Genomic DNA, 59,740 nt, shown 5'->3' with positions numbered 1-59,740 from the left:
GAAGGTTGCGTACTCAACAGTAGTAGCTAAGGAGAAAAAAAGCCACAGCTTGTTAGGAAAAAAATACCTGAAGGCAAAAACCAGGGTATAGTTTATAGATATACTGTAGGCTCAGCAACACCTCAAGACAATAGCCTGGCAGACAAACTGAAAGACGCTTTTGGGAGATGTTTTCAGAGAAGACTCTCTATGTCAAACAGTGTAACCAATTTCCATAAAATAAGGCCAATGACTAACAGAGTGATTGGCAGACTTCAGTTTTAATTCCTCTGATATGGGACACACTTGCAAACAAGCACACACGCATCCTCGGGTCAAATGTAGTTGATAGGTGTGAAAGGCATCACTCTGCACAGAGACACTGCATCAGTCTGATATACTGATACACCACGTCTTTCACTATGTCAACCTAATATCACAGGCCAGGGAGATACATGAATGTTTTTATCTTGGCATTTAAATGAGAATAGTTTTACCTGATGCTAGGATAAGGTGATTTTCCTTTTTGAGTCTCAACCAATAACCTCCAATAAATCACCCTTTTTTTCCAGTAGGGAAAAACAGGACTTCCCAGTGAGAGCAGAGCAGATGGACGCAAAAAAAAAAAAACAAGCAGAAAACTCAGGGCTGTTCGTTTTATGTGGGAAGCCTTTGTGAAAGCCTTTTTATCTTCATGATGTTGCTTCCATTTACTTTTGATTAACATCTGATCAAATACAATGGCGGATTGTCTGCTGGAGTTTTCTGAATGATACGCCTGTGCATCAAGTTGCTGTCAACTGGTAGTGCCAGGGATGGAAGGAGGGGGACAAAAAGAGAGAGAGAGAGAGACAGAGAGAGAGAGAGGAGGGGAGGAGAAAATAGAGAGAGGGAGGGTGGCTGCAAATGGCAGTTTCTGTGACACCAGGAGAGGGAGGGAGAGATGGAGAGGAGAGAGCAAAGAAATAGTCAGAGGGAGAGAGAGTGTGAGAGTGAGAAAGAGAGAGAGAGTGCAAGACCTGCAGTCCAGCTAGATCAGATTGCAAAAGATTGATAAAGCTAGTTCAGTTATTAGCAGTGAGGGAGTATTGTCCAGTTTTATGTGAGGGAGTATTGTACTGTTTTATAACATTTGGAGGATGTACTTCAGGCTGGTAGAAATGAAGAATGAGCAAAAGACCAGCTGAAGAAATTGCCTCAGAACATGGAGATACAAACACCTGAAATTTCCCTGGGATAATTAAGTGTTCGCATCGTACCAGGTTTGCACGTCCAGTTCTAATCTGACTGACTTGGTGCGAGGTTCTGGTGGGATTTAGCCTGGTCAGAAGTGCATTTTTTATCTCTGCCTGTATCAGCACCTGAAAAAAAGGGGGAGCAAGAGATCCAGCAAGGATGAAGAAATTCAAAGGGGGTCTGTGTCCTTTGCTGAAGCTGATGGAGTGGTATTCTCCAGTGTTAGAGTAACACAAAGAAGGAGCAGCTGTGGTGGCTGATGCCGAGAATGCCTCAGTTTGGCTAACAAGGACACGGGGAAAAGACATAACACCTTTTTACTTCTGCAGCCTGGAGGAAGACACACAGAAATTAAGGTAAGAGAAGACAAGGAAACTTTGTCTAGAACTTACAGTCTTAATGTCACATCTGTATTTGTCAGATATCACTGGTCTAAAGAGGAAGAGAGCAGGAGCTGGATAGCAATATTTAGTGTTGAGCATTCTCCCTAAGAGCATTGACACAGCCATCCTTAAACATCGTTTTAAATTAGACTCAAGTTCTCCCTGATAGCAAAGTATTCAAAGATAAATTCAAATATTAAGACAGTATCTATTTGTCCTAGCATTCCCCAAAAAAACGCAGTCTCATAATAGCTAAATGTTCTCAACATTTCCTCTGATAAGAATGTAAACACGACATATAAACACCGGAGAGTCAATACTCAGAGCTATGTTCGAAACACATTTCGAGATGGTGCGAAGCCAAAATAGCAAAGGATTTGTAACTTATTTATTTATAGTTTTCCTACAGCTTTTCTGTAGAATGGGGTGAAATACATTGTTTCTAATAATTATGATTTAGCCATCCAAATGCTCTCGTGCAAGGCTGCTAATTTAGGTTTTAGCATGTTTTTTTCAATTGCAAAGAAGGCATTGTCTTTTTGTGTCAAAGTGTTAAAAAAAGACGTTAAGTAACATTATAAATCAAAAATAAATTCCTGTAAAAGGTTAATTAGGTCTACGGGGGTATTCCTCTCTACATTGTCTCCATCAATATCACAGCTTTTATCTCGAAGGCAGATAGGAGAAGCATGGCAACTCAATATAAATTGTTTTGTGTTCAAATAGCTTTACCAAGTTGTTTAACAAAATCACATCAACATAAATGGAATCTGTGTAAATCAATCGATTGAGTTCAAATAAAAACCTTAACACGCTGCTGTTCTCAAGTGTTTCTTGTTATAAAATATATATTTTGGGTCACCGCCTTCAGCTCTATGATGGGATTTTTTGACAGTAATCGATTATGCAAATGACAAAAACAATCATGCCAATAGTATTAACAGGAGAATAACAACTTGAGTCAATGTAAACAAACATTTCCACTCCACCCTCCCAATATAACCTCACTGAACACCTTGATACTAATCCACTGGCTACTATTTCCTGGAAGTATTATAACCAAGTGTAGCATCTAATTTAGCATGCTAATACTGGAGGACAGATATGAGCAGGTGTGAATGGATGATTTTTTTTGCTTTGTGTACAGCACTTTTCTATTAGTGTTAAAGAAATCACTGATGTTAGGGTACAAAAGAGGCATAGATGAGGAGAATAAAGAGTATGCAGCCCTGCCTGGTAGTACAATGACATCATGCTGCTTTTGATCTCAGTTTATTCTACTTTGATTCAATTTTATTATTTGAAATGGATATGAGGTATGCAGAGAGTCAAACAGAAAATGCAAAATACAAAACACCACCAAAGGTACAATATCAAAAATAAAAAGAGTACAGCTTCTACAGCATTTGTTTACATTAAATAGAAATGTATTAAAAGTAATATAAAGAAACTTTTGTTCTCTAAGCAGCAAATGTCACATAAAACTGTAAATGACAGAGTTCATATTAATGCGTGCGATTCAGCCTTTGTGAAGTGATGGAACTAATTTAAAAACTGCACAAATAAAGATCAAAAAAAGGCGCAGGAGGGACTGGTTGATCAATGGGAAGCAGGTGTTTGAACAGAGGAAAAGGTACAGGTGCAGCCTACACAACAACTACACATTTTGTTGTACCAGCTGTTATAACAATAAGAGAAATCCAATCAGTTCTTTTTGCACATTTCTCTCTACCCCTTTGCTTAATTATCACCTGAGATGGCGTCTCTCAACACATGGGAAGGCCTACTGATCAAGTCTAAGAGCCTGCAGGTTTACAGACTCTTAACTTGTAGTGTCTGTGTGTCTTTGTCTATAGCATTTACTTATCATTGCATTACACAAAAACAGCTGTGATCCAGTACGTGAAACATACTGTCAATCAGACAACATCTCTGCATGGTGAAGGGGTGTTTCTTTCTATAGGAAAATACCAGCAGGTCACTTGAGACGAGATGAGTTCCACATGGTGAGCTATAGGAAAATACAATGTCACCTGAGCCTCAGCTCTTCCTTCACAATAGTCTTGGGAGGTAGGCCCGGATAGTAGTGGTGGAGCTCAGTTTCCTGCACACTTGCCTTGAGATGAAGTACTCTCTCCAGGTCCGGCTCCATGTTCCTTCCAATCCCTTCCATTATTTGGCACATCCAATTATCCATTCTATTCATCTTAATCAGCTACAAGCTTATCACCTTCCCTAGTTACTCCTCTCAACTCCCCGAGAACGCACACAGCAGACAAGGTCACAAAAGGTTATTCATGAAATTATTGGCTGTAGTGCAAATCACTCCCCGTGTCCTGCCTATGAATCAAAGATGAATGTTCTTCAGTTACTGATGCACTCTCAAGTTAGAGTGTTTGAACTGCAAAACAAGGTAACAATACAGATACAACACTGATCCATCTAAGATGTCTTTTCACACCGATTTGAGTGTTATTGCTTCATTAACATGCAGTCTTAGAGGTAGGATCTGGGAACAGTGAGCAAACAGTTGACCATACTGCAGAATTCAATACAGAATTGAGACAAATCATCACTTTCATATTGATTGGAAAGTTTTTTAAATCACAAGGACAGACCGACACAAGACAACAATTTTATTGTCACATCAATAAGCTTAAAGTAGTTATCTTTAGTCATTCCTGCCCCTAGAAATTACCTTTTATTGTTAAGGAAAACAGACAGGCTTTACAGTTCTATTTAAATTGGTGACAAAAGAACTATTAAGCAATCTAATATTTTGCAGGATTAGGGTTGTTATTAAATGCTATAGACAAAGACTCACAATGTTGATTATCTACACAGCCAGCATTTTGATTACATGTAATACAATGTAACCGTCATTAAAATGGCTACATGAACTACAAAATGCTCTTAAATTTCAATTGAAAGAACTGAAGGTTAACTAGATTTCTTACAAGTCATTGTGACTAGTTGTTGCTTAATCTAAAAGCCAAACTTAAAGGTATGGTAAATTTCAGAGCTATCTACACACAAAACTAACACCACAACGTCTCGAAAGAACAATATGATTTCAAGAGCTTCCCATGTACCCACAGCAGAGGCTTCCTTGAATCATTGGCACTTACCTAATGAGTCCATGGATACAGAGGGTTTTACTTTCATTAGACCAATTCACTGGACACCTGACACTTCAAACCACTGTATGACATGGAGACTGCGCACCATATAGGGTCTGCTCTGGTCATGTGAGTGGTGTAGGGATCAAGATGTATAATGGGAAATGTGGATACCATGTTCAGGCTCAATTATGTAACACAGTCATTTAGTTAGCCTAAGACTTAGTCTAATATAGCCAAGCCAACTGGCCGCTACATGGATGAGCCACACAGCTCAAACAGGCTTCTTATAAAACTGCATTATCATCAAGTGTAGAATACAACAACAGAGGGAAACTTAGTTTGGTTAACACATTTACTGATAAACATATATGGAAGGAGTGATGAAAAACGCAAGACTTGCAGGGCTATAAACTGTTTAGCTGGTATAAATATGTCGCCAGCAACCAGCTTGTAAAGTGCCACGTGGCTGGTTTAAGAATGTAAGGCACGTGTCATTATGTTTCACAACAATGTGATGTTTTGAAGATGACCTGCCGAGGGATTGCAGATGTAAACTAGCTCTAAGCTAACCCTGGTACAATGCATCAAATGGCAATATTTATGTTTAATATTGAACATGGCACCTTTAGAAAAACAATACAATCAAATAAATTGAATGAATCTACAGCCAATTAACTGGTAGCAGTCAGCTAAGCAAGTCAGTTACAAACTCACAGCCTGTCAAAAATATTGCAATGTTGCAATCAAACTCATTGATCTGTTTTCATAAATTGTTTAAGTTTCATTGATAACCATTTGATGATTTCTGGTGACAGGATTAGCTTGTGTTGTACACTATACAATTATATTATAAAAGAGAAAGTACAATGTGGGATAAAATAAAATGTAATCAAGCAAACTTTGAAAAGGATTTGAGGACATATGGCTCCAGTTTGGGAGAACTTACGCCAGTGTGTGTGTGTGTGTGTGTGTGTGTGTGTGTGTGTGTGTGTGTGTGTGAGGACAAAATCGGTGCATCTGTGATTTTGCAGACAGCAGGGAACACAGGATCTAAGAGCGCCCATGAGGGAACTGTCAAATCCTCAGGGTCCAATTCAGACAGGCAGAATCAGACTGGATGTGTCCAGGCGATAAAAGCTTTTTGCACCCAAAGGGGCCTCAGTCCAGTTCCCATGGGTAAAGCACCCTGAACCTAAGGTTCATCATCCAGAGCAGTGCCCAGGTTATCTACTGCCTGACCCCCAAAAAATGAATGGACAGCTATTCTGACAAATTTATTTCTCTGTAAACCTACATGTAGACACATATGGTAAAAGTTTTTTTGCTATAATTTTACTGCATCCTCACAACAGAATGGGGTCAAATAAACAGAGTCTTTCTCTCTCTATCCATGTTCACCGCATCTGGAGTAAGTGGAACACATACAAATCCCCTGTGACTATTTTTTAATACACACACCTCATTCCCCCTCAAAAAGTAGTGAAGTGGAAGGACAATAGCAAACATAGAACAGATAGAAGTGCACAGCTTGTCTGTTGTAAGTGTGATGTCTGCATGGCACGTTGTGGATAAACTATGAATATAACCAAGACATGTTGAAAGCCTACATGTGTTAGCCTTCCCTATCACACAAAAGACTAAAATATGACAGCCCTCCTTACTAAATGAACACCTACCGAGACAAGAGTTGTGACTCAAATGATCACATAATAATACAAATTAATGTAGGTGGTGACTTGCTTCATCTCCACAGTCAAAGTCATGCTTCTCTTTTTATTTGAAAGAGAAGCACACAGGACGTGCCATGTGAAAGAAGTGGCTCTGCTGTGAAGCCAGCTCTTCAGTTAACCAGCTGACATCAAAAGACATGAGGACCCTTCAGTGAGGGCCAATTGGATTTAGAGTCGTGATGTTTAAAAAAGATGGCGAGGAGCAGGAGTGTGAGGTTAACTGCAAAAAAATGTGTTATTGTATGAATTACTATTACTGATACTAGCATGGGAAAGTATAATGCTCGCACTGGGAGACAGGGAAACTAACATTTTCATAAATATTAACAATGTTGGACAAACTCTCACATTTAAAATAATCTCTACTGTATCCTGTTAAAAACATTATCAGAGACAGACCTGCAGCTGACACATTTACAGTAGATTCTGGATTTGGAAAAACCTAAATACTGACTGAACCTCATTTTTCAGATTATCAGATTTAAGTGACAAATGACCAAATGGCTTTTTTTTTTTTCAAATGTAAGGACTGAAACTAAACTTCAACCATTTATCAAAACTTAATTCAAATCTAAAATTCAAATCTAGTTAATCCAATGCATACATCTTTATATAACTTGCATAAAAGCATTTTTCACTCAAACAAGAACAGGTAAATAAAACTTTAAGTGATGGTGGTGAATTGGTCATTTGTGTTCTAACACAGACAGCTCATCCAGTGCTTTGTCTATTAATAACATCGGCCTTCTTTTAGGGCCAATAGCAAAACTACTATGAGTGTTACTTATGCAACAGTTTTTTCCAAAGCTTTTATGGTTTTTTATCTGGCGATGTTTCATACACAGGTATGTTATTATTTAACCGTTATGTCACTGAAAGAGGCTCACGTTGTTCTCTCCATCTCTCTCTACAGGGATTGGATGAAATCAAAAGGCTCCCACCCAGCTCCCTGTCAATGACTCACTAAAATGGAGCTTAGTGAGTGATCAAGCTGTGAGGGGCCTCGATCACACACTGGCCTGCCCTTCTGCTCTGGCCCTGCAGCTGGAGGCGCCGCCGGGAGCATGAGTGTGGGAAGGATCAATAGCTACAGCATCGTGTCATCTGAGGAAGAGGGCCTGCGCCTCACTAACATGCATGGCATGAATGGCTTTGGCAATGGAAAGATTCACACCCGCCGCAAGTGCCGCAACCGCTTTGTCAAAAAGAACGGCCAGTGCAATGTGCAGTTTGCCAACATGGAAGAGAAGTCACAACGTTACATGGCTGACATCTTCACTACATGTGTCGACATTCGCTGGAGATGGATGCTGGTAGTCTTCACTCTTGTGTTTGTTGTCTCCTGGCTCGTCTTCGGTTTAGCCTTTTGGGTAATTGCCTTGCTGCACGGCGATCTTGATAACCCAGCAGGAGATGATAACTTCACTCCATGTGTTCTTCAGGTCAACGGATTTGTGGCTGCCTTTCTATTCTCCATTGAAACACAATCTACCATTGGTTATGGCTACCGCTGTGTGACCGAGGAGTGCCCAGTGGCTGTCTTCATGGTGGTTTTTCAGTCCATAGTGGGCTGCATCATTGACTGCTTCATGATTGGAGCCATTATGGCCAAGATGGCGAGGCCTAAGAAGCGAGCACAAACATTGTTGTTTAGTCACAATGCAGTCATTGCCATGCGAGATGGAAAGCTGTGCCTCATGTGGAGAGTAGGGAACCTACGCAAGAGCCACATTGTAGAGGCCCACGTCCGAGCGCAGCTCATCAAACCTCGGATCACTGACGAAGGGGAATATATTCCTCTAGACCAGATAGACATTAATGTGGGCTTTGATAAAGGCTTGGACAGGATTTTCTTAGTTTCCCCCATCACTATTCTCCATGAGATAGACGAGGATAGTCCCCTGTTTGGGATCGGCAAACAGGACTTGGAGACGGCAGACTTTGAGATTGTCGTCATCTTGGAGGGGATGGTTGAAGCGACTGCCATGACTACGCAGGCTCGCAGCTCCTACTTGGCCTCTGAGGTCCTTTGGGGACACCGATTTGAGCCAGTCTTGTTTGAGGAAAAGAACTTGTACAAGGTGGATTACTCTCACTTTCACAAAACCTATGAGGTTCCGTCCACCCCCCGCTGCAGTGCCAAGGACATGGTGGAAAACAAGTTCCTAGTCCCAAGCTCTAACTCCTTCTGCTATGAAAATGAGCTTGCCTTCTTAAACCGTGAGGACGAGGAGGGGGATGTAGGTGGTGGAGGAAGGGCACTGTCAAACCTAAGTCCAGATCGAAACAGCAGACATGAGTTTGAACGCCTTCAGGCCACAAGGTCGTTGGATCAAAGATCCTATCGTAGAGAGTCGGAAATATGACCTTTATGGATTGACCAAGGGTCAAATTCAATAACTTCATCCAAGGGTAATAATGCAGAACAATGCAAAGTGCCATAGGAAAAGCTGACTACTGTGAAAGGATGGAAAAGAAGGGACGTACACAGCTTAGAGAAATGTGATAAAGAATGTCTACAATCAAGGAAAAGGCGAAAGAAAGACCTTCCTTAACAGCAACTTGAATCTTTTTCACATGGTCATTTTAAGTTGAGTGTTGAATGAAAGCAAACCGGCAGACAAAACAACAATGACAAACTTTTAGTCAAATCTTAGATGTAAATATATTGCTTAGGTAAGTTATGTTTTGTGTGCAGTATCACTTTATCAAAACATCTCTGAAAGTAGAAATTGTTTTTTCAACTTGTTCTTGAGCACAAATAATAGTGTTACAAGGCTACTCTTAAGCTCTCCTCGCATTGCTGTAATTTGCTGGACAGGCGTTCAGTGACACAGTGAAAATTTGTGCACCACAGCATTCAGATGCAATGAGCCATGATAAAACATCTGACCATGAGCCTCTGAGAACAAAGTAATTTAACCCTTCTTTTATGTATGGGTTTAAACACCCAGCGATTAATATATAGAGAGCAGGCAAAATGTATTGCACTATAAGATCATTACGGATATTGTTGAAGATTAATGAATTAGACACATTCTATTTATTATCTCTTAATGCCTCTTTTTTTTAAACTTATTCTTCAAAAACATCCTAAAGGCCACCAACACAATTATTTGCCTTCACTTGTCTACACATATAATTTTGTGAACAAATATGATATAATAATGTTTTATTTCATAATAATTAGGGCTGTCATTATTGACTAGTTAATTTGAATAATTAAGGTCTGAAATGAATACACTTATTTTTTTCAATTGCAATTGACTAATGCTATTTTGTCCAAACATTTCAGTTTTTTACTGCCTCTTTAGCTGTTTTTCATTTAGTTTTTGATCCATAACAAGTTTTTTTTCCCATGGCTGCGTTAATGTCGTAACCTTTAATCTATCAGATGGTCCTTATTTTATTTCAAAATAAAAGCAGGGTTGAATTCAAACAGCATGTAAAGTACTCTCAGCTTAAGACATTAGAAATATTTAAAATAAAGCCTTACAATTATCTAATGATTGATGAAAAAAAATGGAATCGTTTGACAGCCCTAATAATAATATATCATATATAATAAATACAATAAGTGTTCAGGTATAAAGAAACTTAAGCACAAGTAGTGGATAGCCAGCTTATTTGAATATATGTAGAAAAAAAAAGAATTTTTGCAAGACAGTCATAGCAATAAGCTTCATTCCACTTTGTATTGAAATTAGAATTGTAACAGACGAGTATAAAATGATCACACAAATGTTTTTTGGTCCTCTTTAAAACTAATCTATGCATACTGTGAACAATAATTTCCCTTCTGGGGATTAATAAAGTATTATAACAGGGGACAGAAACTCTATACAGTTCAGTTTGAGATTTAAAAAAATATGTTGAATAGCTTATATCTATACCCCACACTTACAAAAACAGCCCTCCTTGCCCCCCACCTAACTATGGTTAATTCAAAACTCTTTGTGTTATGGCAATTATTTTGGAATGATCAAAATGTTGTAGCCTACTTTCAGTAGCCTGCCCTATCCCCACTGATTAAACATCATTAGAGGGGAAAACTTAACGTCTATTAATATTGGTACGGACAGAGTCCATCTCTATTTCAAACTTATCCTTGCTTTACCTGAATCTTATGCGTATAACGGTACAAAATATTATCCAATAAAGACATGATAATAGAGCCCTTAAACAAGTAAAATGAATGTGTACAAGACTAAGTATAGCTTGAACATGTTATTGCTGTAATTTGATGGGACAGATTAGAAACACTGAAAGTAAATAGTTTCTTCCCCTTCCTTTACTCCTTATTTTGATTCCTCTAGCTTTTACAAAAATCACTTAGCACAGAAAGATTCATTTATTGAAGCAATATGCATAAAACCACTTCAAAGTAGATAACAACAGACTGGGAACAATACAAATTCAAGTACACTTTAATCAATTATTTGTAGTAAGCATGTTCATACTGATTCTCTTGTTATATGCTGAACATGCATATGTATAATTCTGGATTCACAGATTACACATGAAAGGTTTAGCATGAGGTAAATGACATTTATTGTTTGTTTGTTTTTTACTTGAATGCATATGATTACTGAGATATTATACCAAAGTTATGGTGTGTAACTCTGAAGTGTGAAGGGACTGTTATGATGGTAATGATCCAAAAACAGTGTACGCGGATTCTGAAAAAGTGATACAGATTCCAAAAAGGTACTTGAGTCTCCTGTATAAAACACATAAATGCTATTTAATGCTATTGATAAGCGCAAAGTCTGAACTTATCATTCACACTTCAACATGTTTTTTTATTCTAACTCTAACTTTTGGAAATTTTTCAGAAATTTAAGATTTGTGTAGAAGAAACATTAAGGATGTGAAAAAAAGGGTTAGAAAAACAAGAAAACAAAGAGGAAAACCAGAAGATGGTTGTTATTTTGGTCACAATGACTAATAATCTCCTAACAGTCATTTGAATCTAATGGTATGCTTGACTCTTTCTCTCGGTTAAATGTGACATTTTTTGACTAAAAAGAGGAATGCAGTAATATAGGGAACCTTTTGACTGATAATTAAAGAGCCTGTAACCCAACCTTAAATATTTATTATGCTCATTGCCTTCTGGGAAGGTTTTATAAAGTGTGTGACGCCTCTGCACCAACTCACTTAATTTCAGTAGTAAAAAAAAGTGATCTATGCTGCATCACAAAAACACATAATGTCATTTCTACAGAAGTCTTTTTTTAGAGATTATTTTAGCTTTGATGTTGCCCACCTGAGCCCTTCAAGAAGAAACCTCTTCACATGTTTTAGAAAAAGGTTTATAGTGTAAAAAGCATAGAAATGTTAATTATATATATATATATATATATATACACATAATAGTGAGCAGCCCAGCTGAAGAGGAACCTGCTTATTTTTATACAAAGCTCTTTTTGATAGATTACAGCTATTGATATTTTTCTGTTTTTATTAGAGTATCACAATGAAAGAACTATTGAGAGGCTAAATATGATTCTTCTCTCAATGATTTAATTTCTGTTGTTTGATTTCAAGGTATTTCTCTTAAAGGGATGATTGGAAAAACCTTTGACCTCTGTAGAAGTCTTCCTATGTCCAGCATAATGTCTACTGGGCTTTTGATTGAATTCAAAGTCATGGAATTATTTAAATTAAAAACTAACTGTGAAATATGACTGTTTTTTTCTCTTCTGTTGAATGGGGTCAACCGGTTTGAGCTGTATTGATACGTTAAATCCAATTTAAACCCTGAACATCCTCAAGCTCAATTAATGAATGAGTGAAGGGATAGCTGAGGCGTTGTATCACCACGAGGGGATGCTTAAGATGAGGGATCAAGATTGATGTAACTAAAGTCAGATGACTTTCTGGTCTTGGACCAATTACACAAGAAGGCTCATCAATTAATCACTGTGACACACAAACAACTAGCAGGGCCAGGGGCCTTTTGGCCTCGGAGAGCTGGGCAAGACCCCCACAGCTGACTTTGTCAGATCAATGGTGTAGAAACACGAAGTCTGCTGCCTGACAACTGAGGAAAACTAGGTAAATGTTTTCAACTGAAACTCACTATGGACCTTTTTTATAGGACATAAAAGACATTTTATAGGAAAAACACAAATAATCATAAAGCTAATGATGGCTTAGTTCTATTTCACTGTTTCAGTTGCAGGGTCCTGGTATTATGCATGCTGGCTCAACCTAAACCGTCATGGCTTACAAGAATACGACTGAGCCATCATCATATCACCTCTGTTTACAATTTTAAGAATTCAAAACACAGTTCACACTGTCCAATAAAGTGTTAGTAATGTTTGATATATTAAGTCAATAATAAAAAAATATAAAAGTACCCTATGACAATTTCCTTGTCAGCACAACTATATTTTGACTGGTTGCAAAGAAAACTTCTGAACTCTTTTCACAGGATCAATTACACAAGCCATAGCTAAAATAAAATAATTCAGGTTGGGGGGATTATGCCTCCCACAGTGAGTGTCAGTTGTAGGATTAACATGCTTGCCACTGGTTGTGCTGAGCTCAGGCGTTGGGTCCCAGCACTAACTGACTGGAATAATGGAGAATAATGGTGGAAGCGTGCGCCAGGTTTGATTATGTAACAACATCGGGACACTGTATGTTGGGCTTTGTGTGGCTTGGTGTCATACAAAGAATAGAAGTAATGTTTTAATTATTCGTGGTGGACAGTATTAATGAGCACCTAATACAGCAAGACAATATATATTTTTCATCAGTGTAACATAAAGTATATAAAAAAATTTATAGTTTTTCTCAGTCGCTTTGGTACATTTCTCAGATCAGAATTGAAATTCTCAAAACTACTTGTTCAATCTTCACATCATTGTGTCACTTGTGCACATCAAAAAAACAGTTCCTAATTTCTTTAAACAAGTTGCAAATGCTTTGGTACATCCATGCAAATTATTATGTACAATTCTCTGCTGTTTCCTACATTATCAATTGCTTATGTCATGTTGATCAAAATGTATTATAATGGGTCTGTTGAATAGTCTCACCCCCACAACATTTAGGCATTAGTTCATCGCATAAGTCTTTACATGCAAAATGGTTGAACAAGTTATCAAAATATGTCAAGCATATTTCTATACATTTCCATTAGACTTTTTTTCTAAATCTGTCCTGAATTGGTAAATTGCTCCCAGGTGAATCTTGACTTTCTCTAATGAAGGGAAATGTGTGAAGCATTAGATCAACCAATGATCAACCAGTTTTCTGAAATAGCTCAAAGGTGCATCTCATGAACCATCAACTGGCAAGTATATATACAATATAGCCGGAGCACAACACAATGTTACAATGTCTGACAATGGAAGGACAAGGAATTGGACGGGGTCAACAGCCAGAGAGAAGAAGAAGAGGAAGAGGAGTGAGGCTGCGTGGCGGAGGAGGTGGGAGGCAAAACAGAGGAAGAGGCAGAAGAGGCCGAGGTCATATGCACGTTCCTGATGAGATAAGAACCACACTTGTAGACCACGTTCTCAATCATGGGCTTACAATGGCCGAGGCTGGTCGAAGGGTGCAGCCAAATGTTGGGAGAACAACTGTGCCCTCAATAGGGGTGTGAACGGTTACAAAAAATTGTAAACGGTTACACAATGTCATTTTTTTCGTGTACACAGTTAACCGTTTTTTGTTTGTTTTTTATTAAGAAAAAAAAGAAGAAAATAGCGTAATAAACGGCCCGGTGCCTCAAAATAACAAGCCGGACTCTCCGTGTCTGTTTATGCCTTGCTGCACCCCAGTGAAGTGACGGGGGTTAGCCCCGAAGTTGAGGACTACAACTTCGGCCCTAGAGAAGATAAATAAGTCTCCCCTGTGCGCCCTGACCACGGTTGGAACGCGAAGCAGGAAGGTTAACACTCCGCTTAGTAATATGCTTAAATTCAGCGGGTTGTCTCGTCTGATCTGAGGTCGTAGTTGAATGGGCCTGACCCTCGGGACTGCGCAATCCCCCCTACCTGGACGAAGCGGAATAGGGCGGACAGGCAGTAAGGGAAAGGAGTGTGGCTCAATAACCCCCTCCGAAGATGGGGGTGAGAGAGGCTCACGGACTTACGTTCAACCGGTTACCGCCGTTGCGAAAGGGCGACATGGAAAGCCAGAACCCGCACAGGCATGTCCAAACAATCGCACGGAACCAGAGTCAATCCCCAGGAGTGCGGCTCCTCCACGCCGCACTTCGCAAGTCAAAAGTGAAACTTAATTGTTACGTGACGTAATGCCCGGTGGTCAGTTATCCAACACTTATCACGTGCATTTGTGAGCGCAGTAACGTTGTCAAAGTGGAACATTTGTAGCTTTATTCATCTCTAAATAAATAGTATGTGTTATTTTTGATCAGAGATGATTGAATGCGTGTCTCTAAAACATTTTAAAATAATAATTAAAAAAAAAAAATGTATAAAGGTTTTTGTTTACTGATTTTTCCTAAACGGTCATGATTTACTAACCGGTTACACGTGTACACTTGCACACCCCTAGTCCTCAATCATTCAGACTTTTCGTCGACAGAACAGGTATGTAATCTAACAATAGGCGCTGTACTGTAATACTGTATACTTTCTGTAATGCTTCATACAATATTACAGTATTCCACTTGCATTTTACAATATACAGTAAGTATACTTTATAATGTGACATTTTATCTTACTCAATTTTGTGTTTTGCATTACTATATTTTTTCCACATAGGACTGCAAGACAACTTCACAGGGGTGGCAGAGGGCCCCTTTTCACACCTGAACAGGAGGAGGCTATTTGCACCATGGTTGTAGAAAACAATGCCATAAGACTAAGGGAGATAAAGAGTGCCATTATAGAGGACAACAACATCTTTGAAAACATCCAAACAGTCAGCATCTCAACCATTGACAGGGTGCTGAAAAGACACCAAATGAATATGAAGCAGCTGTACACTGTTCCATTTGAAAGAAATGGTGAAAGAGTGAAGGCGCTGCGCTACCAGTATGTTCAGGTAAAACATGTATGAGCATGCAGTAACTGTACCTCACAGTAAACAGTACATCGTATAGTGATATACAGTACAGTAAGTGTGACCTTTACACATTTGCTATGGCTGTAGAAAAGAAGATGCAATATGTGCTGTATACATTTGATGTAACTGTATCTAGTCCAAAATGAAAATGCATGTAATTCATAAAACTAATTTTGTGTCTTCTGGATATAGCGTATAATGGAACTGGAAGCAAGTGAACCACCGCACAACTTCATCTACATGGATGAGGCTGGCTTCAACCTAACGAAACGCACAAGGCGTGGTCGAAATATCATCGGCCACAGAGCTACAGTTGATGTGCCAGGCCAACGGGGCGGGAACATAACCATGGGTGCTGCTATCTCTGAGAATGGGGTGCTAACGCATATTCCCATTATTGGGCCATACAATACAGAGCGTCTTGTCACCTTTGTAGACACTCTCTACAGGGATCTCATCCCTGAACAAGAGAGGGGTCAGATTGGAGAGGACTTGCCAAAGTACGTGATAGTTTGGGACAATGTCAATTTCCATCTCTCCAACATCATCAGGCAAAGGTTTGCGACCCACAACAGGATGCTGATGGAGTTCCTCTCCCCCTACTCCCCATTCCTTAACTCCATTGAGGAATTTTTCTCAGCATGGAGATGGAAAGTATATGATGGCCAGCCACATACACAGATGACCCTTCTGGCTGCCATGGATGCAGTGTGTGATGACATCACAGCAGATGCCTGCAGAGGCTGGATAAGACACTCTAAAAGATTCTTTCCACGCTGCATCGCAAGAGAAGATATTCATTGTGATGTGGATGAGAATTTGTGGCCCAACAGACAGGAACGTCAGGAGGTGTAGGAAGACTGCACTGTAATTCCTACAGGCTAGCACTGCATGTACAGTTTTCCCTAAGGAGAGTGTCCTATGTTCACATTTCTACTTTTGTTTTTTTCTTTGTGCTATGCAGTGCTGTCTTTTCCTTTCTGTATCTCAATGACATGGTCTGTCAACAAATTACAGTACAAAACGGTAAAAGCGTAAATGTGAATCTTGTCCAGTCTCTTGCAATCAATCTCCCACATACACTAAGGTGTAACTTACAATTTACAATAATTGTCATCAGAACTTTAGCCATAGTTTATATCAGAACACCCCTCCAGAGTACACTGTTATATTGACAACATGACTAAGCAATTTGACTGTCTTATCCGTACACAATGACACAAGGACTTGTCATTCTGATGGCACTGACATGTTCATTGACACAGATATTTACTTTTGAGAGCTGAACTAAGGATTTTGAGCAAGAGACTGGCTTTTGCAGGTAATCCATGGTGTTTTGCTATTTGTACGAATTGTTTTGAGAAATGCACTAACTGTTTTGCAAATGTCGAGGACGATTCGAGAAATGTACCAAAGCGACTGAGAAAAACTGTAATCTCAGAAATAGGGAAGTATCAGGTAAATATCAGTATAGCCAATACTCAGTTCTAAACAGACATCTGTCAATCGGCATATAATGTGGCATGGACCGATATCAGTAGCCAATGTTTGCTTATTTTTACGCATCAATTTAAATAATTCTGGCAAGCTCGTCCGCTAATACAGAGCGACATGTAGTTTATTAGGCCGGTGTTCAGGTGACATTTCAAGAGGAGGGACTACTGTCAACATTACTACTGTGAAAACATCAGAATAGTCTATTTGCTACATTGTTATTTTAAACATCAGTGTCTGCCATGATTTTCACACGAGATTAGACAAAAACAGGTTCTTTAATTAAGAGCATGTCTGGATAAACTCGGCCTGGTATGGAAGATGGTTGTATGTTATTCCAAACACTTGAATACAGATGAAATTGGTGTTGTGCTGGGATGGGTGAACTAGAACTTAAGTTACTTAAATCATCCTCAGCTGGTATAATCATTCGATAATGTACTGTGAGGCATCAATGTATTCATCCATGCATTGCATACATAAGGTGCAGAGCTACAATGTAGAGCTGGGGCAAAAATTGATTCTCAAAAGATTCAGGATTTTTTTATTACACTGTTTTTGATAATAGTGATGTCAGTGTTTTTTTTAAGATTTATTTTTGGGCTTTTTGTGCCTTTATTGTAGAGATAGGATAGTGGATAGAGTCGGAAATCAGGGAAAGAAGTCATTTAAGGACACCTTTCCGACAGAAAAGGACAGCTGTCATTAAAAGTAACACATGAACATGAACAGCAGCCAAAATGGTAACGGAGCGGAAAATGCATACCTTGTTTTCTCTTAAGCCTGGAGTCTTTCAGGTTATCAATAAAGCTACAACTCCACCAGTCTCTCTGACTGAACCAGTCTATAAATAAAGAACGTTTGGAGATATTTTCTCTCTGATGTTCCATCCTGACTGAAGAAGACAACCAGTGGAGAGTTGGTGTCATGTCTGTATGTATTCATTCTCATACAACCGCCTCATCTCATTTTTTAAGGAAGAACTTCAAAACATCAGCCACCCTCCACAAAAAGTGGATTGTGGTATTTGGATCCAGTGAACGGCGGGTATTGGTTTTAGGCTGGTAAATATGTAGCAGAGCACTATTAAGGTTGTCATTTATTTATGAAAACCTGCTTCTGTTAGCCGCAATAAGCTTGACCGCTACATCAGTCCGTTAATCTTTTGCAGATGTTTCAGATGAAGAGAAAGCCAAACCAGCAGAGTGTGGGTATTTTTAATGACAAACTGTAGGATCCGGCGTCTTTTTCAGAGCGTTTGTTAAATGTTCATTAAGCACTCCTGGGCGCTACTACTAAAATATCTGAACAGCCTGTGCTGTTGATACTATACTCTTGATATTCTACTTTCTCTCCTATTGAATGATTCCACTTTAATTTTTGCTTTAAATGGAAAAGAAAATCACAATAATCGATAGTATTGAAACACAATACTTCACAATACTTCAGAAAAGCAATTTAAATCTAATTGGCACAGAAGCTTATCATCCCAGCCCTACTACAAAGGGTGCTTTCTATTGTTTGACATTGCCAACAAGCAAATAATGACAATAGATAGATGATGGATGGATGAATGATGGATAGATGGATGGATGGATGGATGAATAGATAGATAGATAGATAGACAGATAGATATGGCGGTGATGTTTTTCTTTTGTCATCATTGCATTTTGTCCAAATTACACAACATCAATGCGACACCGACGGCCCCTTGGGAACGACCCTTCTGTGACTCTATGGGAACAGTCACTCGAGCCAGCTGGGGTCTGGACTAACACAGTTGTATAAATAATATAAAACAAAGAGGCTTTAAAATACTTCTGACTGCAGCAAATGAGGATGTGAAAGGATTCAAGAATCTGGTTTGGCTGGGCTCTCTGCCAGGCAGCCTATAGACCATTTATAATTACTGCTGGTACAAACTATAGCTTGGACCGTGGATGAGAGTACATGGAGAGGAAAACGTGTTGAAGGAGCTATATAAAGCTCCTCAGTGTCAAGCCACGTGTGCCTCTGTGTCTAACACTTTTCTTCTCTCTAAAAGTACTCTGTTAGTTCCTGACCTGTGATAGTATCATCCAGTCAAAGATACTTACTGGAGGTCTTTCATGCCTGCTGGCACAAATACACACATGTGCCTACACATACACACATGTGACATGTATATAGGTCATTCTACACAACACACCTATAACAGTCAAAGTCAAATATCTTTTAAAGGTCACAAGATGTAGATAAAGTAGTCTAATGATAAACTACAGTGACATATAATGTATATTACTAAAGCAGATTCATGAAAGACAGTCAAGATTTAAAAAACAAACTAAATAAATAAAAAAAGGAGATAGTATTAATATAAAGCATTGATGAGTTGGAGAGCTGTTGAGACAACAGAAAGCCTCATAGATAGAGGTCGTTAAGTGTGATGGGAGTGATTGAGACATGTTTTGTAGTCTGTTGCATGAATTGAACAGTCCTGTCTTTGTACCTTTATTTGTCTTGTAATTGTCCAAGAGCCCGTTGGTGATGTCAGCAGCAACTCGAGTACAACTCAAAAGACTACAAATGAATGCAGCAGCCTTGGTTGATGACACCATCATATCATTTATTTAATTAAATAAAATGGGCCACTTGAAAATAGCAGCATCATAATGTTCATGTTATTGGTATAATCTGTGCTGTTTCTGCTATGACAAGCCAAAATGTGGGCTGGTAAAAAGACCCCCACAACAAGTATTATCTTAAAATTATAATAGTACAAACGACCATGCTATTGCGGACTGACCACTCTTTTTAGAGACGCTATGTAGAGTTAAAGTTTGTCTAGAACTAGGTACCAAGCTAGGCTATCTATTTAAAAACGAAAACTGATTCTAACTGTTCAAGGCCAGCACACTCACACAGGTGTTCCCACTTAGCTAATTAGACCTCTGATGTATGGATTGATTCAGGTTCAGATATAACAAATCAGATTGATAAAACTCAGTTTATGTACTTGAACAATTAGAATAGTGCTCGATGTGTTCCTTTAAGGCTTTAGATGAGTTTTTTTATCAACTAGATGACGATTGTTTTTGTTTGATAACGATGACTTATAAGATGGTTTCTATACTGTTTAGAGCTCTCAAGAACTGCCCTCAATGTTGTGCTTTGCCTCTGGTCACTTCCTGTCAGCACCTGTGTGTCCAATCAGACTCAAAGCTGATCGTTTGCTCTTACTGACATTGTTCCCTTTTTTCTAGATCCTTGCTTGTGTTGTATTTACTCTCTGATGTACGTCACTTTGGATAAAAGCGTCTGCTAAGTGAACTGTAGAACTAGATGTTCTTCATTCTTAAAATAATTTTCTCAGTCTAATACTAGTGACTCTGTGTCCCATGACAAGACTTTTACTGGGAGCTCTAACATGAGAAAGGGGGCAGTGGGCAGTCTTAAGAATGGTGTGACATTATGTGCCTTATCTTTTCCTGGTTACAGTAGTTGCCTTTGGTCTATCCTGATTCATGAAGCAACATGAAAAGACAACCTGAGGGGACGTGAGGGGGCCACTCTCATTTCCTGGCTCCCAACCCTTGGTAATTACCAATGTATGCCCAAAGGCCCTCGATGTGTTTAAGAGGAAGAGAGAAAAAAGGAAAGACAGGGAGGTTATGTATTGGAGAATGGGTAACAGATTTTTAGATACTCAGAGGCAAAAGCCAAGAAATATTAGTTACATTAACAGCATAAAAAAAATCATCTTTGGACTGTTTAATAGGTAAGCTACTGATGGGTTTGATTAATAGAATTCATTACTAAAAGAAAAACCCGGCAACAGCAAACAAAACAATAAACACCCTCCACATAGTTTCAGTGTTATTTGCTAAGGGTTTGAAGATAGCTGTTTTGCTGGCTGCAGTTGAGCTCAGAGGTATTTTGTGGTGCAACATTTGAGAGAATGATAAACATCTCTATCAAATACTTATAATACCATGGTTGGAAAAGTGTCTTCCTTCTGTAAAACTAAGTCCTGAATTTAAAATTTCACTTCAAGGTCATATTGGGAGGGCTTTTGAGTCTCATAAACAATGACAGGGAGCTCAGTTTTAATGGGATAAGCAACACTCAAGAGCTTCAAAACTCATCAAATCACAAGGTAACTGAAAAGAATATTAAGAGTCAGCAAAACTGGGACTGTCCCAGCAGTGAAGTCATGAGAACAGACGCAGAGCAGTCTCTCTCGTCTCCCCAGAGTAGACTCAAATCTGTCAGCACCCTTCACTAATGCGGTTTGCAGTGGAAATCAACAGGAGTGGGATACATCTCCCAGAGTATCTCCACGCACACATGCACCTATCAACCACTTCGTTCCTCTGTCTGTGGCCTACCTTGACCATTCCGAGATTGCGCGGATCATCTCAAGGCTGGCATCACTCTGTCCCTAGGTACAGACCCAGCTCTAAGCCAGGACAACATCTCCAGTGTTTGGCAGAATGATGTCTTTGTAACCACAGATTCAATGCAGGTCCTTCACTCTCAGAGGTAGACAGGTTGATTTGATATAGAGCACAGCATCCTTTGTTGCAAACCTGGAAAGACAAAAAAACAAATCTGCAGACCATGTTGGACTATATTTTGTGCATTAAAACAGTAACTGCTGTTTAAAGCTAACTGTGGATTAGTAATTTTGTTTTCCAACCTCACAATAAAAGTTTAAACCCCAACTCTGCATTAGTCCTGACTTAAATTCTGTTTTCTTATCTATTTCAACTATATTGATTGTGTCCAAGCAAATTCTTATTATTGTTGCTTTTTTCTTTCTCTAATGTGTGACATAAGAGACAAAAGCCCTGTTGAAAAGGACTGAACTGACACACAAAGATAACTGAAACAGTAGTGAGTCACTGAATCACACAGTGAATGGGATGGTTACATAATACAACAAAGCCGTCACTGTATGCTATCGTGGAACAGATAATATCAAAATGAAATCGAAGCTATTTCAAACTTTAAACAACTGAGGCAATTTACCTGAAAATATTAATAAATATACATGGTTTTTTTTGTGTTTTAGCTAGCTTACGATAAGATAATCCTTTATTTATCCCAAAACGGGGAAATGTACAGTGTTACAGCAGCAAAGAGCAAAGATTGCAAACAAAAAGTGAACACAGTACAATTTAAATAAAAAAAGAAAAAATAAGGATGTATAAAAAAATAGATAGATACTACAAATAGATTTTAAAAAATGAAAAATAAAAAATACATTAGCTCGTTTGCTGTTACGACGTTTTTTTTTCTCAGCAAAATTATTTTTTAAATTAACACGAACTAAATGTTTTTAACGTTCAAGCTTACGAGAGAAAGCTGCCTGCATGGACTTTCAGTAACTGTTCGGTGAGTTGTAAGCATTTGTCCAACATTTTAGATTTTGCTCACCTCTCTGACATTAAAATGCTTAGCAGCTCCTCTTAGCCTCTAAACTCAAAGCTAAAGTGCGACATCTTCTGATGCTACTTCGTTATTACGCTAATGTTCAGTGTTGAGCCTGTGGTCCCCTCTCCAACCAATCAGCGGAGAGCATACTACGGCGTGATGAGAGTGACCAATGAACAATCAGGTTATTTACAGAAAAATGGCGTTCTTTGTTTTGTGAGCGTAGAGGAGCTTCAAAAAGATATATTTTTTGTTTTTAAAAACTGTTAAAGCCAGGTAAGCTTCAAAATGAAATATAATACCAAATTAATGAATTTTAGCATGTTGGCTGTTGCTTTTGTAGGGTTTTATTACCCAGCAATTAATCTAAATAATTACTTATTGAATGACATCGCTAGCAATTGGCTAACGTCAGCCAGCTAAATAATATGACTAACGTACTTTAATAAAGCTGAAATACATCCTATTCAATAAAAAAATATGTTAATGATTGTGCCTTAAAAAAATAAATCGCTTTGAAAGTGTTTCTCGTTTCTTCAAGATGAAGGTGGTCAATCTGAAGCAAGCCATACTGCAGGCATGGAAGGAGCGCTGGAGTGACTACCAATGGGCAATCAACATCAAGAAAAACTTTCCAAAGGGAGCAACATGGGACTACCTCAACCTTGCAGGTCAGAGGAACGACAGGGCGTTCCCCAACCATCATGCAAACTAACACCAGGTGTCTTGCTGTCCCCTCTGTCAGGGCTGAATTCTGTTTTCTTTATTCCAGAGGCCCTGATGGAACAGGCAATGATTGGTCCCTCTCCAAACCCTCTTATTTTGTCATACCTTAAATATGCTATAAGTTCTCAGGTAAGAGAGAGAAAGTTTTGGTCAAATAGTTGTGCAGCAGTGTTTTGAACATTATTGGGGGGGTTTTATTGTGAGAAGTAAACAATACCTTCTGTCTCCTTAGATGGTGTCTTATTCCAGTGTCCTTATGGCCATCAGCAAGGTGAGTTATGTTTGGTGGAAAATGATGGCATTATGCATTTTGTTATTAGCTGAAGGGTGTTTATGAATGTGTCTCTTTTCTGATAGTTTGACGATTTTTCTCGGGAGCTGTGTGTTGAATCGCTGTTGGAAATAATGGACATGTTTTGCCATCGTCTCAGGTATGTGAAATTATTCCCTACAGTTTTTTCATTCTCTGTATGGCAAGACATTTTAAACCCTTTTGTTTCTGAATAATTGAATGATGCAATCCTGGATATTCTTTACTAAAATCAGAAATGTTGGATGGAAATGGACGAGATAATGTTTTTTATCATCCTATTACTCCTTTCTCGGATATCATGCATTTTAACCAGAATGATGCTTTTAAAGAGCTGCTCAGTATCAGAAGAAGTGATCATTAGTAAAAATAAGGCTTGTTTCACATGTTAATCTTTAGTTTAAAATCACACCGTACTTGTGCCTTTGAATAATAGCTGTCGGTCATAGCTGCATGACTTTAACTCTCTAATGAGCAGTTATCTTTGAGCATGTGATATTTGGTTATACACCTAAGGCAAAATCTGAGCGCTGTTTTTAAAAGCCAAAAATCTTCTCCCTCACCTAAACTACCTTTGACTCCAAAGCTGTCACGGGAAAGCAGAGGAATGCATTGGGCTGTGTCGGGCTCTGCTGGGAGTGGTTGTTTGGCTGCTGCAGGGCTGTGCCTGGTACTGTGAGAAGCTGAGAGAACTGGGTCCATCAACCAGCACAGAGGCCAGTCTGAGGGCCTGCCAGGAGAGGCTTCATATTCTGATGAGCAGCAACAAGAACAGAGCCCTGGTCCACATCTCCAGGCTGGAGGAACAAGGTGTGTGTGTGTATCCAAATCTATATGAAAATGTTCTCCCTTGCTGAGTGAACTCATTGTATTTGTAAGAGAGTCTAAAAAAATTAAAGTATTTCCATGAACAGTTGTGGCTCAGTTGGTAGTCGGTCGTCTTCTAACCGTAAGGTCGAGGTTTTGATTGCCAGCTCCTGCAGCCACATGTCAGATGTGTCTTTGAGCAAGACACTTAACCACAATTTTCTTCCTGACAGTGCATCATTGTGTATGAATGGAATTATTTATGGTCACTTTACATAGAAACCTCAGCCATCAGTGTGTGAATGTGTAGGTGTGACATGCGGTGTAAAAGCCTTCGAGTAGTCAGAAGACTAGAAAAGAGCTATACAAGCTCAAGTTTATTTACCGTTTACCATCTACATTGCATGTAAATCTTCTATTTTAAAATGAATACGTTCCTGTAAAATCAGATAAAGAAGGATTTTTGCCAACCGGCTTTCTTTTCAATGTTTCTGCTTGCTGCTTTTCCCCTCACAGGTTCCTGGAGCAATGTAGAGCAGTCAATGCTTAAAGTGACAGATGGCCTCAGCAGTGTACCGAACCAGACATTGAGAACCAAACTAGAGGAGAGCTTGTCACTAGTTCAAGGGTAAAGATTCCCACCATCCCTTTCTTAGATTTTTAATACACAAGATAGTCAATAAAAGCAGGATGCTGGTCAGCCTACACTTTACAATTTACTAAGACAAATACCATCATAATGAATCTTCCTCGTGCTAACTTTTTTATTCTTTTTTTTCTTTTTTTTTTAATCCAACAGCATTCCCTCAATGCTATCTGTGCAGTGTGACCCTCCGTTTCATGCCTCTTTCCCATCTGTCCATGCCTTCATCATGCTGGAAGGGACCATGAATCTGACAGGCGAGACACAGCCACTCGTGGAACAGCTGATGATGATTAAGAGAATGCAGGTGAACATTTAGCTGCAGAGTGATGTCATGCTTAATCTACCTTGAAAATCCAGAAGACTCAGACTAAAACTAACAGGGGAAGTTAAGTGTGATGGAGGGAACTGTACACCGACGGGCCCAGTGAATTGTGCAGCTTTTGAGGCAGCTATACCCGTGCCTTAAAGTCAAACATATTCCTTCTTATTTATAAAGTACATTCAAAGGGTTACATGTACCCGCAGCTGCACAAAACTGCGTGTTTGGGCGTGTTTGAATATCATGAGTGCGACAAGCGTTAAGAATAGGACTGGGAAACTGGGCAGATAACGTTTGTAAATGATGCACGATTCATAGTTGAATCAGCGCAACCGGTGTTGTGTGTCTTGGTAATAATGGCAAGACACACAACATCGTTATTTAGCTCAGCTTAATATGAAGTTGTGAATCTATTATTATTAAGAGTCTTTTTTTTTAAGCAGCTTCACAAACTGTCTGTCCTCTGCAGCAAATTCCTGCTCCTCTTTTTGTCCTGGAGATCTGGAAGGCCTGCTTCACCGGCCTCATCGAGTCACCAGAGGGCACAGAGGAGCTCAAATGGACCGCCTTCACATTCCTCAAGGTAAGATCCATTTAAAAAAAAAAAAATAGGCTGCACCCTCTGGATGCCTCTCATTATTCTGGTTTGTCTTTCTTTTTTGCTCAGGCCTACTCTTAATAATAATGATAATAATACATTTTATTTAAGAAGCGCTTTTCAAAAACTCAAAGACACTGTACATTTGTTAAAAAAGACAAACATTGCGATATTACACACAGGTCATAAAGACAACAACATATAAGTCATAGATAAACTCTTGATTGTAAAATTTCCACTTAATGGTGTTTCCCATTCCTCTATAGCAGCACACAGTTACTAATGTATTGAATATGATGAAATTACAAAAATATTTAATAATCAAATGTTATTCCATCCTGGAGCTTTAGATACCAATAACAGAATTACAAAAGCACACATGTAACTTGACCACACTTTGTTTTGTATTTCTTATTTCTTTCTGCCAGATTCCACAAGTTCTTCTGCGACTTAAGAAGTATCCTCAGGGTGACAAAGGACAGGTGAAACATCTCCCCCCCCTCACTGATCACTGAACCTGCACATCCAACATCACCAGTATTTGGTATCTCTATGTAGTCATGGTCTAAAAAGAAAAGTTATTTAAAGACAGTGTGTTTTTTTCCCCACCAGGACTTCATGGAGGATGTGAACATTGCATTTCAATACTTACTCAAACTAACACCACTTCTGGACAAAGCTGATCAGAGATGCAAGTAAGTGCTCTGTTTTATTCTAACAGCCATCTCAACTGTTATCTCAATGCAAGAAAGGGCAAGAACATCCCTGGTGAGCCAGCACCATCACACTTGTCATGTTCCTTTGTTTTTATTATTCTTTTTTTTGTTGTTGTTTTTTCACAAAGCTGCGACTGCCTCGGCATGCTCCTGCAGGAGTGTAACAAGCTTGGTCTGCTGTCAGACTCGAACACAGCCTGCCTCACTTCAAAACGGTACGGGTTTCCATTTTACAACAAACACACTGACAAAGAGAACCTGAGGAAAAGAAAAGTTACAAACACACAGACCAACAAAAATAATGAAAAACGAATTTCTTGCTATTTAAATGATCACTGATTTTGTTCCCCATATTGACACAATACACCGTATCCCTTGCCCCCATTCTCTCTCCCTTTTTTGTCTTTCTCTCTTCTCCCTTTCTACCCCCCCCCCCCTGCACTTTTGATTCAGGACTGGGGACAGGGAGTATGCCCCAAAGCAAAAGACGGCCGAAAATGCAAACATCCAGCCCAACCCAGGCCTCATCCTGAGAGCTGAGCCCACTGTCACCAATATCCTCAAGGTAGAACACCTGATCTCACTGTCATAGTGTATTTATGGTCTGGTTTTTACAGTGTTTATCCTAAGTGGCTCTACAAAATGGGACAGGTTTGCAGAAGATGTTTATAAAATATGTACAGAACTGAAAGTCTCTGGTATGGTAACAACAAGAAGATAATGAAAGTGGAAAATGTTATAAATGCTTCCTAAGAGGAATGCATTGTTTAAAAAAAACCCCATCTTTATTCTCTTGTTTGACAGACGGTAGATGCAGACCACTCTAAGTCCCCTGAGGGCCTCTTGGGGGTCTTGGGACACATGTTGTCCGGAAAGAGCCTGGATCTGCTCTTAGCAGCAGCAGCGGCTACTGGGAAACTCAAATCCTTTGCTCGGAAATTTATTAAGTGAGTTCATCACAAAAATCATTACTCATCAAATGCCTTGTATACCATTTAATTCCCCGGTTGAAAACTCTGGTTGACGTAGCAAATGGATCTTTAACCAGATGCGTGTTTTCCCCCCTGCTTCTTCTAGGCTCAACGAGTTTCCCAAGCACATCAGCGGTGAAGGATGTGAGTTCAGATACAAGAGTGACAAGTTCCCATGTGGGAATGTCTTTGGTTCTTGACATATTGTTTATTGAATGAGATACTAACATTCTGGGTTTTCCCCCCTCCTCTCTCTGTAAGCCAAATCTGCATCAGTGCGGGCCCTGCTGTTCGACATCTCCTTCCTCATGCTCTGCCATGTGGTGCAGACTTATGGATCTGAGGTTAGTGGCGCTTCAAACTTGTGAAAATTAAGAGCATCATGATGTTTCAGGTTACACGAGCCTGCTCTTTCTGTGTCCGGCCACAAGATGTCCAGAGAGAGCTGTGCAGTAGTGACATGACTTTTTCTGCAGCATCTCTGCCTGCTGATATTGGAGCAATAATAATGCCCCCCCCCCCCCCCTACCACCAGGTGATCCTGTCAGACCCCAGCCCTTCAGGAGAGACGCCCTTCTTTGAAACATGGCTGCAGACATGTATGCCTGAAGAGGGCAAGACTCTGAACCCGGACCACCCCTGCTTCAGACCAGAGCCCGGCAAAGTGGAGAGCCTGGTCACCCTTCTGAACAACTCCTCCGAGATGAAACTAGTGTAAGTTGCATGCTTAAATGTTACCGATATCTGAAAAAAACATATCTGATACTGATATATTGTCCAATACTTTTCTCAGATCTTTAAAGATAGATAGACATAATCAGAATCAGATTTATTGTCCAGGTATGCTTACACACACAAGTAATTTAACTTAGGTGAAGTGTACTCTCTTATGTACAGGTACAACATTAAATATCAACAATAAACACAATCAGAAAAGACTAATATTTACATGACTAAATATGAAACAGTGCAGTGGTGAATAGTGCAAAAGATGCTGAAGTAACATGAGAAGTAAAATGCAGTTATGTGACAGATGGATTCATTATTAGTATTCAGTATTACATAAATAAGTGTGCATATATATATTGAGCATTTAAATTTAATAATATTTACGTATATGTACATTCACAGTGACCGTTTGAATCAAGGGTTATTCCACAAGTCAGACAGGTCTGACACTCTGTGACTGCTTAGTGTTCATCAGAGTGACAGCTCTGATATAGATATACAAACACATTTATTGTGCTGATCTCTCAAATGCAGATGTCAAACAATTTATAATGAAGACAAGCTTTTTTTTTTTATAGTTGAACAAAAGCCTTTATTGGCCAGTATAACAAAAGTGTACTGAAACACGAATTTACTTAAAAATTAACAATTATAAAAATAAACTTTATTAAAATAAATAAACTGTAATTGAATAAACCGAGTTATACCGGAAAATATCAGAGATAAAATTAGTCAATACTGATGGTCAAGTGATAAACTAATATTGGCCGGCTGATTCATCTGTCAGGCTCTACTGTGGAGTTTATTTTATATATTTTGTGACATGAATATTCCCACTGATACCCATGAGTTCTCTAAATATGGTGTTTTCCTTTTGACGGGTTTCTGATGGAACAGTCAGGTGAAATGGCATGAAATCTGCCTCAGCACTCCAGCAGCCATTTTGGAAGTTCTGAATGCGTGGGAGAACGGGGTTCTTTCTGTGGAAGCTGTACAGGTCTGTCTAAACTGCTTTCAGAGTTTTATATCTTTGACCTTTTGTGACTGGAATCACCAAACATTCTGGCATGACTGAACATGTCTAAGAGATATACAGTTTTTTTTGTGGTTTGACCCATTACCCATGGTTTGCGCATGACGTATAGGATGTTGACGTACAACAATGTGTGAATAACTTGCAACATCAATGACGCGCCAAACTCCACTCCAAGTTTTTCTATCACGGAAAGTGGAAGGATGCAGTTTAGTCATCATCCTCTCTCCTTTGACCATTCTACATAATCTAACCACATCCTTCCTTCCTCTTTATTTTCTCACTGCTGCCATCTCTCTCTCTCTCTCTCTCTCTCTCTCTCTCTCTCTCTCTCTCTCTGTGGGTGTAGAAAATCACAGACAACATCAAGGGGAAGGTGTGTAGTATGGCTATCTGTGCGGTGGCGTGGCTGGTGGCCCACGTCAGAATGCTGGGAAGAGATGAGCGAGAGAAGCCTCAGACTATGATCCGGCAGCTCGTTACCCCGCTGTATGGGGAGAACACTCTGCAGTTTTACAATGAACGGTACCAACACATACACACTTACACATACACGCCGCTTACACTGAGTGTAACTGTGGCCTAGGGCATTCTAGTGTCTAACCCTAGAATTTTACCCTCAGGTGGGAAGCTCTGATTTTTCTGGTTCCAGAACAGCTGATTTGAGTTCAATCAATCAACTCTGATTAGGTTTAGACAAGACAACATTAATGAAGCCCCTATACTACGATTCCCCATGGCAACAGGTGACAAAAAGAGGCCCTCTTACTTTAACCCTCTAAACTAGAAATCCTCATGCGGACACTCGACGAGTATGATCATGTTTTTTTCCACACTGATGAATCGGCAAAGCAGAGAGAAGCGGTGTGAGAGAAAATTGCTGCTCCAGTCGGCCTGTAAGTTTGATTGTAGTGTATTTAGTATTTATCATATTACCAGTGAAGGAAGGAGGAAATGAAACCGGAGGAGACGGAGAGAAACACCGGGTTCAAAATCTGCTGAGTGACTTCCCTCTCTGAAATGGAAAAGCCAGAGTTTCCCTCATTTCAGGGTCAAAAGACAGTTAGCACTGAACCTGCTGTTAAATGTTCAATTGAAAGTTTCATAGAACAATAAGATAAGATAATACTTTATTGACACCAGAGGAGAAATTCAGGCGTTGCAGCAGCAAGGCTCAATAAATAAAATAACATGTATTCAAGAAGCAAATAAGTAGTGAAGTGAATAAGACTAATATATTTACAATACATCTAGAACAATACCAAGACTATTAACAAGTGTTCAAATCATTAATACATTTTTGTAGAGAATATTTAATCAAGGATAATGCACTGAGTGCTTTTTATATTCAATCTTTATTTGTATTCTCATTTGAAAAGAGTGTGTGTGTGGTTCTAAAAGCAAACTTAGCAACAAGTGAATGGTTTAAGTGTTTACCTTTTTAATACACGTTTGTCCATTCGTTTCTTCATTTCAAAAGGCTTGATTGTTTTCTGTTAAATGTCTGGATAATGTGTGGTCAAAGTATTTTAACTAGTTTTTTTTTGTGATTAGACATTTAAAAAAAGCCATAAACAAGAAGAAGCCAAACAACAAGGCCAAACAACAAGGCCAAACAACAAGGCCAAACAACAAGGCCAAACAACAAGGCCAGACACAGTCCGACTTCCAAAGATATAAAGGTTCAAATGACATTTAAAACAAGAGAACTCAAGAAGTACAAAGTTCAGCACAGAGGAAGAAAAAAAAGGGTAAGAGCAATGAAAGACAGTAGAAATATAGATATATAATATAACATAATGTGGAAATACAACACTGGAAGAAATAAAAGATATCAATGAAATTCATCAAAGTATTTAAAAAGTTATAATAGCAATACAAATAAATAGAGGGAATGAGGGAAATAAAATCAGAAGAACAAATGAAAATCAATGAAGATTTTCAGAAGTGTTTTTTAAATGATAAACAACAGGGCATAAAACAAATGATGACATAATGTCACTTAATGTATTAATGAGGCTTTAGATATCATCTTACTTTGATCCCTGGACCCTCAATTTAATCTGAACAGTTGGTAGGGGGGCAGAGTTTGGATTAAATCATTAAATCATTAAACCATTCCTCTACTAACTTCCTCTGCAGAGTCATCATTATGAGTTCCATCATGGAGCAGATGTGCGCCGACGTCTTCCAACAAACAGCCGCGACCATGCGGCCCCCGATGGAGGGCCAGGAGCCCATCCCGTACCGTAACCTGCTGCCGGCTAAAGACCCCATCCACGTGGCCCTCAGCAAGCAGTTCCAGACGGTGCTGCGGAAAGGCTGGGTGGACAGCCGGGCCCTGCATCTGTTTGAGAGTCTCCTCAACATGGGAGGGGTCTTCTGGTTCACCAAAAATCTGGTCAAGGTAGGAGGAACAGGAACAGATGGTGATGGGGGGCGGTAGGTGGAGTAGTGGTTGGTGCCCCCCCCCCCCACCACCACCTGGGTCAGACCTGTGGCTCCTTTCCTGCATGTTGGTCCTCACCCACCCTGATTTCTGACTCTTTCCACTGTCTTATCTGTAAAAAAAAAAAAAGGTGTAAAGGGCCTGAAAATAAACCTTAAAGAAAAAAAGAAACAGATGCTGATTATTTCAGGATCAAAATCAACAGTCGACTAAGCTAAGGGAAGACATTCAGTGTAACATAGTGTAAGAAAGAAAAGCAGTAACCACACTTAAAGGCTTTATATGTGATTTTCTGATCCAGCAGATGTCGCCCTTGAGCACCAGCATGAAACCAAAACAACTCACACTGCATTGTTGTGTTAGCATGCTAATGCTAGTGATCTTTATTATGCTCGTATCTTCACACTGCATGTAAATTTACCTGAAATGAGCGTGATCTAGAAACACAGTTAAGCAGTGAGTACAGTATGTTATTCTTCTTTTCTCTAGTCCCTCAATTAAACAACTTTTATACACGAGGGGAGGAGTCAGCTGGCCGTCCTGGCGATGTAAACAAAGTGAAGATAGGACTCTGAAAACTCTGAAAACATCACAGACAGTGGGACTCGGGTGTTACACCCATTGTAGACAGTCATGACTCACAGAGTTATTTTCAGAGGATATACTTGATTTATATTATATTTAAGTGTGAAAAATCACATATAAAGCCTTTAAGGAAGCTGTAACATTTATAGCTACTACAAGTATAACTTCAGGGATTCACACTTCTATCATACTCGACTAACCTAAAATTGAAGAGTGTTAATAGTCAAACATTTATGGCCAAAATGAGTTTCTGTGTCGACACTTGTAAACACAATGTACACAAGATAAGATTATGCTTCCTGTTTGGTAACATATTTTATAATCCAGTTCAAACTCATTCTAAAGCTGTCACTACAGGTTTTGCTATCAATATATTTGATCTCTAAATGTATCTTTACCTTTACTTTCAGTCCCAGTAAGAGAGGGTAGATGTGATTCCTTTCATGCACTTTTTCCTTTTTTGGGATTTTTGGATTTGTGAGCGAAACACCATTAACAAATGTTCTCTTGACTGGTTTATCGTAGGGGTGTGTTTTCATTTTCAACAATGCAGTTATTCCTAACACCACTACAAAGCAGTCTGGGTGGCCCTTTGATGAATACATTTATGTAATGTAGGACTGGGCACGTTAACGCGTTATTTTCGCGTTAACTCAATAATTAATTATCACCAACAGTTATTTTATCTCTCATTAACGCAGTTTTTATTATTTATTTTCTTATTGTAAAGGTCTGTTGCTCACTGGCTTTTATTTTGTAAAATTCCATCGTGAGCGAGCCTAGTATGTTGCTTACTGCTGCGCATTCGTGAAAGCACGTATTGCTCTGCAGTTACTGTCCTCAACGAGCAGCGGGTGCTGCCGTGAGCCCCTCCCCCTTCCAAAAGCACAATATCTTTACAATATCCAACCTGAGTGTTTTGAATCCATATCTGCTGCCATCCCTGCAGCACTCTTCTCAGCATCAGCATCCATGCATGATTGTGCTCGTGCTTGATGATTCTAAAACAAGCCGCTCTTCTTCCAGAAGTCTCGACATGACTTATCTCGTCTCATTCAGGAGCTGCTGAAGGAGACTCGACAGGAGTGGGCCAATCGGGTGGTGGAGTTACTCTACAGCATCTTCTGCCTGGACACTCAGCAGATCACCCTCACCCTGCTCGGGACCATCCTGCCTGACCTGCTCACTGACTCCGCCCACTGGCAGAGCCTGGCAGACCCCCCTGGGAAGGCGCTGGCCAAGTAAGACAGGCGTGTAAAATACAACAGTCCTTTGAGAGCTTTTGGTTTTTAGGGATGGATAACTTTTTAATCTCCTTGTTACTCATCAGGTTGTCTGTGTGGTGTGCGCTCAGCTCTTACTCCTCTCACCACAAAGGCTCGTTCTCGGCACGCCAGCGCAAGAGGCAGCGAGAAGACATTGAGGTAAGACAGACTCACGAGGCCATGTTTGTGTCATTAAGGCTGGGTAGTACATTACTCCTGAAAACACTATTATTAGCATGAGGAAATAGTGACTCTGTGATCTAATTCCTGTTTATTGATGCTGACACTAAAAATAGATAGATAGATAGATAGATAGATAGATAGATAGATACTTTGTTGATCCCGAGGGAAATTCAAAGCATCCAGTAGCAGGTTACAAAGACGTACATGACATGAAACATTTGTTACAAATTAACCACAAAACACCCCCCCATACATATATATTAACCTGAAAAAAAGATTTAAAGAATACCCCTAGATGAATCAAAAAAGTGTAGCAATGTTTAAAAAGAAGAAAATTATCAAAAAACAGACATTAAATAACAGTCAATGCAAACATTAAAGGTGCGATTTAAATTTAAATAATTTAGGTTATCATTAAAGTGTCCAACTAGAGGTTGACTCTTGGGACAGCTGTGCAGATGGGAAATGGAAAAAGGAGTAATCACCATAACAATAAATGTTGTTTTGTTTTTCGGCCACAGGACTACAACAGCCTGTTTCCCCTGGACGACACTCAGCCGTCTAAACTCATGCGTCTGCTCAGCTCCAACGAGGACGAGCCAGTAGCCCTCTCCAGTCCAGGTCAGTCTATTGATCTCTGGGTTTTTTTTAATGCAAGGTTTTAATTATGAACCCAGAGGCCTTTCAGTCAGTCTGAGCTGGGGATTATGCAAATACCACATGGTTTTAAAAAGCAAATACTCTGTTAGCAATGAGATGGTTAAGCTCATTCAGAGACAAATAAACCAGTTTGGTCCCTCTCAACATCTGACAACATTGTCTGCTGGCTCAGTTGAGCACTAAAGTCTTCCTGAGAAATAATGTTGTGTGTTCAGATGATTACAGTCATAATGGTGTTGTATTGTGCGGTAAGCCTCGATGATGTAATTTAGCAGTTGGCATTGGGAAAACTGCCTTTTGTTGATTCCACATAAACAACTTCACAAAGTATTTCCGTCACATGGTGCCAGTGATCTAAGTGTTGCATGACTCAGAGGAAAAATAAAAAAAGCATCATCTTCTTTTCATCAGACTGAAACTAACACTGGTTCTTTTTCACCGACAGATAACAGCTCTTAAAAGTTCTAGTGAGAAGTGGGTTACTAAATGAGTTACAGCTGACGGTGTTTAGAATATCTGACCGAAAACAAATCCAGCCTTTCATCTTTAAGATAACTTCCTTTTATTTTTGGATGAGAAGGAAAGGATTGTGTAAGAAGGCAGCGGGAGACTCTCACCACCTTTAAACACCAGGACTCTTAACAGATCATTTCAACTCCCTTGTTAAGTTGTTTTACCTGCTGTGGCTCTCGTATAATAATAATAGACTTTATTTGGCATGGACATCACAGATACATTGGATGAACCAGATGCATTGTTGAAGTGTTTTAGCAAGCATGCTAGTTCTCAACACCTGTCCACAGGAGGCTTGAAAGGAAAACAATTTAGATAGGAAGAAAAGCAATAAAACACAGAGAAACAATAAGGAGAGAATAAATAAATACTCATAAACTATAGAATAAAGGCAGCATGATCAAACAATAAACAAGTTTATTCATTTGAGCACTGTTGTTTTGATTTTAGCCATTGTTTGAGTCCTCTATTAAAAGCATTACTGTTGCTCTGATATGGAAAAAAATACTAACAAAAAGTCTTCACTTGTTATGTCACAGGAGACCGATCTATGAGCAGTTCCCTCTCTGCTTCCCAGCTCCACACTGTCAACATGAGGGACCCCCTCAACAGAGTCCTGGGTAAGAACTCATGTCAGTCCACTCTGCCAGCGTCAGGCACAAAGAAATGAAATACACGTGTCGACTCTTGTCGGTGAACAAGTGAAAAACTCTTTTTACTTTGATGCTTTCATACAAGGCATCAAGGGTGAAGTTATGAATGAGTTAAATGAGCATGAATCACAGGATCTTATTCTGTTCAAGTCCTGTTCATCATCCAAAGTAATATGTATTTAAATAGTTGTCATGGAATTATAGGCTAAGTTCAAGGCAAGGCAAGTTTATTTATGTCGCACATTTCAACAACAAGGCAATTCAGAGTGCTTCACACAAGACATGAAAAAGCATCATGACAGAGGAAAGAAAATAAACATTAAAATAGAACATTTAAAAATCACTGAAATTATTAAATCTGAAAATATGTTCAAATAAAAATAATTCCAATGAAATTAATTGAAGTAAATAATGTAAAAATATAAAAAGTGTTAAAAGTTAAAATCTTATTAAAATTGTTTAATTAAAGGTAGCTGTAAACAGGTTCAGACTTTTTTTATTAAGATGCAAACTTTTTCCCAACTTCTATTACACAATTATCATCTATTTGACTTTCAGTGAGTTTTGTTTTCCTGTTAAATCCTTAATAACCAAACCTCCAACAGAGACTACAGGGTGATATTTAATAACTGCCAATCTCCTCAGCAGAATGTCATGACATTTGGGGTGACATCAATCTTCTTTTTTTTTTTTACAATTCACACCACCTGTCCTCTTCTCTTCAAGCCAACCTCTTCCTCCTCATTTCCTCCATCGTGGGCTCCAAGATGGCGGGGCCTCATACCCAGTTTGTTCAGAGTTTTATGGAGGAGTGTGTGGATTGCCTGGAGCAGGGGAGCCGCGGCAGCATCCTGCAGTTCATGCCCTTTACAATGGTGAGTAACGAGCGGAGAGAGGAGAACAGACACGTGGAGATAAGGAGGGAAAGGAGTATGGGTGTTTCGTCAGACACTGTTGGGAAGCGTTAGTTCTGCTGAACTGTAAGGAGTGATACATTTACAAAAGAGAGAGAGAGAGACTGTCCAAGGGTCAAGGGTGTCTCACTTTGCAATGAGATATAACTCATATAAATGAGGATACACCGTTAACATTTGACTTCCTATGGTGCATTGCAAAGAAATTAAGTCATCTCTAATTCTAGTGTTTTTTTTGTTTGGTTTTTGATGAAATAAGACAAACACATTTTTAAGTACAAGAAAAGCTTAAACTACTGAACAAACTGAAAACAGAGAAAGGGAACTGGTTGAAGTGTAACATCGACTCCGTAAAGTTCAGTAGGAAAGATTGAGTTAAATACTTGTCCGGGAAAAGAACAAACATGCCCTCCTACCAATCATTTCCAGAGAAGTCTGTGCCTTGAGTAACATGATACTGTTGAACTTTTTATTTTATCCATTAAGTGAAAAAACAAATGCATATGTATGTTTTTGTCTTTATGATGCATCCAGGTTTCAGAGCTGGTGAAGCTGCCCGCTCTGGCCAAACCTAAAGTGGTCCTGGCCATCACAGACCTGACTCTGCCGCTGGGGAGGAGAGTCGCTGCTAAAGCCATCTCCGCTTTGTAAGCGTTGTGGGTTAAAGTTGACATCCTGTTTCAACAGAGTAGATGGTAAAGGAAAAAAAACTCTGAAAGTGTCTGGATTATCCAATTAAAGGGGTTGTCTTTATTTGAAATGATATCTATAACCATGTTTCTATAAACCTAGTTTTGTGTTTTTTATGTTCTTTTTCACTCTTTAAGAAATGTGTAAATACTTCTTTAAAAATAAAAAAAAGAAAGCAGATTTTTTTTTTATGTTTGTTTTTCTTTATTGGGTGTTAAGGATTATTTTCTGGTTGCGTCACCTGTTGAGTTTAAAATAGCACACGACCTGACCACTGCAATCACAATCTATGACTCAGTAGAAAAATCACATGCTAGCGACTACCACGTGAAAAAACGTAGAAGGGACCGTGGACTGTCCCCTGACAGACCAAAGCTCGTTGTCATCCGCTTTGCAACAGGAAATCTGTGGGAGAGTGGCCGGGGGAAAAAAGTCACAAATGCCTCTTTTTCACTTTTTGTTGCACTTTCTTTTTTTTCTTTTTTTTTTAGAATGAACTTGTTGGAATTTTGAAATGATTTGAATCATTGATAGCATGTACCTGATGTGACATTATGTTCAGTCATTGACAAAAAAGGACAATTACTTCATCTATCAGTAGAGATTTTTTTATTGCATGATTTAGAAAAAACAAACAAACAGGTACAGTGACATTTAAAATACAATTCAAACAACAAGAACAAGTTACATTCAACGGATAAATAATTAGTCAATGTGCCTCCAATGACCTAAAATAAACCTTAAAAATACATTATTTCCCTCCCTTTTAACGGTTAAAGAAGTCTAAAAGTCCTTTATTTAAGCTGCCTCTAAATCTTTTCTGCTTCTATATTATAATTCAATAAATGAAGCAATGCCATGTAAAACAATAAAAGTCAAGTGTTAGGGCCACAACCTAATTATAGTAAGACCTATATAAAAACAATTTGCCTCAGCTGTCAACAAAAAGAGGACTTGCAGGTTTATAAAAGCAGTGTAGTCAAAAATACATTACCTAAATAAATAATTCAATAAATAAATTTAAAAAATAAATACTAATTTAAGATAGATAGATAAATAAATAAATGCCATAATGAATAATGGCAGGTGAAGTTCTATTTTTGACATGAGCCAAAAGAAGTCAGATTGTGGCTCCTAATGGGGTCAGCTCTCCATCTCCTCGTCGCTGCTCGGGTCCAGAGTTCTGAGGAGGCGCACCATGTCCTGCCCGAAGGACTGGAGCTGCTCCAAAGTCAGGTGTGCTGCCACCTGAACATCGTACTTCCCTAATAGACGCAGGGCCACAGGGGTCGGTGAGGGCAACACCACAGCCTTCAGCATCTGGAAGGCACATCAAACAACATTAGAACTGTTCCCTTAAAGGAATCAATTGTCAAGAAAACACAGAGATTTGGACGTTTTCTACCTTGTTGATCTGAATTGCCAGGTCCCTGATGTCATCCAGGAGCTGCATCACTTTGTCTTTGTTTTCCAGGTGAGGAGAGACTGAGACTGAGCTCAACATGGCACGGTGTAGCTGAAGACCCTGAAGCATGTGCTTCAAACCAGTCTCCTAATGAATTTAAAGAATGTCAGATTTCAGATCGTGTCTGCTTCTCAACATTCCCTTGGTTAACAGAATAATTCCTTGAAATGCTCACCAAAGTGAAGTTTTCCGACAGAGATTTGAGGACAGGAGCAGAGAGGATGCCAATCTTCGTTGCCATTCTCCCAAGCTTTGCATTTTCGGAGGAATTAAGCTTCAGTGTCTGTGAAAGAGAGAATACAGAGATGTTATGGGAAGATAACAGCCTGGCATGCAGCAGGAAGACAATATGTTTTGTCCTTATGGGACTTTTTTGGAAAATACATCTTTCTTGGAGAAAAAAAAAACAGTAGTGGCATAAGAAGTACTCTGAATCATTTTAAAGGAATTATTCTCATTTACAAGTTTCATTGAAGTATTATTATCCAACTTGAAGATACAAAAGTTAAAGTAGTAGGCTTCTTACTATGTAGCTTGTAAATTTAATGTTATTAAATTGTAATTAAGATTAATGAACTTGTAAGTGGCAATGTTTTTATAGTTGTTGAGCTAGTTTGACTTAATTTACTTAATGAAGTAACTTTTAAATGTGAAAATAATGTAATGTAGTATTTTTTATTTTGTTTCATTTTTAAAGGGACATTGTAGCCTACAATAATAAACCTAATTGTTGCCCTTTGATGTTTTGCACTATTAGCTTAATGCTAGTTTTGATTAGCAGACTATTTCATGTTTCTCTAAAGTAACAGAAAATAAAAATATTGAAGTACAGATACTTCATTTGAGAAAGAGGACGATTCGTCTTGAAAAGCCTGGTTAATTCAAGGTTTAAAGCCTGATTAATTCAAGGTTTAAAGCCTGGTTAATTCAAGGTTCAAAGCCTGGTTCAGTTCTATAGCTCTATTAGGCTACAGCTTAAACATTTGTCCTTTAAAAGTCGGTTATAATCACTATAAATAGGTTTTATACTTAGGTTGTATACTTAGATTATATACGTGTTGTATAGAACTTCTCATGTTGAATGCGCAGTGGTGGTTGCATTGCTAAAATGTTACTCCAGGGAAACCTTAAACAGCCTCTCAGTAACATGCTCACATTTGACTACCAGACTCAGTCACGCAGAGCTCTTTTATGGGCTCATAAACGGACCTGCTCACATGAATCCTCTGCAGAGAGCTGCTCTGAAACAATGCGCCAAAACGCGACCCACCAGGAATGTGCCTCACCTCTATGTGAATGCATGACTCGTACACCTCGGGAATGAAGAGCAGGATCTTCTGTATCAAGCTGCGGCTCCTCTGCACGACCTCCAGATTCGCAACAAGTGTGCTCTCTTCCGGGAGAGGTGCGCTGCGGGCCAGCGAGGCCATGTAGACGGGAAGGGCGAAAACTGCAGGCAGAGAAAAACCACTGCGTCACCGTCTTTGCATCAAAACAATCCTCTTTATACATCCAGCACCACGAACTCTCTGTGTGTGAGTGTGTGTGTGTGTGTGTGTGTGTGTGTGTGTGTGTGTGTGTGTGTGTGTGTGTGTGTGTGTGTCAGGCAGAACAAAGCCCTGCTCTCTCCTCAGCAGCTCCTCAGTGCTGCAGCATTGGGCATGCACCCCCCCAACCCCTCAGGGCTAAGAAGCTGCATGAGTTCAGAATAGTCACAGTAATCTGAAACTCAGTCAAAAGTAACTAAAAATAGCAAATAAGACAGTTTTATCAGATGTCAACTAAGAATAAACATAATGTGGATTCTTAAAAAAATGTCCAAATGCTTAAAAATGTAGTTTGCTATCGACATACCAGTTAGTTAACCCAGATAAGAACCAAATCCTAAATGTGTCTCCAGTCTCCTTCAGAGTCTCAGAACAGAAATGAAAGCAGAACTCAAGCATTACCTCAACACTACTCACCAATCAGGATGTGCATGGCCTCTGATGGAATGTCTTTCAAGTATTGACCTAAAGTGAGAACTCGCCATGATTTATAGAACACTTAAAGGCATCTTTATATATAGTGGGCTCTTGTTGTGGGTTTCCCCCGTCATTGGTTCATCTGAATGAAGTCTCATTTTTACTGACACCATCATTTCCATGAAATTCACACTTTTTACATCGAAGTGTCACTTTTTTAAAAAGGTATCAGATCTGTGGAATAAACCTGTTTGCGATAATAGCTTGTCAAGTTAAGCATTACCGTAAATCATGTTGTGATTTTTCCTGTTCATTCTTATTTTTATTTTCTTTTACAAAATGATGACATTACATTTTTTTTGTATAATTTCCCCCAACTAAATCTTCCACATATGACCAAACATTACATAAAATCGAACAAAGGGGTTAAACAAATAGGGAATATTGAAACAGTAAAATATATATCAGAGTGAATCACATTGAAAGAAAAATATACCCCAAAATAAAACTAAATTCAAAGGGTAAGAGTAAAAATATAACCATTTTCACAAAGGCAATTGTATTTCAGCGTAACATAATTCATGAGTTTCATTTTGGAAACTGAAATTCCTTCATTAGTGATTTTCTAGTTTGACGTAACAACGCTTAGTTTGAGTGTGAGCATGACTTGTTACACAAAAAAGGGTTCTTTTCCTATATAAAGATCTATGGGGAACCCAGAGCAGGATGAGGAAAGTGGAAATTGAAAGTGATTAATGAGTGTAGTCTCTATGTTTTCTGAAATCTAGGAATTTTGGTCGAAAGTTTTCATTCATTAACTGTAGTAATCCTGCCTATTTTAGGACATGTGTTTCTGTGGACAATCTCTTGTGGCTTTTGCTGCGTCATTAATTGACTGGGAAATTCATCTCAAGACATCTCTCGCCTCTGTGAATGACACAGAAATATTTGTAATAAAATGACTGAAATGGTAGTGAAAATTAACAAATGCCTGACTGTATTGCCCTGGCTATAAAGAAACATGTTTAAACATGTTCAGATTATTGGGCATCTTATTGGACTGGTCTTCAGATGCATGAGTGCCATCTGGTGGAATAAAGTGTGTCATAAAGTATGTCCACTCATTAATCCATCAAATTGCTACAACTTTTATACCATTCACTAATATAGGCTAGCTAACTATATCGCTATAGGAGGTAGTTAGCATCAAAAGTGCTAGCCTGACTCCATCTTCAAAAAGTTAGCTTAAAGCTCAGCAATAACATGTTATATTATATTTGTCTTACAGAAACAAATAACTGTTGACTGGGACTCTTACTGTCACTGCACCCAGTTTAGAAAGAAACCCTTACATTACCCCCATCAAACAAAAGCATATTTTATGTATGGATGGAACAAACCAGATGAACCACCCCATGCCTGTACATTTAACTACAGCCAGGACATTATCTTGTCCTGAAAAAATGCCTTGACTCTCTGTCTTATAAGGTCAACCAGGAAGCCTTAAGCTAAGTGATTGGTTAAGTATTTTGTTTCTTTATTCAAACTTAAACTAATGTTGTAGCTTTAAGGTATTCAGGCAAATAACAGAGAATAATGAGCTTTAGTCATGTTGCTAGGCATACATTTTTTTAGATTAAAGCAGAGCCAGGCTATTTATTTCCCCTTTGTTTCCAGACCTTATGCTAAGCTAAACTAACAGGCATAAGACCATAGTTAAATATTTACACTAACTTTTATTTTTTACAATCACCTAAAAAAGTAGCATATTTCACAGTGTGTCAACCCACCTGAAGATGTCTATTAAATCCTCCTTTAAAAAACCCCTGTAACTTCCAGACATGTACTTTTGCTGTAGGAATTATGTAATCACCTCCTGTGCCTCCATTGTGGCAGATCGCTTTGCTTCATGCTCTGACACGAGGGCCTCTTGATCAGCCGGTGTAGCTGTGTTACATCTGGCCATGCTTGATAGGCTGTGAAGTGAAGCCGTCAAATCTGATCCCTGAAATCCACACTGGTCTGATCTCCAATCAATCCTGCACATGAAAGAGGGGCATTATTCACCGCTGAGGCCCCGCTCTCTCTATGACCCAGTTGGAAACACTATTTGATTGTAGGGGTGGAACAATGTGCTGGCTGGCCTTTGCCTGGGCAGAGACAGGTTGCACAAGCATGGCCTGCTTTTTAAAACCTTGAACAGGACTTGTGCACTTTGATATTTACTTTCATCCACAGCAGTGTCATCCTCGTGTCTGCTTGTCAAAAAGCACTTTTGCAACAAGCTGACAGTTCTCTGGGTGAATGATTTCCATTACATTTAATATGTTTGTAGACTTGCAGTTATATATTCACAGGCATTTCAAATACTTTTCTGCAGAGATAATCAATGTGATCAAAGGGTTCAAATTAAAAAAATCAGGCCTCACATGATTTTCTTATAGAACCTGGGTGTAAGGAGAACAAACATGATTAAAATGGATCAGTATGAGCATTTTTTTCCTGCTTTTTAAAGAAAACATATATTAATCTACAAGGATCTAGCAGGTAAATCAAGATTCAAGATTAACTTTATTGGTCTCCCAAAGTGAAAAAAATGTCTTGGGCTCTTCACTTGTGCTGCAGCCATAAAAAAAAGACAATAATTAACATCATCATTCACATCAAACATAGAACAGTGAATGCCAAAAATCTGGAAACTTTTAGATTACGTACGTTGATATGACTTGTACCTCAATGGTTTCATTGTTAGATTCATTTTATAGACGTAATTGTCAGTTGTGTTCCTTGGATTTCACAGAGTAAAAGGGGAGTGAGAGTAAGGCTGAGGTGTTCTCTTTCTTTGGAAATGATGGAACAAAAAAATTACAAAATGTGTTTTGGATGGGATGTAAAAGTCCATTCAGGAGGATAACTGTTGAAACTGTAATCAAACCTGAAGAAGGAGGAGGTTTAAACAGGAACATGTGTTGCAGGGATCGCTCAGGGAACAATTACACACCAAACCAGCTGATGATGATGATGACACAAGTTGAAATCCACAAAATGCCATTATAGGCTGAGTTTGATAAATCAGTGTTCCTCTCATGTCTAGTCTTTTCAAGCCAATTTACACAGGACATTTATAAAGAACAATTTGTTATGTTTTTCGATTTCTTTTTTTCGATTTCACAAAAGAAAATCTAGGGGTTTTATTTTATTGGCTTTGTCTCGTGATTGCTGTTTACTTTGTAATAAAACCCTGCAGATATTATTAGATTACACTTAAACTAGAACACAATAAAACAACCAATGGTATGTTATTTCTGATTTTCTTGCAGCCCTGTTTTAAAGGCTATGCATCAGTTATACATATTTATATTAATCGTTTTTTATTTGCTAACTAACTTACATCAAATCTAAGTTAGGCTGTATTTAATTCTGTTTCTGGTATTGGTTGATGGAACAGGTGTTCCAGGGCCTGAATAGAAATAAAGCAAAATTTGCCCCTGTGGTCCAAAAGGGCTCAATGCAATACAACTACAAATGCTGTGCTTATGTGTTTTTGGTGTTTCAGGCTTAAGCACATTTTTTTTTATACCTATGTTCATTTGTATTTAAAGTATATTGGTTTGACTGATGGTAATCTGTTTAAAAAATCAGTAAGTTTACAATTGCACACTTTCTACAACAGGGGGAGCAGTGTGACACAAAATGAAGATTGTGGGTTTCTCCTACAAAAGCTCTGTCTGTCTTTTGCCCCCAGATCACCCCCTGGAGGACACAATACAGGAGACCAACAAGAACATATTGACACTCACCCAAAAGCATGTACTCGACACTCTACTCGTATGCAGCATCCTTGGTGTCACTTACCAACTTTGGCGAGGAAATCAGGTGCGGACACACACAGACCTTCACTGGGAGAGACCCCATGTGATCTCTGAGCCTGGAAACATTTTCACCTGCAACCCAACCCCAAAAAGGGCCGCGCTCTGTGGGATTGGATGCGTCACCTTATCCCCCACTTTGTGTCCCATTACCCAACAGTTGTAATGCTCACACCAGTGTAACGTGTCCAAGCTAGCAGGGCAAGCTGAGCTGTTCTGAAATTTAAAATAACCTCAGCTACATTTATGTGTGCTCGATGAGAGAGGTGTTACATTACTAGAGGTGGTACCCTCACTCCTGCCATGCACACACATCTGTCATACTTAAAGGTGGACAATAGAATATGAGCACTCAAATACAGTAGCTGTAAGAAAAACACACCACAAATGCCTGTTACTAGTTTTTATTTATCTACTCTAGTAGGAAGCTTCTCTTAACAGTGGCTGGTTTCCAAGCCGCTGTGAGAGCCTGTTATCACTTTGTGTGTGTGTGTGTGTGTGTGTGTGTGTGTGTGTGTGTGCGTAGCAGGAAATGTCAGAGAGAGAGGCTTACCATCTATTTTTCAGTACTGTTGAACCGCCTGCTCGTCATGGGAGGTTGTACCTGGGTTTCTTTAAGATTAACTCTGTCAAGATCAATATAATTGTTTTCTGTAAAACTACTCAACCTGTCAATAGAAACTATGGAGCATGAAAACTGTTCTGCACGTAGGGATAACAAAAACAAAGCATGTCAAAAAAACAAATCTAGCGCAATATGCCAATAAGCACAAGGAAAATAGCTTAGAAAAATATAAAAAATGCACACATTTCCTTCTTCTGCTTTAAAAAAACCCAAAGAAACAGTGATTTGTTGTGAAATATCCCAGAGATGAATACATTGCAAATGTCTCCAGACAACCTAGCTTAACTATATAGCATAGTCCTTTAGCACATCATTACCCACTTTACCGGTATTTTACAATTTGGGACCACAATCTTTCTTGATTTTGATAGATATTTTTATTTTATTTCTTGGAAAAGAAACTGAGCATTTAAAAGGAAATGATGGAGTGTATTGGAAAACGTATGGAAATTGTTTGACATGTTTGTGAATTCCAGTCTGTAGGCTAATTAATAGCTAGTTTAGCCTAGCCTAGCATTAAGACTGGAAACAGTGATACTGTATATCTGACTGGCCAAAGGGAATACTAGCATACTCTACTTATTAGCTAAAACATGACTAACATGTTACATTTTAGGAGCACAAACTGTCTAGATGATCTACTTGTTGCCATGATATCTGGTAAACAAGTTCAGGAAAATGTGTAATTGTGGTTTATTTTCTTTGTATTTGAACAAACATTAAATGTTTAACAGAAAGCTTCAGGGGACATGGTAAGTGGATTATGTTACCTACATAACTCTTGCTAGCTGTTTTCTATTGGTTTCATTGCTATGCTAAATTGATGATATTTAGTGTTACAGTTGTATCACCTCAGCTGATTCTCAATTGAGTGCATTTATCAAGTTGTCAAACTATCCCTTTAAAGGCTGAGTGCTTCCTTTGGGAAAGGTTGAACTGACTTTAGCTGCCACTATGATCGCTCTTGAACATGACCCAGCTGCTGAAAGGCATTTGGAAATAGCTTTTACCCGAGCGAGGTTAGGCCAGGGAGTGGAGGGGGCAGCTGATCCCCTGTGGCATTCCCCTTTAATTTCTCCTCAAGAACTGGGTCACATAAGATGATGGGTGCATTCCAAGACTCTCTTCTCAAGTGTTTTTTATGGTCAACATAAATCTTTTAGTGGTATTTCTCTGCTCCGGAGGCATTTGTGTGTCTGACACAGGGAAATCCTTGTTGACAAACCATTTCTCATGTTTTAAAAAATCAATTTAGATTACTCAAAGGTGCATTGGGCTTTTCTCACTTTGCTCTGTAGAAAAGACGAGAGCAGATCTCAGAGCACAGTCGGATTTGGATTAAATTATGTCTAGCGCTAGGATACATTTCCTTTCCTGTGGTCTCGGTTTTGTATTGACAATTCCATCAGAAGACACACAAGTGCTTCTTCCTCTTTGCGATGGTCTCGTAAAATAGGAGATCCCCCATCCCTTAAAGCTCTGAAATGCATCAGTACGTCATGGCCCCATAAATAATATTTGGAAAACCCATACAGGACTATAAGTTTCCCTGTTTTGTAAGTCTTTCTCCCTCTCCCTTATTTTTGATTTCATGCATTTCAATTCAACCTTTTGACAGACAATGTTGCATACAGGGCAGGGTTACTGGCTTGAGGCTAACAATTCATGCTAACATATTTGTATATCAAACTAAAGAGTAATTCAGTGTTTTTGTACCTGGGAGACACGTCTTAGTTACGTTTGCTTCGATTAGTTCACAAACAGGATTCCTTTAAAACTTCTATCACCCTGGGTTGACAGTAAGTTTGGTTTGTTTCCTCTCACAATATCCCACGTCCATGCATTTTCTTATATACTGTAACTTTAAATTGATTTAATGGACAAATATGTCAAGAAAATATCAAATTAAGAACAAAATATGTGGCGTGTAGGGTACTGTGTGCTCTATAGGTCATTTAGAGATTCTACCGTGTATTGGGGCTAGCATAAGTTTCCTGTCAAACACTCTTAACAAAAACGGGCAGCTTGGAGGACGGCCGATCTCATCAGTATGGCTCTCTTGTACAGTAGCTTCTATCAAACATCACAAAAAAACTGATGTGTCCTTCATCACACAGCAAACTGATTCATCAGCAACAGTGAGTTGAATATGCGATCGCTAAAGAGTGATTCAGATTCTAAATACTTTCTTGAGTGATTGTCTAAGTTAAGACAAGAGAAACACCCAAAAAGAACAACTTCCTTGGGAAACTTAATTTAATATATTGGTATCTAATGGAAAACAGTTGAAAGGTGAGTTTCGTCATTCTTACTGGGTTTTTCCCAGTTGCTATAACTGTCTGATGTTGCATCCTTACTTGTCTCTGTTTGTGCAAGGTGCAACAAGGTGCATGCATGACTGGATAAATCCCATTTGTATCCCATATTTGGAGTTCACCAAAAAAACATTGCTGCTTTAACTACCTCTGTGCGCATCTCAACCTACAAAACTCGTTATGGGCCACTGTATGATGAATTATTTATCTGGGCTAGGTTGCATTAGCCTGGTTTCTTGTGCAGCTCATGTCTTGTTGCCCACCTTGATTCCATGACAACAGCTTGTACTGTAAAGTATCTGAGACTTATAACAACTTGTGTAGTTGCAGGTTGTAGATCCGTTCTGTTTGGTTTGGGGTACTGCTGGTAAGATCAGTGTGTAGCTCCATCAGCCCTATACCACAGTACTAATGGTGGAGGATTCCTCAGACTTGCCCTGTCTGCTGGGCAATGACTTAAGATACTCAAGATGTCTGCGAGCGTCCTCCTGATTAGCCCTGACATAGTAGACAAGATAGGAGATGACCATGGAGAACCAGCCGAACATGATGACCAGCATGGCCACGTCTGTAGTCCTCTTCATCACCACACAGAGGTCTATGTCTGGTGCCAGCAGAAAGGCAAGTCCTTGTACTCCTATCTCTTCAGGATCTGAAGTCTGGCACACAATGCCCGTTAAGGACGCAGGCTCCAAGTCCACACGAGGCATCGCCATCTGCAAGTTGCAGTCACAATGCCACGGATTGTTTGTCAGGTTGGCGCGAGCCCGCAGGCCTTCAAAAGCATCTGGGTTAAAGTAAACCAGCTTGTTAGAAGAAAGGTCCAGGAACTGCAGTGAGGATCCCAGGCCTCTGAATGCTCCTGGCTGTAACTGGCTTAACTCATTGTGTGATAGATCCAGTTCAACAAGCTGGTGCAACCCTGCAAAAGCATTGGTTGGGACTGTAGTGAACAGGTTGAAGTCCAGGTAGATACGTTGTGTGTCATTGGGGATATCCATGGGGATCTCTGTGAGCTGCAGGTTGCTGCAGCGCACAGTCTTGCCGCCACTGTCGCTTTCAGAGCAGTAGCAGCTCTTGGAACAACTGGTGGCAGCGTGGTGGAAGCAAAAGGTCATCAGCACCAGGCTGTGCAGCAGCAAACACATGACCACCGAGTGGCGCAGGAGCCAGTCTGAGAGTAGGGGCATGGTGGGATATTGGCATGCTCCAGGACAGACCACCTGGGCACAAGGGATGATGTCCACATCAACCTCCCCAGTAGCTGTTGAGCCTATGACATAAAAACAACAGAATTTAACTTTAGGACTGTAGATGGACTAACCTTTAAAAAGGAAAAGAACACATTTACAAAATACTTTCTTTCATGTTAACATTAGTGATAAACAATTTTCTGCAGAGAACATTGTGTTATTTAACACAGAGGTGGTGGTGGTGGGGGGGTTACAGTAGCTCATCTAATTGCAGTGAGGAGGCAGCAGGAATGCTGTGTGCTCATTTCAGCATGTTGCTGGCCAGAAACGACTGCACTTCTGATGTATTTCCAGGAAAGTCTAAGGATCAAACAATCCCTTCATGCCAACACAATAAACAAGCTCAAAACCCTTTGGTGTCACTGTATCTCTTTTTATAATTGACATCCCCGCGATGCAGGACTATTTCAGCACACAGAGACCAGTTTTTACATAGCCATGAGACACTGTGAGGAAAGAAATGTTCTGAACAAACTAGATTTTACACAGGGTTGTGTATATGTATCATTATGCTATAGGCTTTGTAAACTCCCCTTGCTTTATGTCTCTTAAAGGGTACAAATTGTGAAAAATCCACTTTGACAGTGTTTTTAAAAATATTTCGGTAACCTGAGTCTCTACATACCATCCCGTCATTTGTTTGTGGTTTGCATAAGTCTTACAACGCAGAGTAAAATGCTCTGTTTCAAATTTGCTGTCACAGTGGGATTCTGGAAAAAAAAAAAAAAAAAAAAACCCTCCCCTCCTCTGGTATCTCCACCCATGGACTCCACCCCCAGCCTAGAGCAACATTTTTGGGTAGGTCTGCCATTTTTATTCTCTCTTCAGAGAAGTGATGTCTACCAGGAAAACTCAGGGGGGGCTTGTTGCATTTAAAGAAACACACACACCAAAACTGAGCGTTCTGAGAGAGCTGGTTTATACAGGGTCACAAACCTCCTCTGGTGCTTGATTCATGTTATATTTTGACCAAAGCACAGCACAGATGTTTCATTAAGACCACAGGGGGACTGTTTGAAAAGCTGGAAAATGGGGGATAATATGTCCTCTTTAAGCTTCCCAATTGCTAGTGCTTCTTGTAGTCAAAAGAAGCACTAGCGTAGTGTAGTCAAAAGTGCAAGTAACACAGAGGTAAAGGCTTGTCTGTGTGCCCTGTAGATTTCACTCTTTTTTGTGTGTATGTCTTTGAAAATACCAGGTCTACCCTCCCTAACACACTTCATTAATAGCTGATCACGGCAAACTCCTCTCCTGTTACTAATCCTCTTAAGGAAAAACTCCTTAAGTCAGTGTAGCGTCAGTGTTGTTGGCCACCCAATCCTTTTGTCTGGGATAAATGCTAATGCTATAAACTGCACCATTATTAGACAATGTGAAGGCCTGTCTTCTTTGAAACAAAAATGAACTGCAGATTTCAGCCGGACTTTTCTTCAAAATGGCTGGAGACTGGGCAAGATCCACTTACCAAGATTAAAAAATGAAATCGATCTCTAAGTACCTCTAAGTATCACATGACGATGGGGAGGTGGAGGACAGGGTGTTGTGGTAATGTTGGTGTGTATGTGTGTGTAAAGGGGACAGATGATTTGTCTAAGAGACACGGCTAATAACACTCATTGTGTTACGCCCATTTAAGAGCTGCATGTCAGGCAGCCCCAATTATGAACCATTGGAGAAGATTGAAGCTGGGCAACACATGAAGTATTATATACATATCATTTTTTAGACAAGGCAACATCCACCCCTACATGTCAGCGGGGTGGAAGTAAAACGGCTAACTAAACGGGTAACATTATGGTCTTGTAAAGGCCATACTTTCCCCTTCACGTGTCATGCCAGCCATGGTGTTTTGCTGAGAGATAATGGGGGAAGCGTGGTAGAAGGCTGGTAATGGAGGAGGAGGAGAAAGCATTTTGGCAAGGAGGGTAATTGGACACATGAGGAGCACAGGGTTGTGAGAGAAAGAAAGATATCAGGAGGGTTTAAGGAGAGGGGTAACATTACGATAACAACGGATAGAACAGTGCGTGACACTAATGAGATATCGAGGAAAGGAGCAAATGTTAGTAAGACACAGTTGATGAAGATGAGTGAGATAAACCCTCAAGAGAGAGTGCAATGAGCCCCATCAATATAAAAATGATTTTCATTATCAGTGTTCAATTCAAATTATGCTTTTTTTTTAGATGCTACTGCCAATAAAATTGTGATTTCATGAATCGTTTACACGCAAACAACTCAATTTAGCCCATTCCACAACATAATACTAAAAAAAATTGGTCTCTAAATCAGCTAAAGCCTTTGTCAATGTTCCTACAGTCAATGCCTATTTCTGTAATAAACAGCACTCATGCAAACAAAGGTCAGTCTCTCACCCGTAAATTCATGCTGTCAGGGCTGTATAGGCACATCTCTAGAACCAATCAGAGAGCAGTCATTTGGACCCAAACCCAAACATGATAGGCATTTAAAATTTATTACATCGTTAAACTTGATGACATTTTTTTTTTCATGCATGAATCTGACCTCTTCCTGGCATCCGATCACAGCTGTAAGCATTGCATGAATGGCAAATAGGCTGCTGGTTTATCAATGGGGGGTGTGGATGACAGAAAGGGAAGCAGGGGAATAAACACCGTCTGACATCTTCACTTCAAAAGCAGCATTTTAAATGCAACTATAATTATATTTCAGTGCTTTTAGCTCCATCCACAGCCAATCTCATTAATCAATTTCCATCAGTAACTTGAAAGGTTTATTTTTTGCTCCTTAGTGCACAACACAGCATTTGGCAGATTTCAGTTGTACCAAAAGACCCTTAAAGCAGTATGCACAAAAACACAGTAACAGTATGACTTTCAATAGTGTAATGGGAATAAATGTGAATAATCCTTAATCACTAAGGGTTTGATCTCATTTTCATTGTACTAGGTTTGCACCTATGTTGAGTTTATACTTCAATAATCAGACTCTTAAGGTAACTTCAATGATAAAGCAAAACTCATGCAATACATTTAATTTATATTAATCGAAACACACATGTTGTGTCAGTTTCTGCTTAAATTTAAATTACGCTCATACGCAACAAGCATCTGAAATGAACTCAAGGAAAAATGAGACAAGGCGATTCCTCATGAAAACTGATAACCCCGTTAAGTTTGTCTTCCATCCTGTTTTAGTCCGCACCATCCAGTTTTTCTTCCCAGGTCCAATCATATTTAAAAAAAACTAGCTTAAAACCGGAAAACATTCACTCTTTCGTGGTTTAACAACGCGTAAATGCATGCAACAAACACAAAGCAAACATGCGCAACACTCACGTTTTTGCTGCTTTCCCTCTCCTTTTCATCGTGCGTTTCCCAGCATGTGCTTCACAATGAAACCGCCCAGTAGATCAGATCAGAGAGATCCACACAAGCAGGCTTGGTGAATGTTCTGGTCAGCGTCCATCAGGTCTTTGTTTTTGCTGCTCGTTAAACTTGTGCTGAGAGCCGCTCTGGCAACCACGAAGCGCCACTGGAAATGCTCCCACAGTTCAGGCAGGGCGCGCTCACTGCTGCCTTTTTTTAGTTTCCACGCAACCACAAAACTGAGGGCAAGACGGTCTCTGATGGCGGCATCATGCTGACACTGATCCTGCCTGTGACATAAAAGACAAATGTAAAGTTGAAAATGACAGGGACGTAGCGCACACTCGTTTTACGCATAGCCTGAATGTCCAGATATAGGACTTCCAGTGGAAACCCTGAGCACATATGTAGCCTAATACAGTGACTGATGACATTCATTCATATGCATCTGCTGATTGCTGCGAGTGGAGTAAATTTGATGCATCAGGTGCCAGGAAAGTAAGCAGTACCCCTCCCTTCCTCACATACACACCCACTGTCTCTCTCTCTCTCTCTCTCTCTCTCTCTCTCTCTCAGACACCGAATATAAGTGAACTAATACGGGGGGTTTGGTTGGCAGCCCTCACTAATCATTCTTCATCTAAGCTTGTTGTGTCTAACATGGATCTCTGGCCTTCTCCTGCACCTTTTCCTGCCTGCTGCCAGCTGATAAGACAGACTGGTCAAATCCAACAAGAAAACAGGCATGTGTGGGCTCAGGCCTGAGAGAGTCTGCCAAGTAAGTCGGTCATAAGGTATTAATGGAATTAAAATCAATAAAGTGGGACACTTCACCCAAACTCCCTCACTGGTTCCCTGGAATAACAGACTGTGAATGATTTACTGCAGCTATAGGCCTTTCCTTCTTCCTGCTGTTTCATACACTCTTTAATGTGACCAGTAAGAGGGCTTTATTATGGCTCTCTATCAGAGTGTTATATGTCTCTGTGTAATGAAAGGAAAACTGTTGGTCATTTTGTTTCAGTTTAGGAGGGCATATAGACTGCATAAAAGTCTGGATGAGTACTGCGAGCAATGACCCATGACCTATAGACCATCAGCAGCCCAAAGACCCAAGCTTTAGCTCTTTGCAATATATCTTGAAGTGTTCTGATTTTATTCCATTTTTTGTACAATTAAAGTCAAACACAAAAAACAGAATGTCATTTCCGTTTTAATATATTTTATATTTGAGTTGAATTCATGCCAAAATGGTCAATATTCTTGAACACATTTGAAACCATCAAGTTATTTCTTATGGAAATTGGGTTGGGAAACAGATGTGTGTTAGGTTCAAGAGCTAATTTTTTGCTGGGGGAAGGGTAACTTGGCCGCTACATTTTATAAAGTTGTTTTTTCCCTCCCAAATAGTTACACTGCTGATTAAGTTTAGGTGGATTGGTTAGACGCTTGAGTTTTTTTTTTAATGGCCTCTCTGGTCTTTGTCATAAAGATGTTTCCAGCAAATAGCTTTTTCTGAAAATAAAGTAAATATATTTGCACACCATATATGTATTTTCTTAGATTTTCCATATACTTTGTGGAATGGAAACAAAATCATATAGAAGTCAAACCCACAACACAACCTTTACTGTTTTTATGCAGCATTTGTCTCAATTTGCTAAGATAGGGTAGGTTGATTGATTGCTTGATAAAACTAACATTTTGTAGGACTATCTGTGTAACTCAATGCCCATGGGAGGCTCGTGTAACTGTTGCTCTACATTCACTCCTTTTACAACCCTGAGGTTACATGGCTGCTCTTGTCAATTAGAAGACGATCAGATAGGTGAAATAGCGTATGACAGGGAGACAGGGGAAAATAGGATTACTGTTCTCATCGACAGAGGAGAGTGCACTGGCAGTCAGTTTTTACATGGCTTTATCAGATTACTTTGAATGCTCCGCTGTGGCTGGCAGCTAGATGGGTTCATATGCGTTATCAACCAAGCATTAGTTCTGATAGACTATGCTTTCAAGTGGATCTAAGTTGCTTTTCCCTCCTTATATTTTCTTTACAGCAGAAAGTGTGTCAAAGCATGCTAAGGTGTCCTCTCTGTTACCATGACACCTGTAAACGTTATAGCTGCAACCCCCATTCACAATATTCACACAGCGGCCATTTTACTTTACCCTAACAACCAACATTGAAATTTAGATTAAGAAAGGTTGAAATTGTGTTGGTCCAAGACCTTTCAATCATTTTCAACCCTACAAAAGTTTTTTTTTTAATTGTGTTTTTGTCTGCGATCATTTTGATGATTTCATCTTTACAGCAATGAAAGGGTGGCGAAAATGTTGATTTCAGTGGCATCAATGTTTTTTCTTTTAAGCGAAGGTCTTTAACATCTTTTCAACAGTGGTGTTAAATATCTTTAAAGAGACAATTGCGTGCTGCAAATCTTTGTGCTCAGGGTGGGAAGCTCAAACACGGCAGGTTTATGAAATCTATCAAACAGTCATAATTCACTGCTTCTCTAGTGATTCTGCTTCTATGAGACATCATAGGGAAAGCCAGAGGGACATTGGGCTACATTAGCTGTCAACACTATATTCCATATATTAGCTAGCCTATAGACTGCAGCTTACATTAGTGTTTAACTACTTTCTAGCTAACATTCATTTTAATAGTGTTTGAAAATACAGGAAAGACAAATTTCTAGCTAACGTAAATGTTTGTTAGCTAACAGTAACATTGGCTAGCTAAAAGCAACTAAAAGTAGCTAACAGCAACAATAGCTGACAATGAAGCCCCAAGCGGTCTGGTTTGGTTAAGTTTCCACAGCTAACTTACAGGAGCTAACAGCAACATTTGTATGCTAGCAGGAATTTGTTGAGTGCTATACTAAGCTTTTGTTACTGGGCCTAACTGTTTGTCCCTTTTTGACAGGAGCGTTCCCACATTTCCTTCTTCATAAATTTGTATCAGATTTTATCCCCCTTTCTCCCAATTTGGTAGCCAATTACACCCAACCTATTATTCAGTAGCAATGGACTACAGATGGAATGTAGCTTTTAGCTAAATCTGGTGCGCCCATCTCTTTATTTATTGAAAACATTTAATGTAAGTGCACATTGTCCTCTTAAATAAACAAACTAAGTAGCACAGAGGCCTCGCATTGACTAGCTTCTGGTCAGATCAGTCGAATGAAGCACAGCAACTGGACACAAACCATAGTTTGCAGTGCATCAATACCTCTGGAGAGCTGGGTTGACATAGAGAGGGGGAGCTCCTGGGATGCTTGGAGTCACTTTCCAGCCCTCTGGAGGCGTTATAGGCTCATGGAGGAAACGTTAAATTGAAGGGAAATGTAGACAAGACCTAATTTTGAAAATGTCCTAGAAATGTGGTAACATAGGGTTTAATATTGAGAAAAATCTTAGAAATATGGGAACTATGGGAACATATGGCTGTGGGAACATAGGGCGAACCCCTTTTTGACAATGATCTTAAATCTTAAAATATTTAAATATGTAGAAAAAAATTCTTTTCAGCTGCTGGCTATTCAAAATGGAGTCAAATTAAAGTAGGCCTAATTTGTCAAGCAGCCTACTCATTTTTTTAAACCTGGAAATAGCAGTTGCCTACAACTTAATAACAGTGTTTGAACTTCAAACCCAGGGCATGATGTCAAAAGAAAAATGCTGCTATTATGTTGACTGAAGCGGAAGTGCTAGGAGGAATCTGGCTGAGAAAATACCAGCATAGTCTCTACAATGTCACCTAAGCAACATGGGAAGGTTCTTAGCATTACATCTGCATTGGAACAAATGGACTCTGATAATTGAGATCTTACCCTTTTTATTCTCATTTTACTGTATATTCTTTGTCTGGCCTGCTCACAAAAACACACACTGTCTGTGTACTTAATCACACACACACACACACACACACACACACACACACACACACACACACACACACACACACACACACACACACATCTTCTTTCTCTAGCTCCCAGCCAACTCCTCTCTCCTGAGTAAGATCAAAGTCCTGCCTTGTCTTGTCTTGTCCAAAATTACCTGGCTTTATTTTTCCCTTAACTGCATGAAGCTTTTAATCAGAAACTGTGAGAAAGGCGTAAAAAAAGGATTCTCCTTGCTTCTTGGAACAGAAAGGGTCACAGCACCTCATCTTCCCTGTGAAGAGCCTTCTCTTTGAAGTCTGGCATCCATGACATTAAGGAAAAAAACATAGTGGCAATATGAAATAGTTGTAGATATTCATTGATCCTTGTTGAAATCCCTGTTGACAGAGAAACAGCTATAGCCCAGAGTCTTGAATCCTTAGCAAAAGCAGATAGAAATGGATATGCTCAACTGTCTACTGTTCAAAATAGTTTAAGTGGTTTTTAAATTGCAACTCTTTTTGGGTATTAACACAAACGGGAAACAAATATTGATTTTTAAAAGCTTTTTTTTTTTTTTGGGGGGGGGAGGGCTTTTATGCCTTTAGATATACAGAAGGATAGTAGACAGAGTCTAAAACAGGGATAAGAGAGTGGGGAATGACATAATAATAACTTTATTTATATTGCACCTTTTAAAAACACAGGTTTACAAAGTACTTTGACAAACAGCAAAAGCAAGAACAAACTAAACCAAACACAGAACAACATAAACAACAGCAAGAACATAACAAATGCAAAATACTAAAAATAAATAATACAATTCAACAGAAAAGAACCCATAGTGCATGATCCACAACAGACATATATAACCCGACCATCACAAGAACCATCACAAGAACCATCATAAGAACCCAGGCAACACAAGAACCATCATAAGAACCCAGGAAACACAAGAACCATCACAAGAACAATCACAAGAACCCAGGCAACACAAGAACCATCACAAGAACCATCACAAGAACCATCACAAGAACCCAGGCAACACAAGAACCATCACAAGAACAATCACAAGAACCCAGGCAACACAAGAACCATTAGAAGAACAATCACAAGAACCCAGGCAACACAAGAACCATCACAAGAACCCAGGCAACACAAGAACCATCACAAGAACCATCATAAGAACCCAGGAAACACAAGAACCATCACAAGAACCCAGGCAACACAAGAACCATCACAAGAACCCAGGCAACACAAGAACCATCACAAGAACCATCACAAGAACCATCACAAGAACCATCACAAGAACCCAGGCAACACAAGAACCCAACAACACAAGCTGAGACCAAGAGGACCAAAGATTTAAAAAGATGTAAGAAACTAGCAGCAATAAGAAGGTAAGAGCAGTAAAAGAAATAGAAACAAATGAATCAATTATCAAAAAAACACTAATATTAAGAAAAATAAAAAGTATATATACATATAAAACATAAATAGACAAAGTAAGTAAGATAACAAATTACCAAGTTAAAACATAAGGGGAGTTAAGATAAGAGCATAAATAAAAAGACAGTAAGAAGTAAAAGAAGATAAAAATAGTAAAACCAGTAAGAAAAGATATTAATAAGTCAACATCATATAAAAGCAAGTCTGTAAAAGTACATTTTACATTCAGCAAAGCGCTGAGGGTTGGAGTCACACCTGAGCCACCTGCTTAGAGGACTATGGCCTCTGTGCATTGGATGCAGGATCTGACCGCTAGGCTACCCGATGCCCCAAATGATATATTATATATATGTTTTAGGTCTGTGCGTTATTAGCTATACCAATGTCTTCTTTGCAGTTGGATGACACTCAAACACATCTGGAGATAGTTTACTCTCAAAGATCCCAGAACCATCACAATGAAGTTGTTTTTATTCTACAATGAATGTGTCTTCAAAAATATTATATCTGCCAACAAAGATTGAGCTATTTGGAGAACCAACCAAAAGACAGACACCGAGATCCACAGCGTAGCAAGAAATCAATACGAGGCTGAACAGCTCACAAGTCGGTCCTGTATTAATTTGTTCAGAGCTGACTGGGCCATAGGGAAGGTAATGGTGTCTGATGCTGACTTGTACATGCACAGAACAACGATTTATGCTTACATTAACTCCCTACTGAGTCAATACTGATGATGTCATGGTACTCTATATTTCACTCTGCCAGATGATGAAGCCGTTAATCCAATCTGCTTCCCTTGTTGAATCCATATGAGAATCCTTCTTAAGAAGTATTTTTTTAAAGGCTTTATATGTGATTTTTTTACACTTAAATGTAATATAAATCAAGTATATCCTCTGAAAATAACTCTGTGAGTCATGACTGTCTACAATGGGTGTAACACCCGAGTCCCACTGTCTGTGAAGTTTTCTGAGTTTTCAGAGTCCTATCTTCAGTTTGTTTACATCGCCAGGACGTCCGGCTGACTCATCCCCTCATGTATAAAAGTTGTTTAATTGAGGGACTAGAAGAATAACATACTGTACTCACTGCTTAACTGTGTTTCTAGATCACGCTCATTTCAGGTAAATTTACATGCAGTGTGAAGATACCAGCATAATAAAGATCACTAGCATTAGCATGCTAACACAACAATGCAGCGCAAATTGTTTTGGTTTCATGCTGGTGCTCAAGGGCGACATCTGCTGGATCAAAAAAACACATATAAAGCCTTTAAAGTAAAAATACAGTATGTACTCTGAATGAAATATTATCTGCTAATGTAAAGCTGCTTTGAGTGGGAATCATCTTATTGAAACGCTTCCTCAAAGAGGTAAAAACATTCAACCAATTAAGCGGCACCGCTGTCTGTAAGGCATCTTAAATGTTAAGTTGCTGTAGTTGCCTGCCAACACAGGACAAAGGTTGTAGAAGCTTTTTTCCACTAACCTTTACAAGTAATTAATAATTCTTAGTCCTTCATTGTGTTTCTCAGACACATTCACAATGACAGCCAGGGAGGGGTGTTTACCTTAAAGGTCAATCTATGAAACCCTGACGACTCTGCTTGAAATGTGATGCTCTAAACATGACCCTGCAAGCTGAGGGAATAAAAACATATTTCAGTGCTTTAAGTGTTAGAGATGAACTGTACCAGTTATAAACTCCCTCACTTTACTGTTCAAGCATCTGAGATATTTTCAATCTTCAACATTTATTTCATCCATCACACCGCAGGAAATAGCCAGAGTTAGAATACCAACAATGAACACAATGTTGTAATTCCAGCATTTAAAGGTTCCTCTTCTCTATTTTCTTTTCAATAGTTGAATGTTTTATTATCAGAACCAACATTACACTCCTCATCCTCTTCTTTCAGTCAATCATCAAACACCCACGGAGAGAAATTGGGCTGGTTGTTTCTCTGAATTAATTACTCAGAAACAATGCGGTGAACTCAAGGGAATTCACTTAAGCGAACACACTATAAATAGTGAATTTACTCAAAGAAAAGCTTTATATATGTTTTGTTTTGTTTTGTTAAAGCCCCACTTTAAATTATGACACAGTTCAGAACAAATTGAAGGTTCAAGTCTTCCTGTTAATATAACTTTCCTCTGCATGTAGCTTCATACAGTCATGTTTTCACGCGTCTCCTAAAATGAATGTTTCCCCAAAATGTTTGATGATTTCATTAAGGGTAATCCTACATTAGAGCTACATATATGGAATTTAGAATTTATACTTCTAATAACCCACTATTTCTGCTTTACAATATTTTAACATTTACCTTCAAGAGCTTTGATAATCAACTCATATAGTTCTACATTTTGGCAGTATT

The 59,740-nt window shown here is 39.1% G+C and overlaps 4 protein-coding genes across 8 annotated transcripts; 2 read left to right on the top strand and 2 right to left on the bottom strand.

Annotated features, from left to right (window-relative positions):
* The first annotated feature begins 791 nt into the window (after positions 1-791).
* Positions 792-12,110, top strand: kcnj12a (potassium inwardly rectifying channel subfamily J member 12a). The gene is made up of 2 exons (XM_020651390.2): positions 792-1,571; positions 7,364-12,110. Exon 2 carries the CDS (start codon positions 7,515-7,517, stop codon positions 8,814-8,816), a length of 1,302 nt encoding a protein of 433 aa, XP_020507046.1. The 5' UTR covers positions 792-1,571; positions 7,364-7,514; the 3' UTR covers positions 8,817-12,110.
* Positions 12,111-22,583: 10,473 nt separating this feature from the next.
* med24 (mediator complex subunit 24) lies at positions 22,584-37,357 on the top strand. Of its 2 annotated transcripts, none has more exons than XM_065949524.1 (26): positions 22,584-22,687; positions 22,952-23,081; positions 23,183-23,265; positions 23,369-23,407; positions 23,494-23,567; positions 24,033-24,256; positions 24,770-24,881; positions 25,053-25,203; positions 25,688-25,801; positions 26,245-26,298; positions 26,429-26,511; positions 26,661-26,747; positions 26,998-27,097; positions 27,337-27,479; positions 27,610-27,647; positions 27,765-27,847; positions 28,039-28,217; positions 29,130-29,229; positions 29,615-29,790; positions 31,408-31,672; positions 33,359-33,540; positions 33,630-33,723; positions 34,269-34,368; positions 35,460-35,540; positions 36,300-36,448; positions 37,022-37,357. In XM_065949524.1, exons 2-26 carry the CDS (start codon positions 22,952-22,954, stop codon positions 37,136-37,138), a joined length of 2,958 nt encoding a protein of 985 aa, XP_065805596.1. In that variant the 5' UTR covers positions 22,584-22,687; the 3' UTR covers positions 37,139-37,357. The 2 variants fall into 2 exon arrangements, with proteins under 2 accessions (XP_065805596.1, XP_065805597.1); XM_065949525.1 differs by having other exon boundaries at positions 22,600-22,686; positions 22,933-23,081.
* Positions 37,358-37,769: 412 nt separating this feature from the next.
* csf3a (colony stimulating factor 3 (granulocyte) a) lies at positions 37,770-42,721 on the bottom strand. 4 transcript variants are annotated; one of them, XM_029280684.2, is made up of 5 exons: positions 42,397-42,721; positions 39,929-40,092; positions 38,818-38,925; positions 38,583-38,729; positions 37,770-38,497 (listed from the first exon to the last, which is right to left on the bottom strand). In XM_029280684.2, exons 2-5 carry the CDS (start codon positions 40,070-40,072, stop codon positions 38,321-38,323), a joined length of 576 nt encoding a protein of 191 aa, XP_029136517.1. In that variant the 5' UTR covers positions 40,073-40,092; positions 42,397-42,721; the 3' UTR covers positions 37,770-38,320. The 4 variants fall into 4 exon arrangements, with proteins under 4 accessions (XP_029136517.1, XP_029136516.1, XP_029136514.2 ...); XM_029280683.2 differs by having other exon boundaries at positions 42,480-42,720; XM_029280681.2 differs by lacking the exon at positions 42,397-42,721 and adding an exon at positions 40,607-42,349.
* A 186-nt stretch (positions 42,722-42,907) lies between these two features.
* Positions 42,908-52,480, bottom strand: lrrc3ca (leucine rich repeat containing 3Ca). The gene is made up of 2 exons (XM_020651414.3): positions 51,989-52,480; positions 42,908-48,688 (listed from the first exon to the last, which is right to left on the bottom strand). The coding sequence occupies exon 2, from the start codon at positions 48,603-48,605 to the stop codon at positions 47,811-47,813; it is 795 nt and encodes a 264-aa protein (XP_020507070.2). The 5' UTR covers positions 48,606-48,688; positions 51,989-52,480; the 3' UTR covers positions 42,908-47,810.
* Between the last annotated feature and the right edge of the window lie 7,260 nt (positions 52,481-59,740).

The sequence above is a fragment of the Labrus bergylta genome, chromosome 21 (assembly GCF_963930695.1).
Source record: "Labrus bergylta chromosome 21, fLabBer1.1, whole genome shotgun sequence".
NCBI lineage: Eukaryota > Metazoa > Chordata > Actinopteri > Labriformes > Labridae > Labrus > Labrus bergylta.
Note: the sequence above shows the minus strand (reverse complement) of the source record. Positions and strands in the feature narration are given on the sequence as shown.

Bases quoted from the DNA above. Each gene is read 5' to 3' on its own strand.
- kcnj12a (XM_020651390.2), top strand. From the start codon at position 7,515: ATGAGTGTGGGAAGGATCAATAGCTACAGCATCGTGTCATCTGAGGAA.
- med24 (XM_065949524.1), top strand. From the start codon at position 22,952: ATGAAGGTGGTCAATCTGAAGCAAGCCATACTGCAGGCATGGAAGGAG. The intron at 26,299-26,428 runs GTGAAACATCTC...TTTCCCCACCAG, and splicing joins CTCAGGGTGACAAAGGACAG to GACTTCATGGAGGATGTGAA. The intron at 27,098-27,336 runs GTAGAACACCTG...CTTGTTTGACAG, and splicing joins CTGTCACCAATATCCTCAAG to ACGGTAGATGCAGACCACTC.
- csf3a (XM_029280681.2), bottom strand. The intron at 38,926-39,928 runs GTGAGGCACATT...TCTCTTTCACAG, and splicing joins AGTCATGCATTCACATAGAG to ACACTGAAGCTTAATTCCTC. The intron at 38,730-38,817 runs GTGAGCATTTCA...TAAATTCATTAG, and splicing joins TGTCGGAAAACTTCACTTTG to GAGACTGGTTTGAAGCACAT.
- lrrc3ca (XM_020651414.3), bottom strand. From the start codon at position 48,605: ATGCCCCTACTCTCAGACTGGCTCCTGCGCCACTCGGTGGTCATGTGT.